Below are 70,822 nucleotides of genomic sequence, written 5' to 3' on the forward strand. Positions count from 1 at the left end.
ACACACACACACACACACACACACACACACACACACACACACACACACACACACACACTTTCCTTCAGTTTCTGATAATCGCCTGACCATACCCTATAGAGAGGCTCATGGTCTGTTGTATATCAGTTCAGTGGACTTAAATTCAGTTAGAAAGCATATTGGCCGAAGGTTTAAACTGTGTTCCCCATGTGTAATAACCAATCACAAAGCTGCTAGTTTTGCCTACCCTTGGGCCTTCCTGTCCTCAGTTCAGAGCATGAAAGAAGTCACAAGTGGCTGTGTATTGGCCCTGTATTCATTTCCTGGGAGCATTATAATAAAGCACTTGGTAGCTTGGCGTGACCGGTCCCTTGTCTTATGGTTCTGCTGCCTGCAAGTTCCAGATCCATGTGTGAGCGCCCACCGTTGAGGTCTCTGAGGGAGGACCCTTCCCTGCCTTTTCCAATTCGGGAAGCCCCTGTGAAATTCCTCCCTCCCTGCCCTGCCTCTCCTCTGTGCTTACAGTGGACCATCTTCTTTATATGTCTCTGATCACATTTCCCTTTTCTTACAGTCATATCAGATGAATGGTCCATTCTATTCCAATATGATCTTGTGTTGACTGAACTAATTACATTTGCAACAACTCCATTCTCTGCCTCCTCGGATGAATGAAGGTTTCAATATGGCTTTTTGAGGGACACAATTCAACCCATACCCTGTCCTTTCTATAGCACTTGATCCCTGTATCTGCACACGTTTCAATCCATTCCAGCATCAATGCTATGTTTGAAAACGATTCTAAATATCATGAAATCAATAAAGCTCCAAATTATTTCTGGCAGGGACCCTTTATCATGTTTATACCAGAGTAAATTTCTCTTTATCTGTGGACTTAGGAAACCAGAAAAAAAGGTATTTTTCTACCAAGATACAAAAGGGGGGCACCAGATACAAAAGATTTGCTCTTATTTCCAAGAGTGAAACTACAAAAGCAAAAAGGGAGATCATGGGCGCTACCTAAAGCCTGCAATGTAATGCAGTGAATTTTGGGAGGTTGTAAGGGCCGAGAAGAATCATTGTAGCTTTGTGCTGTGGGGCACAAGGAAAGCTCTCGGGCCTGCTAAAGGTGAGCCCCAAGGGCTCAGCTCATTCACTCTCTCAGCTACTGGCATGTCAGCCTCTACAGCACGAAGAATACAAATATTCATGACATGCAGTATGCTGCTCTTCTCTCTGCATGTTTTCCTTTCTTGCTTGTGAACTTAATATACAAACCTATTCTTGGTATGATTTTTAAAAATAATTTTTTGTGCATGCACAAAGCAGGTGCCCATTTGAATTTTCTTTGAAACGAATAGCTCCTTGATCAAAATCCATTTACTTAACTTCTATTTTTTTTTTTTACCACCTATTGAAACTGTCATCTCAATAAAATGATTATTTTATCATTGTCATTGCCCATAAAATAATGTGCTTCTATCAACACTGGATTCACTTCTCAACTCTCTACATTGTTCTGTGATAAAGTTTTCTTTCAGTGTGTAAACACTATCGGGTTTTACTATACTGGCTTAATAACAAGTTTTAGTTTCCAGTGCAGTGGGTGCTCTGGCTTTTCCCAGTCATGTGAGTTTTAGATTGCGATCCATTTTATTACCATGACTTTATAGCCATTTAATTTTATTAGCCTATAGTAGTTGTACAAGAGGGTTTCATTGTGCCACTTTCATCGGTGCCTACAGTGAACCCTAATCAAATTCACCCACCTTCTGTCTCTCTCCCTCATTCCCTCTTTCCTTTCTTTCTTTTTTTTTTTTGGGGGTCCGGTCGTGGGGCCTGAACTCTGGGCCTGAGCGCTGTCCCTCAGCTCTTCAGCTCAAGGCTAGCGCTCTACCACTTGAATCACAGCGCCACTTCTGGCTTTTTTCTTTTATGCTTATGTGGTGCTGAGGAATCGAACCCAGGGCCTCAAGCATGCAAGGCAAGCGCTCTACCACTGAGCCACCTCAGCCCCCTCTTTCCTTTCTTAAAACAATTTCAAGCCAGGTACCGATGGCTCCTAGCTACTTAAGAAACTGAGATCTGGGGATCACGATTCAAAGCCATCCCCAAACTTGAAGTAGAGCTATGGCTCAAGTAGTAGAGTGCTAGCTTTGAGCAAAACAAAAACAAAACAAAACAAAACAAAACAAAAACAAAAAATACTTAGAGACAGTGCCTGGGCTCTGAGTTCAAGCCTTAGGACCCATATGAATACAAAAATACCCATTCAATAGGTTTCACTGTCTTCATCTCATAAATGCACATAAAGTACTTCAGCCCTAATCACACCCCTGCTCACCATCTCCTTTCACCCTCTTCTCTCTGCTGGGTGTCACTCCCAAACAGAACCTGTTTTACATTCTTGCCACGCACTTTTAAGAACTGGATTCTGAATGGAAAAGACAACATGCCATGTTTGACTTTCCTGGTCAGCCTCATTTCACCTAACATGCGGATCTCTACTTTCATCCACTTTCCATAGGCACTTTAATGCCATTGAATTACTCCCAAAAGTGTTGCTGAGATTCTAGGGCAAATTGGATCGCACCTCTATATTAATTTGTAGAAGATTTCACTTTTATGAGATTATAAATTTATGTTTAAGAACTTATTTGAAAATGTGTTGTTATGTTTGTGTCTTTATTACATTTTTATGGTTTCCCTGTTATTATGATTAGGTTATTTTTCTTTCTGCTTTAAAAATCTATAGTAAGGGCTTGGAATGTGGCCTAGCATGCATGAAGCCCTGGGTTCGATTCCTTAGTACCACATACACAGAAAAAGCCAGAAGTGGTGCTGTGGCTCAAGTGGTAGAGCACTAGCCTTGAGCTCAGAGAGGCTCAGGGACAGAGCCCAGGCCCCGAGTTCAAGCCCCAGGACCAGCAAAAAAAAATAATCTATAAGGAGTGGATTTTTGCAGTGTTTTCTTTTATTCAGTTACTTTGCTAAACTGTATCCCTTGCTTCTGTATTTTTTGGTGGAGTGAGTGAGATGGGGAAATCTTTCAGGGTTGGAAATCTTGTCATTTGATTTTCAAATATTGATAATTTTATCCCTTGTTGGGGCTTTCAGTGTTTCTAAATTTTAGAGGAAAGCTGCTTGTTTATCATGCATACGACAAAAATATTTAGGGGAAGTGAAGTTTTTTTTTTAAAGTATCTATGCCAAAGGTAGTTGACAGGCTTGATTATCTTTCTTGTGCCTTACCATGAAAACACTCTCCTCACAATAGCTTTATTTACATCTAAAATTTGCATTGAGTTATAACTGAAGTCAGTACTTACGTTTATCCATATGTATTTATTTCCACTTGATTCAAAACTTATAAACCCAACGCATAATATAACCAGACCAACAAAAGCCACGAAGACACTTGTGATGTTTGTTACAATTGCTAAAGTAAGCTGTAAGAAACATACAAAGAGAAAACTTTAAAATTATCTTTAAGTAGTTGTACAAAGGAGTTGCCATTTAACAGCAGTTTATGACTACAATGCATCTTGATACATGTCGCTTCTTTTAACCTCCTTACCCTCCCTCCCCTACCCACTCCCTTCCCTCATACTCTTCTTCATTTTGTAGACTATGCATTGACTTTTTTTTTCTGTCAGTTGTGGGGCTTGAACTCTGGGCCTGGGAGCTGACCCTGAGCTCTTCAGCTCAAGGCGAGTGCTCTACCACTTGAGCCACAGCACCACTTTCGGTTTTCTGGTGGTTTATTGGAGATAAGAGTCTCATGGACTTTTCCTGCCTGGGCTGGCTTTGAACTGTGATCCTCAGATCTCAGCCTCCTGAGTAGCTGGGATGACAGGTGTGAGCCACTGGTGCCTGGCTATGCACTGATTCTTGATTGTATTCTCCCCCTCTTTTCTTCATTTCCCTACCCACCTCTCCTTGACTCTTTCCCACTCAAGTACCCACTTCCGGGTACACTCTGCACTCTGACTGCACTCTGACCCATATCCGTGAGTAAAGACAATGGGGCAGCAAACTCTGAGGATGTGTCAGGCAAGGTTTTTGGTGTCTTTTTTTGAGTCATTTATAAAACTGAGCACATATTATGATTTTAAAGGGTTTAGCTTTCAATGTAAGGCAGTGAAAAATTCCAAACCAACTTTGCAGCCTAATTTATGAAAATAACTAAAATAACCCTAATCACTTAAAACCTCTGGGGACAGTCCTAGAGCAATATGGCAAATGAAGAAATATTTATTTATTTAAGAAAAAAAACGGGGGCTGGGAAGGTGGCTCAGTGGTAGAGCGCTTGCCTTGCATGCCTGAGGCCCTGGGTTCGATTCCCCAGCACCACCTAAGCAAAAAGAAAAAAAGCCGGAAGTGGCGCTGTGGCTCAAGTGGTAGAGTGCTAGCCTTGAGCTGAAGAGCTGAGGGACAGTGTCCAGGCCCAGAGTTCAGGCCCCACAACCGGACCCCCCCAAAAAAAAGAAAAAAGAAAAAAATGTTTATTTATGTGTGTATGTATTTATTTAAGGGAAAAAAAATGAGAACAAGCCAGGTATGTTGGTGCATGCCTGTAATCCCCAGATACCTGAGAGGCAGAGTTAGTTTGATCACAATTTGAGGGCACGTATGGGCAAAGAAATTAGCGAGACTCTATCTCAGAAAGCAGCCGGGCATGGCGGTTCACACTCGTCATCCAACGTACCTTACATTCTGTAGGCACTCCCTGAATGATGCTGCTGGATCCCGAGATGATGAACTGGGGATAGAAACCAGCGATGATGAACACATTGCTCCCCTCAACAGTCCCCTCCCCTCAGCCCAGTGCCATCCTTGCTGTCAAAGTACCACTGCATTCTCTGAAGAAGGCGGCTTTTATGGGAAATCGTTCAGAAACGGCTTCACTTATTCCTCTGTTTACAGAGGTGTAAAAGATAGTTTAAAAGTCTTTGTTCATTTCTGAGACCCCTGCAGAGGAGATAGAACTTAGGGATTTCACAATTGTTTTATGAGAAACAGGGAGTGGGCTCTTTGTTTTAATTGTCCTTGAAGCCTGGGACCTGAATTATTAGAAAGAATCCTTTATGTCTGGTGTGGTGGTGATCACTTTTAAGAATCTCCATTCTGGCTGGGGTTCCAGTAGCTTATGTCTGAGGATCATGGTTCAAAGCCAGCCCAGGCAGAAAAGACCTCTGAGACTCTTATCTCCAAAAACTGGAAGCAGAGCTGTGTCTCGAGTGGTAGAGTACTAGCTTTGAGCACAAAGAGGCTCAAGGACAATGCCCAGGCCCTGAGTTCAAGCTCCACAACCGACAGAAAAAAAAAAAAGAAAAAAGAAGTCTCCATTCTCCTGAATAATGTAGGAGAAATGTCTCATCAATGGAAAATATTCTTAGAGAGCCTTAGATCTGAAGACGTATAGACTATCTCTCACAAAAATGTTCTAAGAGATGCCATCACTGGTTAAGAAAAGGTGACTGTATCCTCAGAATTAATTTTCCCTTCAACGGTGCATCTTACACCTGCCTGCACCAGCCACCAAAGACCATTCAACTTTCGTAAGGAGAATCTCAGGAATTCCTCACTGGAGGAAAATGAAATTCGATCACATAAGCAGAAACACCTTAACTTTTTTTTTTTGTTTTCATTTTTCTGACTTTACTGCTGCGGATTCTGTTAAAGGTTACTTAAGTTCTCTTGGCTTTGACTTCCTTTTTTTGTAAAATGAGGATCAGTAATAGCTGTCTTGCGAAATTACTGTTACAATTAGGTGAAATGAACTTGAAGTGCCTTTGGAGAGTGCCTGGTACAAAAGAGATATAAAATCATACACTTCTTATTGGGGGTAACTTTTTTTTTTTAAATTCCATAAGCTCATCTTCTATGTCTCCAGTGTGGAAATCTTTATAGATAATTCAACGATACAATTTCAATTTAAATGTCTTCTCTCTATTACATATGCCTCTTTCCAGAAAGTTCTCTGTGTTGTTAGAAGCCTTCCTTTGGCAGATACTGGCTTATAGGCAACCCTCTAAAGAAATGTGTCCATAGCCCGGCGCTAGCTACTCAGCTACTCAGGAGGCTGAGATCTGAGGATCCCGGTTCAAAGCCAGTCCAGGCAGGAAAGTCTGTAAGACTCTTATCTCCAATGAACCACTCAGAAAACTGGAAGTGGTGCAGTGGCTCAAGTGGTAGAGCGCTCACCTTAAGCTGAATTGCTGAGGGATAGCATTCAGGCTCAGAGTTCAAGCCCCATGACTGACAAAAAAAAAAAGAAAAGAAAAGAAATGTGTCCATGTGGAGCCGGGAAGAGGAGGCCCCAGTTGCAGTGAAATTATATATATATATATATATATATATATATATATATATATATATATATATATATATATATTTCTTTTTGTTGGTCGTGGGGCTTGAACTCTGGGCCTGGGCATTGTCCCTCAGCTCTTCAGCTCAAGGCTAGCGCTCTACCACTTGAGCCACAGCACTGCTTCCGGCTTTTTCTGCTTATGTGGTGCTGAGGAATTGAACCCAGGGCCTTCTTATGCATGCAAGGCAAGTATTCTATCACTGAGCCACCTTCCCAACCCTGGAGTGAAATACTTATACTTGCATGTCTCAGGATTTTTCGGTGTGTAGCATCTGGTTACACTCAAATCTTTCCTCTCTTGCTGCTTCACTTTTTGGTTGTGAAGTACAAAAGTGCGAGAAAAGATTTGTTGAAAGCCTTTCACCAATAAGGAGAAATTTGACCTTAGGTTAAGGTTGTGTTTCTGTTCTGTCACATTATTTGTCAATAGGAATGTCAGCTATTTTACTAGGGCACATTGCTGATGTATAAAACAACCCCTTATTGATAACTTAGTTCTGGGATTAAATATCTCTGTGACAGAAAGCAGTCTGTGGGATGCTGTGGTTTTGGGACTCTCCGAGTGTAATGTTTTATACGTGTCTTTTCCCAGCAGGCATCTTGACAATGATACCAGTGGAATTATTATTGCATCTCTACACAAAATATGTCTAAGTTCCCCAAATTCCTCTTGGACTCCTACGTTTTCTCTTTTTAAGTTTTTTTTCATATAACATCTCTAAAAATACCTTTACTGCTACCCAGACATAATCACAAGCCTTAGGAATTTCACTCCACAAAATAAAAGCTTCAAAATTATTCTAATAGCCTCTCTCCTTCTTAATCTACCAATCTTGCTACTTCAGTATCTTTTCTGTGTGTGCATTTCAAGGAAGTTATCAACACATGCCAGAATTTTTTTTTTTTTTACAAACTAATACGAGCAATTCAGATCAGAGATTACTTTTCTTCTGTCCATTGCTGCATCACCTGAGTGATTTACTAGATTCATAAAAAAGCAAAAATCAATAATATGGTTTACTCACATATAATGATGAAATAAATGAGTAAATTATTAGCAAAAACATGGGGACATCCTTCTTATTGCTTTCCTGTTCTTGTTCATTTTGTAGTTGATACAAAAAAATCCAGAGAGTCCCCAGTGCAATGTGGATTAGGCTAATCATTATCTGTGAAGCCTGTGAGAAGAAAGGGCCAAAATTATTATTTGAGTCCATTATATTGCAGATAGTTATAATTTTGGTGACCTAGAGGTCATGAAAAGTTCATTTGCTCTGACAATTCATCCCCCACCCTTCCATTATTTGACAACTTTTAAATGAGTTTTATTATTCCATCTTCATCTATAGCATGTCTGGGCATAAAGGAAATGCAAATCAAAATGACACTGAGATTTCATCTCATTCCAGTGAGAATGGCCATCATTAAAAACATAATCCACAACAAACGTTGGTGAGGATATAGGGCAAAAGGAACCTTTTTATACTGTTGGTGGAAAGCAAACTAATGCAGCCAGTATGGAAAACAGCATGGAAGTTCCTCAAAAGAAAAGAACTACCATATGATTCATTGAAACCAATGCTGGGCATCTACCAGAAGGAAGGAGTATAGTAAAGATACTTGCACAATCATACACATTTATTGTAACACTATTCACAAAAGGCAAGCTATGGAAACAGCCAAGATGCTTTGTCATTGATGACTGGATCAAGAAAATGTGGTACACATATACAACAACAGAGTATTCTTCATCTGTAAAATCATGGCACTTGCAAGGAAATGGAGGAACTGGAGATCATCACGTGAAGTAAATTAGGTTTAGAAAGACAAAGGTCCTGCATGTTTTCTTTCATATGTGAAAGCTCAACATAAAGATGGTAAACCTAAAAGATATACTCATGCAGAGATACACACACATAATATTTGTAAATGTAGGCTATTTGAGGCCATTAGAGAGATAGAGAGAGAAAAGAATGATAAGGGTGAATAATTTCAAGGTGCCTACTTGTAGGAGGCCATGTGCAACATCTTCCCCTTTACCTTAGAAGCAATAGCTTGACACACTTCAGACTACTGGATCCCTAGAACTCTTACTGAGTGAGGCTCAAGACTGATGCCTTAAAAAAATTGATTTCTAGCCCCCTGGCACATAAACATGTGATGTCTTGAGTAGTTGCTATTTCTTGCTCCCTAAGACCAGCTGGCATAATGTGGTCCACAAAATGGACTAGCTTATGGAAGAGAAATGATCAAGACTTATGTAAACTGAATTATGCCACAGAGCCTGGGGAGTTGATACACTGCTGAGACAGAAAATTGCAGGTGCACGTCTTATCAACGAAAGCAAACCTATTCTTAAGGCCTTAATGAACAGGGGTAGGCAAAGGAAACACCGGCCAATGTAACTAGCTATATACTGGATACCTAGAGGATGTGTTAATTTTTCAGTGAAACCACATCTAGTACAGAATGTACAGTTAGAATAGCAACTGGACTAAGCCTAGAGTAGGCCACTGTTCTTAAGCAAGGCCCACATGTCTTCTGCACAGGCAAAGTTGAATGTGGTGGGAATTACCCTCCTCTATCTGTCAAGTACTCCAGGCAGGATGGTGTGGAGGTACATAGTACTCTCTCAGCTTATGACTTTTCTAGATAGAGGCAGTTCTAGTGGATTCCTCTTGGCTTCTCATCATCACTGCTTTCACTCCAACCTGTGAAGAAGCATGTGAGGTTCCGTTCACTGCTCAGTATACCTGTTACAATGATGCATTCTGGAGCTGAGGAGGTATCTACAGGTTGGGTTCCTGTAGGATGGGTGTGGGGATCCACTGGGTGCAGCATGAGATAGGCTTGAGCTGAGACTGCATGTGCCACTTGACCTCTAAAAATCCCTACACTCTGCCAGACGCACGCCTGTAATCCTAGTTACTCAGGAGACTGAGATCTGAGGACCACTGTTTGAAGCCAGCCTGGACAGGAAAGTCTATGAGACTCTTATCTCCAACAAACCACACACACACACACACACACACACACACACACACACACACACACACACACACACACACACACACACACACACACACACACACACACACACACACACACACACACACACACACACACACACACACACACACACACACGCCAGAAATGGAGCTGAGGCTCAAGTGGTAGAGAGCACTAGCCTTGGGCACAAAAGCTCAGGGATAGCATCCAGACTCAGAGTTCAAGTCCCAGGACTGGCAAAACAGCAACAACAATAACAACATAACAACAACAACAACAACAAAGAAACCAAGAAACCCAAACCCCTCAAATTCAACCCTATTCGGTCGGTTTACTCAGTGTCTAGTATTTTCTGAGAGTTATGATTGTTACACTTGCCCAATGTGTGGTAAGCCTTGTAAAGGCTACCATGAGGAAGACTTTAGAGATTAATAGTATAATTTTTGGTACTGTATTCTAGATCTCTACACATTTTAAGACTGGGATCAAGGGTTGGGAAGGTAGCTCAGTGGTAGAGCACTTGCCTTGCATGCATGAGGCCCTGGGTTCGATTCCTCAGCACCACATAAGCAGAAAAAAACGGAAGTGGTGCTGTGGCTCAAGTGGTAGAGTGCTAGCCTTGAGCTGAAGAGCTGAGGGACAGGGCCCAGACCCAGAGTTCAGGCCCCATGACTGACAAAAAAAAAAAAAAAAAAAAAAAAAAAAAAGACTGGGACCAAGGTATCATGAGCTCCTGCTTTTAAGATTCATGGTACATTTTATTCACTTGATGTAGAACTCCCTAGCTTACTTAGATCACCTAAGAACTTAGGAGGATTTCTATTTCTCTTCTAGAAACACCATGATCAATGAAGCCAGTACTCTAAGTCTTCCATGTCAGACTCTTCTCGCTGTTTCAAGTCTCCTGACCATTGTATTAACCATGCCCACTTGACCTCTCCTGGCATTCTGCCAATTTGTCTCTATACTCCTCTGCCACCGCAGGAATCCAATTACTCCATTTTATTTAAGTTTCCCAAATGTGTGATCACATTCTCTCTCTCTCTTTCTCTCTCTCTCTTTCTCTCTCTCTCCTTCCCTCCCTCCAGTCCCCACCCCCTCCTCCCTCCTTCCCTTCCCTTCCTTCTTTCCTTCCTTCCTTCCTCTCTCTCTCTTTCTCTCTCTCTCTCTCTTTCTTTCTTTCTTTCTTTCTTTCTTTCTTTCTTTCTTTCTTTCTTTCTTTCTTTCTTTCTTTCTTTCTTTCTTTCTTTTTCATTGTGTGAGTGTCCTGGGGCTTGAACTCAGGGCTCGTGTGCTGTCCCCAAGCTTCTTCGCTAAAGGCTAGTGCTCTACCACTTGACCCACAGTTCCATTTCTGGCTTTTTGATTGCCAGTTGGAGATAAGAATCCCATAGGCTTTCCTGCCTTGGCTATCTTTGAACTCCATTCCTCAGATCTCAGCCTCCTGAATAGATAAAATGACAGGTGTGAGCCACTGGCACCAGGCACTATTTATTCTTACAGTATACCAGGGTGGTCCCAAAGTATTGGAAGTTTACTGGTGCAGGCTTTAATGTTACTGGCTTAGATTGAAAAGTAATTCAAGATCCCACAAGTATCTGTGAATACTACAAAAGGGTTATTGTTTTAAGATTGAGGAGAGATGAGGAGGTCACTGATGCAGTGTGTGAGCCTCTTTGGTTGAATGTAGGGCAGCACAGCGCCCCCTTGCCTGTAGGCTTTTCTGTGTGATCATCATGATCTGACTGTTCAATTTACAGTTGGTAAGCTGTGCTCCAAACTGTTTTCAAACAAGATTCCCCAGGAGCGGTTAAGAGAAAATGAACCCCTCCAACACACAGCAAGCTCAGAGTTTTCTACTGCCCTGAGTAAGTTGAGATTGTGTAGAATGAATCAGGAAAGGTTTGTGGCTCCAGAATCTGTGTCCATTTGTCTGATTGTCTTCACCTTAGAAGACTTTTCATTCATTTTCCTCTCCTTGGAGAGTTCATTGCAAGTGTGGCCAATGCCTCTTTCCCTCTTTTTTTTTTTTTTTTTTTGTTGGTTGTGGGGCCTGAACTCTGGGCCTGGGCCCTGTCCCTCAGCTCTTCAGTTCAAGGAGAGCACTCTACCACTTGAGCCACAGTGCCACTTCTGATTTTCTGGTGGTTTATTGGAGATAAGAGTTTCACAGCTTTTCCTGCCTGGGCTGGCTTTGAACCGTGGTCCTCAGATCTCAGCCTCCTGAGTAATTAGGATTACAGGTGTGAGCCACCAGTGCCTGGCTCCTCTTCCCTCTTCTTACTAGTAAGGGAACACTAAGGATCAACCCAAATAGCTCTTAGTCCTTACCCCCAACGCTTTGGCCTCCTTTTTGATGGTGATTCTTCTTGGCATTTTAATGAAGATATGGTATAGAAGTTAGAGAGGCTGAATGGATTCCTTTTCTGCAGGGAAAATACAGAGGAGAAAAAAAAGAATACAAATGATTGCTGAGACACTGAAAAATACAAGTCTCTGAGGTCTTACTACTTTACAATTGCCTGAAACTTCCTTACATCAGCCTGCTAAGATTGGTGGCCACGAAAGGGCCGATGATTTCCTGACAGAAATCTTCCCTCGTGGCCTTTCAAAGGAGATACACTTCGATGAAGTTACCCAGCCTTTATTCTCTTCCCCTTGGCAAAGAGTTACCTGCTTTTTAAAGTCCATTTAGGATCCCTCAGGTTTGGGCTCTTGGTTGTCACATTTGCTCTTCACAAGAATGTTCTGGGCTTATGGGAGGTGTTGGCTAAGAGAAGTGGTTATTGTGCTACATTGGTCTATGTTGTCCTGTATCAGTCTTTGCACATTAGAGAGGCTTGATGCTTTTGCAGGTTGCCTTGTGCCTTGTGCCTTCCTCCATGGAGGAGAAGCTCTTTCTACCTAGCTGACATTGCATTTGACCTTGTGGATGTTGACCTTTGCCTGATGGAATGGCACATGTCACCTCTGAGCCAGAGCCCTGTAAGACACTGTAAGTTCCTCTCAGCTTATTTACCTCTGCTGTGAGACTCTCACTTGCTAGGATTTTGTGGTACTTTTGTGTAGATCCCGGAAAGAAAGACATGGGCAAGCCTTGTGTTCCCCGAGCACTAATACTTGGGCAATATGTGGGAAACACATTGTTGGTTAAGCTATGAGACGATAGGAGAATAGTACTTAGAAAGTCAGGGTCCAGCCAGGCCCTGGTGGCTCTAGCACCTATCATCTATGTATCTATTAATCATCCACCTATTTCTTTCTTTTTCTTTTTTTAGTCTGTTGTGGGGCTTGAACTCTGGGCCTGGGCACTGTCCCTCAGTTCAAGGCGAACTCTCTACCACTTGAGCCACAGCGCCACTTCTGGTTTCCTGAGTGGTTTATTGGAGATAAGAGTTTCTCAGAGTTTCTTCCTCAGGCTGGCTTTGAACCTTGATCCTCAGATCTCAGCCTCCTGAGTAGCTAGGATTACAAGTGTGAACCACCGGCACCTGGCTTCAATCATCTATTTCTATAATCTGTCTATCAATCTATCATCTAGGTATCCAAGAATCTATTTATCTCTATCATCTCTATATCCCTATCATATATCTATCTATGCATTTATATATCTATCTATGTATCTATCCATCTATGTATCTATGCATCAATGTATCTATCTATCTATCTATCTAGGTTATCTATCTATCTTATCTATTCTCTCTCTCTCTCTCTCTCTCTCTCACACACACACACACACACACACACACACACACACACACATGGGATCCCAGAGAAACATCTCAAGGTGATGAACCATGACAGAAGGCCACAGCTGTCACCCCTGCCTCAAGAGGATATCCTCGGGTGATTGGAAGCAACAGAGAAAGAGAAAGAGAAAAAGAGGAAAAGAGAAGGCAATGGAAGCAAAGGGAAACCAGTGGTTCCAAACAGGAACTCAGCGGAGGTGACACCTTCCGGGCCCTGGTGTAACGGAAGCCGGGCCGCGCTGTGTTTACTCACTCAGAAGATGGAGGAGTCTCCCAGTACCGCTGGGCCAGCCACCTGTGGGACATCGGAGTCGTTCTGAAACGCGGAGGGCTCAACTATAGTTACCAGAAAACGCTTCCCAGCGCTGGCAGAGTCCTAGGGGCCACGGCCTAATGGCTGCCTTTGCCCTCAGTGGGACCCGTTCTGAGTCCTTGTGGCAACTGGGCCAAGGCTCTGGCCATTCACATCGTGACCAAGGCCTGGGGGCGGCGATCCAGGGCCAGGGCCTGGCAGCCGGGGAGCCCCGTGGGCGCGGCCTCATGGGGGGTCCCCCTGCATCCCCCTCCCACGAGCATCCAACGCTGCTGCGGTTGTGGATGCCAGGAGCCCTGCGCGAGAGGCCCGCGTGCCGCCCGCGCCCCCCACCCCCCCCCAGGCTCGTGGGGCTCCCACCGGGCCTGCAGGGTCCCGGCACGAGGGGGTGCCAGTAGGCTGGCACAGGTGCGGTCGGCCTGGCCTGGAGGCGCCAGCTGAGCGCCTGCGCGCAGGTCCCAGGGGCAGGAAGCTGCGTGAATCACTCCCGCCCGCACGCCGATTTACCCGGCAGCCCCATCGCCAACCACAGAGACGACCCCTGGGAGGCAGCATCAGTGTCAGAGCGCCCTGGTGCCCAGAATCTTCTGGAAGACGCGGCTGCAATGCTCAGCTTCACGTCTTTGATTTATTCTCGTTCATTGGAAGACCAAGGCCATTTTGCAACACATGCGTATCCAGGCTCAAACCAGGTGTACGAATCCTCCATTGCTCATTATGTGTATCAGGCAGCATGTGCATGTGCATATATTTGCTCTCCTTGAGCACCTATACAGACGAGATATGGTTCTCACACAGCCTCAAAGAAAACAGGTGCTTGCTTGAAAACTATATGAAGGAGGGTGAAGCCAGTAATAAAAGAGACTACAAGGGAGCTGATGTGGAGGTGTGGCTTAAGCGGTGGAGCACCAGGCCCGAGTGGAAAAACAACAACAACAACAACAAAATAACAGGTGAGAGCACAAGACCCTGAGTTCAAGTTCCAGTTCCTGCAAAGAAAGAATATGTTCAGTCTTCTGGGCCTAGTGCCAGTGGCTCACACCTGTGAGCCTAGCCACTCAGGAGGAAGATTCCCTTGGCTCAGGCTGACCATATTCAGCCTCAGAGATATTTATGTGATTAACAGTAAGTGTAGGTTGGGCGTCCCATGCAGAAGAAGTATGAACATTCATCAGTGTTAATTTTTATTAATGAGATGGGAGAATGGGGATGGGACTTCATTAGATGACGTGTGCCAAAAGGTGTCTTGAACAAAATGAAGTTCTTCATTCTCCACTCAGCTATCTTTCCAGGTTGAAGTCATGATGGTTCTTTAACATGTTGAACAAGGGGGTCCTTTCTGCAATGAGCCTGAAGAAGGGTGGATATTAGTAGATTGATCTTGAAATGTCCTCTAAAATACTATAGGATTTTCAGTAGCTTTTTGAAAAAATTCTAATAGGAATAGTTTAATCAACAAGAGTCTTAAAACTATGTGTGTGTGTTTTTTTTCAATGCTAGAGGTCAAACCCAAGGCCTTGTGTACATTAGGCAAGCAAGCACTCTACCACTGAGTTATACAACCACGTGCTTTCAATACTTTTGGCTTTTTCCTTCTCTTCCCCCGCCTCTCTTTCTTTCCCTCTCCTTCCTCCTTTCCACTCCTCTTTCTCTTTTCTTCTCCCCTTCCTCCCTTCTCTCCTCCTTTCCTTTTCCTCAGTTCAATCTAATTTGAATAAAAATCTGTATGATCTTATATGTTCAATCCATGTCATTTTCTCTTTTTCTCTTTTTACTTTATTCAGAGAAAAATTATGAGGGAGATGTGTGTGTTTACTAGCTTTATAGTCAATGGTCTAGTCTATTGTTTTTTGATTACAAGTTTGAATGTCTTCCCTTCTCCATTGTACTAAAGAAAATATTGCAAGGCAAACAGTGATACAGGTTTAAGTGTCAGGCACCCAGTTTCTCTGGAGTGATATCTAACAGGATTTTTTAGGAATGAAATTACTTTTGTGATACCAATGAAGACACAGCTTCTGAGAATCAAGAGAAAGTGGGAAAGGAAAGGAAACAAAATCTTCTCTCACATTATTATTTCTCTTCAACCATTTTATTAACTGATACAAGAGAGATTATGAACATGTAGTTCATACTTGTAATCATAGTTGCTCAGGAAGCTGAGATCTGAAGCTTGAGGTCTGAAATCAGCAAGGGCAGAAAAGTCTGTGAGACTCTTGTCTCTAAGCAGCAAAAAACGTGGAAGTGGAGGTCTGGCTCAAATGGTAAAGTGTCAGCCTTGATTAAAAAAATGTCAAATGAGAGCTGAGGCCTTGAGTTTTAAATTCTCTGTAATGATATGTGCACACACAGACACAGACACAGACACAGACACAGACACACACACACACACACACACACGAGATTGTTTAAGCAATAAACTATGCTATCCTGCAAACTAAGATGGCAAACTAAACACCAGACATTCATGGGGTGGAAGTACAGTGCTGTGTTTGTGGAGATGAGGAGTAGGAAATGGGGCTGAGAAAGTAGATTGGGGCTAAATTATTACAGAAACTAATGTTATGCCAGAGTCCTAAGCTTTCATACTGTATTGTCTGTCCACATTTGTAGAAGACAAAGTAAAGGAAGACAAAGATAAAATAGATTGAGGGGATCTTGTGATATACTTAGGAGATTATTTGATTTCCAGAATAAATAATCTGGGGAGGGGGAGTGTCTACTAACTCCATGGCCAGAGCAGTGAATTGAATGGGGATGCTATTGAATGGGAAAGAGATGAGGAAATGGATTAGATAATTAGTTGAACATTAGATGTACTTTATTTGTGGTGTTTTGGAATGTCAGTCTCTGGAGAAGCATTGGAAATAGTAGTCTATAGTCTATAGTAATAAGGACCTAGATGTGGATCCAGGATTAGGATTGCTATAAATTTGTTAGTGGTTACCAAATTGCATATATATGCATATATATGTGTATATTTTATATTGATAATTTATGCTATATATATATTGACTATCTATTGATAATTTATGCTATATATATATTGACTATCTATCTATCTATCTATCTATCTATCTATCTATCTATCTATCTATCTATCTATCTATCTATCTATCTATACCTACCTACCTACCTATCTGAAGAGACATAATTGAAATGTGGTCAAATATAAGAAGAGCTTAGCCGGGCACTGGTGGCTCACGCCTGTAATCCTAGCTACTCAGGAGGCTGAGATCTGAGGATCGAGGTTCAAAGCCAGCCCGGGCAAGAAAGACCGTGAGACTCCTATTTCCAATAAACCACCAGAAAACCGGAAGTGGCGCTGCAGCTCAAGTGGTAGAGCGCTCGCCTTGAGCTGAAAAGCTGAGGGACAACGCCCAGGCCCAGAGTTCAAGCCCCACGACCGACAAAAAAAAAAAAAAAAAAAAAAGAAGAGCTTAAAGAGATTAAGGCAAAGGTGATAAGCTACGTAAAATTTCTGAGCTTAGTGGTAAGTGGGTAGAGATCTGAAGTTTCTTAACCCTTTCTGATTTAAGATATATGAACATTTCTTGTGTTGACTTGAGGTCCCTCCCTTCCCTCCTCTGTCCTTCTCCTTCCCTTCCCACTTGTCTCCCTTCCCCTCCCCTTCCCTCTCTCTGTTCCCTTCCCCTCCCCCTTCCTCTCCCCTTCCCCTCTCCCTTCCCCTCCCCTCCCTTTTTTCTTTTTCTCTTTTTCTTTCTTTCTCTTTCTTTCCTTTCTCTTTCTTTCTTTCTTCTGTCTGTCTGTCTGTCTGTCTGTCTGTCTGCCTGCCTGCCTGCCTGCCTGCCTGCCTGCCTGCCTTCTCTTTCTATGATGATGATGATGATGTGGTATTGGGGCTTAGACTCAGGGCCTTGTGCTCTACCACTTGAGCCACGCCCCAGACCTTGGAGGTGGTTTATGATCTCATTGATCTCAGAGCCTAGGCTGAGGAATGGGAGCTAGGAGGAGGGACAAACATATTCACCAAAGTTTCCAGATTCAGGGATGAGGAGATCCATGGGAGATGAAGTTTGCCCTTCAACATGGAAATACTAGATATGGAGGAAGTGGGGAAACAGCTTTGTTGAGAAAGGGTTTTCATTATCTGTCACAACTGGTGACCCCAAACCTTCAGTTCTGAAGATACTTAAATTAGGACACTGTGATATTTATATTCTCCAAAATTTTGAGAAAACATTTAAGACTTCACCATTGCCATGCCCTATACCTGGTAAAGTCTCCACAACACTTTTTTTCCTAGGGAATTTTCTGTTCAAGTACACAGACCTGAACCACAAAAGTCATATATTTTTGGTCTTATTCATTCATGAAAAAATGAAGATATAAAGATATTCTACAGTATAAAGCACCTTATTTAGGGGAATCTATGATCTCCCATTGTAGAGGGACCCCATGTAGTATGCAATAGTTACTGCAAAGTATTTTCAGCTACCTGCAATCACAGTTTAGAGATAGCACTGCTTCTGATTTCTTCTTTCCCACCTTCTCCCCCAAGTCCTTGGGGCTTGAACTCCTGGCTTAGGTGCTATCCCTGAGCAATTTTGCTCAAGGCTAGCACTCTACTACTTGAGCTTCAGCTCCACTTCTGGCTTTCTAGTGGTCAGTTGAAGATAAGAGTCTCATGGATTTTCCTGCTCTGGCTGGCTTTGAATCATGATCCTCAGATCCCAGCCTGCTGAGTAGCTAGGATTACAGGCATAAGCTACCAGCACCTGGCTTTGTTTCTGCTTTATCCTTATCAAAACATTAGCTCTTAAACAGGGCTCATTACAGAAATCAGTAGCTTCCACTCACCAAGGGAGACATGAAATACTCACTGAATCTTTATCTTCTGCTTTTTGCTTGGCATGCCCAGTGAGCTACAAGAATTGACACAAAAAACTCCAACAAGGAAAATAGGAACAAATATCCTGAAAGCATCTTACCACTTTTCTGCATACAAAAAGACAATACACATGTTTTACAGATTTTGGTATTTTAACACTTTTAAAACAATAAAGGTATGAAATGATGGAGAAAAGAGTAAAAAATTACTCACTATATTCAACTGAAAAATATGTGTAGTTTGATCATAATGATAAATGGTAAGTTAATGATAAAGATAATGATTTCTGCCAAACAGGGTAATGAGGATAAAATGTGGATAAAATCAACAAATTTTCATTCTGACTTTTTGGTGGTTAACTGGAGGTAAGAGTCTCAAGGACTTTCTTGCCCAAGTTGCCTTTGAACCTTGATCCTCAGATCTCAGCCTCCTGAATAGCTAGGCTTACAGGCATGAGCCACCAGCACCTGGCTCAAATTTAATCTTTTAAGGCCTTGGAAAAATTGTCCTTAGAGATGCAGATATCTGAAATGAATGAGTTGCCCATCATAAATATATCATGGCAACTGTGTGAGTCCAAAATTGAATATTATAATGCTTAATCATTCGAAATATTCATGTTAGTATGTATACTACTTTCCATCTTATTACTTGAGGTTTAGGTGTGGCAGTGTTTAGGACTATAACCTATAGCTTGAATGATAGCTAAGTAGGCCACAGAGTAAAGCCAAGGTGAGAGTCACTTCTATGATGTGTAAGTTAAAATGCTTTGATTTATTGTCAATAAGTGTAGTGCAAGTAATGTCATGATGCCATTTCTCATCAGAACTTGGTACTTACTTGTTGCCAAGGAGAAAATTTTGAATGTAAACTGTGTAGGTAAAGCTCAAGTGTGATTAAAATCAAGCCAATGACTGAGATACAGGCACTTAGGATGTTCAGTCCTATTGTGTAGACCACCTGAAACAGACAGACAGCATCAGGCATTGCCAGTTATTCTCCATTCATCCCTGGCAAGTATATTCGATGTAGGAGAGATGAAACATTGCTAACGTTTGCTCCGAGCACTTTTCACTCACCAAACACTGGACTTTCATCTTCTGGGTTTGTACTGTGAAGGTTCCTGTGATGATATACTGTAAACAAAGACCACATTTGTTAAAGATCCCGTTATGGCTACTGCGAGACTTAAAGAGTTAGGGATTATCAGTTTAGCTCTTTAGTGAGACCAAGAAATTCGTCAAGAATTCTTCAAGAAAGAATTCCGACATGGGAGAAAACCATGCAAGTATCTGGCCCCCAACAGAACAGAGATGTTGCAAATGGAATCCAGGCACTTTGATGTGCTTTATCAGAGGAGTATCAAAGTTTACTTCGTTTTTGGTCAGTCATAACTTACTGAGTCCCTAAGGTAAGTTATAAGAAAATATCCCCAATTAACAAGTTTACTACCTGATAGTACATGTTGGTCAATTTATATGCAAGTCCCTTTAAAAAGTTATTTGATAGCATTGAGGATTGAACTCAAGGTCTTTTTGCTTTCTGTGTGAGTATTCTACCACTTGAGCCATGCCTCAGTCCTTACGCTTCTAGTTTGATTTTCAGGTCGATTTTTGCACTTCTGTCCAGGCAGGCCTCAAACTATAGTTCTTTTATTTTAACCTCGCAAGTAGATGGGGTTACAGACATGTGCCACCATGCCTAGCCCAACAAGAGCTTTTCATTCATTGTATTTCTGTGGCATATCACTGAACAATACCCTCACTGAGGGTAGTTCCATGGTTAGACTTGTTTTAAAGCTATCACTCTATGCAGATAAGAGATTCGATTTCAGAAGACTTCAGGAGGTTAGAGGAGGCCACCAGAGTGATTCCAGTGTGAAAATATGTAATTCCAAGTTTTCCACTGCTACATTAAGAAGAGCAAAAAGAGGGGCTGGGAAGGTGGCTCAGTGGTAGAGTGCTTGCCTTGCATGCCTGAGGTTTGATTTCTCAGCACCACATAAGCAAAAAGAAAAAAGCCAGAAGTGGTGCTGTGGCTCAAGTGGTAGACCCCTAGCCTTGAGCTGAAGAGCTGAGGGACAGTGCCCAGGCCCAGAGTTCAGGCCCCACGACCGGACCCAAAAAAAAAAAGCAAAAAGAATATGGAGTTTATTAATATATGTTATGTATGTTATTATACATATACCATTATATGTTATATGTTTATTAATATATGTTATGTATAATATGTTATCACATATCCAAAATATTTCAATGTAGAATTTATATAAAATGATTAATTAAAAATTTATTTTTATTCTTATCCTGGTGCTTGAACTCAGGGTCTTGGTGCTGTCCCTGAGATTTTTTTTGCTCAAGGCTAGCACTCTACCACTTGAGCCACAGCTCCACTTCCTGCCTTTTGGTGGTTAAATAGAGCTTAGAGTCTCATGAACTTTACTGCCCAGACTGATTTTCAAGCCATGATCCTCAGATCTCAGCCTTGTGAGTAGCTAAGATTACAGACATGAGCCAATGGCACTGGCTAACATAGATTATATATGTATATACATATATATGTATTTATATTTGTTTTTTGTTGGCTGTGGGGCTTGAACTCAGGGCCTGGGTCCTGTCCCTAAGCTCCTTTGCTCAAGGCTAGTGCTCTACCACTTTGAGTCACAGCACCACTTCTGGTTTTCTGGTGGTTAATTGGAGATAAGAGTCTCATGCACTTTTCTGACTGGGCTGGCTTTGAACCATGGGCCCTCAGATCTCAGCCTCCTGGGTAGCTAGGATTACATATGTAATTAAGCTCTTGGCTTAATTTTATATTATGTTTTATTTCCCAAAGTCTTTGGAATCTTGAAGAGAGTTTACATGTATAACACTTCTCAGTGTAGTTTGCTTACATTTGACAGGCTTGTGAGCTGCATGTGACTTTTGGCTACTCCTTTGAGCAGTATAGCATTATCTATTTTCCTGCTAATGACTCTAATTACTGTTTGAAACCTAAGTCTTCTAAATCTAGATTGTATCCATACTTCTTTTACCTCTCCAGGTGAAAATTAAATATCTCAAACTCAATAGTATGTTCAAAAGAAGCCCATTTTCCTCTGAAAAGCAGTTCTATCCATATCCCTTTCTATTTTAGTTGGTATCAAGCATTGCTTCTGTTAACCTGAACCCAAATGTTGTCTTTATTTTTATCTTTTAACCTTAAGGTTAAAGAATTATCTTTAATTAGTTGCACAATGGGGTTTCAATTCAACATGTCAAGTTATAAGTCAATTCATCTTGATCCATGTCACCCTTTCTGTCATTCTCCCCCATTTCTCTAAACTGGCTTTAACTTTTTTCACAGTGCACCCTCAGTGGACAAGAATAGTGTGTTAGCTCTAAATTGGCACCCACCTACAATCACGACTTTCACCACACTCATTGTCACTTTTTTGCCAATGGGGCTGGGAGGGGTTCTGCAGTAGCTTTCTAATGTGTCTCCTGCATCCTCTTCTTTAACAAAGAAGCCAAAAGGATCCTTTAAAAAATTTAATCCAGCTGGGTGCTGGTGACTCTTGTCTGTAATCTTAGCTACTCAACAGAGGCCGAGATCTGAGGATTGGTTCAAAACCAGCCCAGACAGGAAAGTCCATGGGACTCTTTTCTCCAATAAACTACTTAGAAAAAGCTGGAAGTGACAGTGTGGCTTAAGTGGTAGAGCACTAGCCTTGAGAAAAGAAAAGAAGCAGGAAGTGGATGGAGCTGTGGCTCAAATGGTAGAGTGCTAGATTTGAGCAAAAAAGCTCAAGGGGAATGTCCAGGACCTGAATTCAAGACCTAGGACTGAACCCGCCATCCACTCCCCCCCTACAAAAAAATCCAAATTATTTAACTCTCTATTCAGCAAACACCAGAACTCTAATTTTGCTTACAGTAAATTCCTAAATCCTCTGCTGTGGCAACTCCCCGTATTTAATAATATTTTTTTCTGGCCTATTTTCTATTAGTGTATTTTCTATTATTTCTCTTGCTTCCTCTGCCATCATACTGCCCATAGTTTTCTAGGGACACTTTAGGAGCACCAGACATTGGAGACTGTTTTCTTTCTTCCCCTAGAACATTCTTTCTACTTATGTCCATGTGGCCTGAATCATCACTTTTTCATCTTTGTTCAGATGTCACCATGATAGTTTCAACTATTGGTTACAATTCCTTACTTTCAGATAATAACAATCTACTTACATATTCTTGCCATGGCCTCCTTGTGGCTTGGTAAAACTTCCCTGCTAGTTCACTGGAGACTTGACCATTTTATTTGTTTTGGCTGGAGTTTTAGTGGACATGATTCAAGCTGAGGCTTAAAATTGTCTTTATTAGCTCATCTGAGGAGTAGATCTGGGTCCTTTTTATAAGTTGAAGCTAAGTCTGTGGAATTCCAGCCTTGTTCTGTTCAGTCTTTGCTAACTATATGTAAGTATGAAATGTTATGTGGTTTAGTGGTGTTTTGTCATGTTTGTTATGTGGTTTAGTGGTGTTTTGACACAGTGTCTCACGCCTTTTATCCTTAGATACTCAGGAGGCTGACATCTGAGAATCAGGGTTCAAAGCCAGTTCGAGCAAAAAAGTCTGTGAGACTTATCTCCAATTAGCCATTAAAAAGCCAGAAGTGAACCCATGGCTTAAGTGGTAAATAACTAGTTTTGAGTACAAAGAGGCTCAAAGAAAGTGTCCAGGCCCTGAGTTCAAGTCTTAGGACTGGCAGAAAACAACAACAACAATGATTCACTTGGGATTTTGTGAGGACTGGTACATTATTACCTTCTTGTTTCCTGAACAAGAAGAATATGAAGAATGTTGAAGAATGAATGATATTCTTCAATACTTTTTCTGTCAGCCACAATAAAGTTGTTCTTGTAAACTTCCCTTGAATTCCCTTAAATTTTCTTGGACTAACAGAACACAAAGATGTCATTTTTCTTCTACTCAAGATATATATGTTCCATTACTTCATAGCTTATTTGCCCCACTGGCAAATTAATGTCATAGGGAGAATTGAAGAAGTCATCCACCTCTTCTGTCTTTCCAAAATGCCCCTGGTCTAGCTTATCATTGCTCCTATGGAAAATGTGGCCTTTTTACACAAATAGGACCTTATTATGAAAGAATTTTACAAGTAAGAAATTCATGTGTTTTCTATTGAGATAGTCTTTTTTCAACCAGATATAAGAACAAATCCATCCCCTGAGAACAGTGTTTTATTTCAGATACACTGTTAGGGTCAGAAGCCCTCATTTTAGGTATGATAAGTAAATTAATAGTTAACTCTCAGAACTAGATTGTTGGCTCACAAGTGTTGATGACCAGAATGGATATCCTGATATAGCGATAAGAGGTATATATGTCCTTCCAAACACAATGATTTGTGAGTAGAACAAATATGTCCAGATCAATCCCAGGCTGTGATGAATCAGAGCATTCATTATCTGTATGGCCTGGAAGAGACAAAGACCATCCTTACTCACCTAAAAAGTCCAGGATCAACTTTTCTTTGTGGTACTGAGGATTAAACTGAGGGCCTCATGTTTTCTAGGCAGCTGCTCTCCTATTTGAGCCATGCTTCCAGCCCCCTTTTACCTCTTTTCTTTCTCCTTTTTTTTGCTGGTCCTGGGGCTTGAACCCATGACCTGGGTGCTGTCCCTGAGCCTCTTTGTGCTCAAGGCTAGCACTCTATCACTTGAGCCGCAGCACCACTTCCAGCTTTCTTATGAGTAGTTTATTATTGATGAAAGTCTCCCTGGGACTTTCCTGCCAGGTTGGCTTCAAATCACAACCCTCATATCTCAGCCTCCTGAGTAGCTAGGATTATAGTATGAGCCACTGGTACTGGCTGCACTGATTATTTTCAAGGCAGGATTTTCAGGCCTATTGGTTGAGATTTGATCTCGAGAACTTGGTCTTGAATGACCATCCCTAGATCTCTGCCTTCCAAAGAAGCTAGGATTACAGCTTGAGCCCCTGAGCCCAGCCCAGGTCCAAATTTTAAGAGGAACCCACATCCAGAAAGTCCTAAGGTGAAGAAGAAAAATGATGACCACACAGAGTAATTATATCACCCATAATTATTGTATGATATCAGAGAAAGGAGTTGATCTTGACATAATGTTGTATGGGGAATCATGCGCCATTTTGTCACATAACCAAGATTCAGAACTATCTGTCATTCATTACAAGATGTTCTGTCTACTGCAGCTTTCTTGTCACCCTTCCCCCCAGCATCTTTAACTTCTTTAGACACTAATCTGTTTTCCAAACTGTTATCACCTGGAGGATTTTAGATACATTCTCTTCAATAAACTTGCTAGTTTGATTTTGACATTAGCTCATGATCCAACAATTCAAGTGGCTAATGCAACATTGTGGGTGGAAAAGGCACAGTCATCCGTCAATATGGGAGGATGCCTGTTGCAGTTGATGAATTTGGCCTGGGGAAACAGTGACATAGCTAATGGGTCATGGTGAAGACGTCACTAGATATTCTATCAGTAGATATTATGACCACTGTCCACAGAACTTATTCTCCACAGGGTCTTTACAGTATAGTTCCCACAATTTGACCTGCTCTTGGAGGTCCATGTCATATGGATAGCAAGAGACTTTTTTTTGCTACTTTCAGACTCAAGGTTAAAGTAGGTTGTGAGGATGTTGGGTGATTTAAATGTAACGGACAGATTCATAATTTCTACCATATTTAGTTTTAGTGTACAGCTTATGTGTTGGGTCTGTGTGTGGGAAGCACAGATGTACAACCACAGCAGGATGCATTTGGGGATTTCATGATAGAAGTGGTGGCTGTCTCTTCCTTGTATATTGAGAGAGTACAATACGTGTAGGTATTTTGTCACTCCAAAAGAATTTAATTCTTACCCCTAGCACTCTCATTTCCTCTCGCATCCACATATGGTTTTGTGGCATTTTCCATTAAGATATAACAGAAGTGAGGGGATAAATGATTTTCTTTTCTGTAAGGAAATATGGAGATAAAATAATATTATTTTCTTGGACAAGTTATCTGAACTTGAGATGGAATCTATTCTTACAGCTACTCTGATTTCTTTACTTTTCACTATTTCATAGACTGTGGAGAGATTTTTTTTCTTTTGCATTTACACTTACTATATTATCTTGACAAACCCCAATGCTTGCTTCTCAAAAAAGTTCTGTTCACTTACCAATTTAATTCAACTAAAATCATGTAGTGGCAGCCTCAAGTACATCAATCATTCTAGAAATCAAATGTATCTAGAAATCTGTATCCCTATATTGTTGCATCAGAAAAATTAGATTTTTGGTTGATGTGGTAATTACTCATTGTTTTTTTTTTCTCTCTTAAATGGTTCAGGGGTGCCTGGATTTCTTAAACCATGTCATATGCTTATACCAGCTGCAGGAATGGCTGGCAAATAAAGCCCCAGATGTTTTATTTTAGAAAAGTAGGCTTCACAAGTTAGGGACCAATGGAAATCAGAGGTGTTCAACAGGTGAGAAAACCATACCTTAGAGAGAATTGTCATTAAAATCATGGCTAGCATTTGTTGCTCTATACAATTCATATTGAATAAATTGTGAATTTCATATCCATGAAAATAATCCCTTCTGTATTTAATATCCAAGAAAAGAACCCCCTGATAATTTAATAGCTTCTGTATTTAATCTCCATGAAATTGATCTCCTAATCCTAGTTGACATCTAACTCAAGCTGGGCTCAGGAAATATCTTATTTCTTGATTGTTTGGGTTTGTATTTTGTTGAGATGATAAAAAAACAAAACTAGGGGCAGGGGCATTACAGTTTTCTACCCCAATGTACAGAGTTGTAGAGAAAGCAAGCTTTATGCATGACAAGAACAGAGAAGATACTCAGAGAAGGGGAAGAGCAGAACTCCCCAGCTTTCTTATGACTTTCCCCTTTCTGGTTCCAGGTTCAGATATTATCACACTGTTTCTTAATTTTGCCGATTCTGTCTCTTATAACCAAAATATTTGTTGGCTTAAAATGGCTGCCTAACTTTCCTCTCGTGGCTTTGAAAATGCAACCTCAATCTCTAACACTTGGTGGCTCTGTCCTTTTTCTTTTAATCATTATCTATAGATATATTTAAAGTCGAAGATATCATCTTCAAATTGTTTTTTGTGTGTCCATACTTGGGCTTGAACACAAGGCCTGGGCATTGGTTCCTGAGCTTTTGTGCTCAGAGCTAGTGCTATCACTTGAGTCACAGCTCCACTTTTGACTTTTTGGTTGTTAATTGGAGATAAAGGACTTCTCTGCCCTGGCTGGCTCTGAATCGCACTCCTCAGGGCTCAGCCTCCTCCTGAGTAGCTATGATGACAGGTGTGAACCACCAGTGCCCGGCCAAATTATTACGAACTTTCCCTTTTCATTGTATAAACCTGTATGAACTCTTACATCGTTGTTCTGGGGACATCCCACTGACGCTTGAAAATAAACGATAATTTTGATCCAAAAAAATCAAACTTGAGTTCCAATCTCACCAGATATTATGTAATCTTGTCCGAATCCCTTGCTCTCTCAAAGGCTCTTGTCTCAGCAGCACAAAACAGAAACAAGAGACAACCCGAATCTCTGTGAGGGGGGTCCACGTGGCACGCAGTTGAAAGTGTGGTTACGCCTGTTCTCAGTGTGGTCCGCATTGGCCATGGATCCCTACGGCTGGCTTGATAGAAGAGCCAGGAAGGGTGTGTGTGTGATCATATAGGTGTTACCTTTAGTTACAGATCTTCTACCTGGCGGGCGCCGCTGGCCCTCTGCGCCCCTCATCACCCCTCCTGCCATTCTGACGCCGCGGTGGCGGCCCAGGGCGAGGCTGCCATGGGCGCTGCCAGCGGGGGAGGGCCTGGGCCTGCCCTGGGCCTGCGGACACCAAGATGGAGCCAGGGAGGACCAGGCCCACAGGAGCGCGTGGACAGACGCGGCCTGTCCTACCAGCGTGCACCCCACCTGCTGTTGGTGACCGACTCCGACCACAGGCTGTTTTTCTGGCTGCCTCTGTTAGAGGTTTGTCCACATGCGGATGTCTCCTGCTCCCCTTCGCCTCTAGGGAAGTATCAGCAAAAGTATTTCCATTGTTAATCCTCTCAAGGCTTAAAGCAAGAATACTGTGGAAGCTGGGTGCTTGGGGAAAAGGTTGATCCTGCCTGTTCCTTAGACTGTTTTTCTGTCCATTTGTAATATATGCTCCATTTCCCTCCTGGGTTCAGACTAATGTACCTTGAAAACTGCCATCAGATTAGGAAGGTTAAAATCTACGGATAGAACCTGGTCCCAAAAAGTATTCTAGAGTCCTGATTTGACAGTCACTTCCATGAGGCGCAGGTACCAGGTAGAACTCTTCTAAAAACTTATTTTAAAAAAATTGTGAAGATGCTGTACAGAGGTATTTTGTTAAATTTTGTGTTGTCTTGGGGGCTGAACTCAGGGCCTGGGAACTGTCCCTTATCTTTTTCAGTCGAGGCTGGAGCCACTGAAGCCACAGCTTTACTTCTGACGTTTTGGTGGTTATTTGGAGATAAGAGTCTCACTTCTGGCTTTTTAATGGCTAATTGGAGATAAGTCTCATGAACTTTGCTGCCCAGGCTGACTTTGAACTATGATCTTCAGATCTCAGCATCCTGGGCAGTTTGATTTGAAAGTCAATTTAACAGATTATCTAAACAATGATAAATAGGAAGCTTGGGGGTGGGGGGAAGGATGAATAAAGCCAACAGAGACTTTCAGGGTAGAGGAACTTTAATGAGGACAGGGTAAGTCAAGGAACAATGAAGAGACTCAAATTGGTAGCTGTTTGGATCCATTAAGGTAGAAGCTAGTTTAGGTAGAAAAACTCATAATGTGAATATGTTTTACTCATAAGGACATATAGTGTTAATGTTTCCTGTTAATTAGATGACATCCATCCTTCTGGTTTGTATAGCCTGCACTGGACAGAATACAAATCATTTTGTGGGTCTTGTACAAAAGATCTTCAATGAAGAGTTCACAGCTACTGAACATAACCATTTCTTCCTCGTAAATCTCATATTTTTTTTAATATGGAAAAGCTTTTCCCATGGAACCTAGAAAAATAAGTGTGCACAAATTTCTTGAACACTGAGGAGAAATATCTGACTTGTGTATTTTCCTTTTTTTGCGTGAAATCTGTGGCCTTTGTAGTAGTTTTGTTAAACAGAAATATCATTAGCACCCACATCATCAGCACACCACCGGCATCAGCACAAGTAGAACATTTGTCTAGTTTTCAAAAAGTACTCTCTACTTCCTCTGATTCATTTGGAGTAGTAGCTTCATGTGTTTCACTCTGGGGAAAAAAATTAAACATATACAAATCATGTTTCTTAACATCACTCAACAAAAAACACACAGTATCGATGCTTACAAAATAAGATCTTAAAAGTTTCACTTGCATTTGTGTCTTAATATCCACTTCGACTTACTTTCTTGATGTTTTTGGGAGGGGGAGGTATGAGGAGGCTGGTACTAGGGTTTGAACTCAAGGCCTATGGTCTCACTTGGCATTTTTGCTCAAGGCTGGCATTTTACCACTTGAGCCGTGCCTCCACTTTTGGCTTCTGGGTGGTTAACTGGAGATAGGAGTCTCACGCCTTTCCTGTCTGGGCTGGCTTTGAGCCACAATCCTAGATCTCAGCCTCCTGGGGAGCTAGGATTACAGGTATGAGCTATCGGTGCCTTGCTTCAACCTACCTTCTTAATTCCTTCAGGAAACATTTGTAATGTGGTATATGTCTTGATCTTCTCAACAAAATATTCATGGTAATTTTGAACATAAAAAATGCCAGAAGGTCAAAATTCACCTTGTCTTCTCATCATATTTTCGAATTATTACCCATCTTTTCCCTCCCAGGGAAAGTGTTAGTTTGAATTTAAGGTAACTGATATTTTCTTTTCTTTCTAGTTTACCAACTGACCTTGCATCCTGAATAATGGAGTACAAATTTAGTTTTCCCCGGTTTCAAACTTCATAGAAGTGGAATGAAAATGTATTCTTCTCTGTCTGCCTTTTTATAGTCAACATTTAAAAAGTTCTCCCACATTTTTTAGTGCAGTCATACTTCACCTCAATTATTATGTAGAATCTTATTGCAGTAATTTGCCCTGATTTACTCACCTCTCAAATATTTGTGTTGCTTTCACTTTAGAATTATTATAAACACTATTCCATATTATTGGAAATGTATAAGGACTTAAATTACTGATCATAAAGTTATAGACATTTCAACCTTTAGTAGTTCTTAAAAAGTATTCAAGTTGCCAGGTGTTGGTGGCTCATGCCTGTAATCTTAGCTACTCAGGGGGCTGAGATCTGAGGATCACAGTTTCAATTCCAATTAACCACTCAAAAACTCAAAGTGGAGCTGTGGTTCAAAGTGGTACAGTGATATCCTTGAACAAAAAGGGGGTCCTGAGTTCAAGCCCCACAATAAACAAAAAAAGTATTCAAGTTGTTGCAATAATTTATATTGCAACTAAGTGTGTGACAGATTTGTTTGCAGGGCAAATCAGCACTTGGAATTGTTGATGCATTTCTTGAAAAAAGACTATATTACTCTTTTTGATGGCTGAATAATACTTCACTGCTACAAAAATTCTTTGTTCAATATGTCTTCTTCATTCGTCTGTTGATGGGCATCTAGGCAGACTGTAATATGGGTATTATGAAAAGTACTGCAATAAACAGGGGTGTGAAGGTATCTCATAATAAGCTGGCTTTGTTTTCTTTGATGATATATGCAAGAATAGTACAGCAGGATCATATTGTTCTTTTTTATTTTTTTGAGACATCCCCATATTGATTTCCATAGTGGGTGAACTAATTTACAAGTTTTCCTTTTACAGGTTTCAATTTCCTCACATCCTTAAGAGTGTCCCAAAACAAGGGCTTTGGGTAGCTGACATTGGTAGGAAGCAAATTTTATTGCTGCTGTTGTCAGTTGTGAATGCTGAACTTGGGGCCTGGGCACTTGTCCTGGAGCTCTTTTGCTCAAGGCGAGTGCTCTACCACTCTAGCCACAGCACCACTTCTGGTTTCCTGGTGGCTAATTGGAGATGAGTGTCATCGACTTTCTTACCTGGGCTGGCTTCTTAAGCTATGATCCTCCAATCTTAAACTCCTGAGTAGCTAGGATTACAGGTATGAGCCACCAGCGCCCAGCTTTTTTTTTTGGGGGGGGGGTCCAGTCATGGGGCCTGAACTCTGGCCCTAGGCGCTGTCCCTCAGCTCTTCAGCTCAAAGCTAGCGCTCTACCACTTGAGCCACAGCGCCACTTCCGGCTTTTTTCTTTTTGCTTATGTGGTGCTGAGGAATCAAACTCAGGGCCTCATGCATGCAAGGCAAGCGCTCTACCACTGAGCCACCTTCCCAGCCCCCAGCGCCCAGCTTTTGAAGCTCTGTTCATTTCTTCTTCCCACCTTCTTTTGTGCCATATTCTTGTTAATTTTTGTCTTTTGTCAGTTCAAATCTGGTCTTTAGCCCTTTAAGTTACTCAATATTTTTTTTTTTTTTTTTTTTTTTTTTGTAAATCGTAGGGCCTGAACTCTGGGCCTAGGCACTGTCCCTCATCTCTCTTCAGCTCAAGGCTAGTGCTCTACCACTCGAGTCACAGCATCACTTCCGGCTTTTTCTGCTTATGTGGTGCTGAGGAATCAAACCCAGGGCCTCATGCATGCGAGGCAAGCACTCTACCACTGAGCCACCTTCCCAGCCCCTAGTTACTCTATTTTTAAACTCTAGGTTTGCTACTTCATTAAAAAAAAAATGATTTCCCTCTCTTTCTTTTTTTTTCTGAGAGTCTTTTTTTTTTTTTTTTTTTGCCGGTCATGGGGCCTGAACTCTGGGCCTGGGCGCTGTCCCTCAGCTCTTCAGCTCAAGGCTAGCGCTCTACCACTGGAGCCACAGCACCACTTCCGGCTTTTTCTGTATATGTGGTGCTGAGGAATCGAACCCAGGGCCTCATGCTTGCAAGGCATGCACTCTACCGCTGAGCTACCTTCCCAGCCCCCTGACAGTCTTTTTGAATGTCATTATTGTAATCTTTTCAACACATTTCTTTTAGTGTTTAAGAAATCTTTTTTTTTGTGTGAAGTTCAACATTTTCCTTTTTCTTCTACCAATAAACCATAGTTCATGTTCTTTTAAAAGGAATACACTACTGTTTATTTTTTCAAATTTTTGCTGTTGTTTAAAACTGGACATAATATTATTTCATACCCACCTAGGATCAGTGCTTATTAGTATCTTTTCAGTGTCTTGTCTCCCCTAATTGTATAATCTGTTTTCCCTTCTGTCTTTGGCCTGTGGAGTATGTACTCCTTTGTCTTTATTTTAAGGTCTAGTTTCTCAGGCTTCTCTATTCAGTCAGCATAAGTACTTGATCATTGGTTACTCAGAGGTAGTGTTTAAACACTGTCCTGTCTGAACTGTATCCCATAATATTCATATACTAATATCCTAAACTTTAGCATCTCAGAATGTGACAACACTTGGATGTAAGGTATTCAAAGCCCTAATAAAGTTATAATAAAGTAGTTCCATTGAGCCCCAATCCAAAGTGATTGTCACACTTATATATTTTGGGTACAGACAGATACAGACGAAAAGCCATATGAAGACACAGGGCAAAGACACTATCTGAAAGCTGAGAGAGCTCAGAAGAAACTAACATTGTTAACACTTTAGTTTTGAACATCTGGCCTTTATAGCATGAGAAAGCAAATTTCTGTTGTTGAAGTTACAGTCTATAGCACTTGGTTCTGGCAGTACTACCAAGTCCTTAAGTATTCTGAGTCAATGGGACTTCTTTTCTTTCCCAGGTATCAGTGTAGCTTGAGAAGGGTTTTCAAAGGTTAGGCCATTTGTATGTCCTGCTTAACTCTCACTTTGATTTTTGTAAAGGTTCTTCTTTTAAAAGATTATTTGTAAGCTGTACAAAGGAGGTGCCACTTAGCAAAACAGTTTATGATATAATGCATCTTGATCAATGTCACCCCTTACAACATTCTCACCCATCTTTTCCAAATCACCCCTTCCCTCACTCTTCTTAATTTTGTAGGATATACACTGGAAATAAGTAGCTCATGAGGACTGTCTGTAGTTTCCTGAGTGAATGCATACTTTTGTATACACTTATACTTTTTAGATGATAGTGATAAATAGAGTATTATCAAGGCCCACAGCCAATTCTGACATTATTATATCTCTATATCCAATATATATGTATACATGTATTTGTTCTCTGAATCTTTCTGCTAAATTTCTGGTTGTCAGTCAGCTTCTTGTCCCAACAGTACTCTGGTCATCTCACTAAGGAGGCTGGGATATGTCAACTGGTATTGCTGGCTCAGTTGGTGTTAGCTCAGGCAGTATTTGTCTTATCTTCTGGTTTGCCCTGAGAGCTCTATTTTTATAAACAATACTTCTGGTGATGAAATTTTCTGTATTCAGCTTCAAGTAAGTTAGCTCTCAAGTAGCCATATTGCTGGTCTTGAGAGTCTGACTCTACAATTATGCAAACCTCTACCTAACTAAACTTAGAAGATTGGAGGAATAGGAGCCAGCTCCAAGAGAACTTGTCAGAAGTATTCAAAGTTTTATTTAGATGTGGTAGAGTTTTCATAAACACTTCTCACTTTTGTTGTATATAGTACACTCAACTTCCAGAATCTTTCATTGACACTTTTGTCAGTGTTAGCATTACTTTTAAGGGGTATTTGCAATGTCCTTAGTCAGCCATACTGAATGGGCTAGTCATTACTTATGTTTCAAAAATCTCTTTTCCCACAATATCTAGTATTTTGTCCTTTTGAGTTACTTCCATCCTTCTAGTTACTTCTGTCCTGCCCAGAGTGGACTTCTTTGATTATACTATTTTCCAGTCCTGACATTATTATATTTATATAAACATATATCTTCATTATATATATAATTATAAATATATAGTGTTTATTGTTTTTTCCTCCCATTGAAAAGCAAACTCTTGGGCTGGGAAGGTGGCTTGGTGGTAGAGTGCTTGCCTTTCATGCATGAGGCTCTAGGTTCGATTCCTCAGTACCATATAAGCAGAAAAAGCCAGAAGTGGAGTTGTGGCTCAAGTGGTAGAGTGCTAGCCTTGAGCTGAAGAGCTGAGGGACAGTGCCCAGGCCCAGAGTTCAGGCCCCACAACCGACCAAAAAAAGAAAAGCAAACTCTGTTGGTTGAGGCCCTGCCATCTTACTCATGGTCTACTTAGTGTAATGATAATAGGCTTTCCACATATATATGGGAAAGACTGAATGTTAGGTATTGATTTATTTTAAGCTTGTGAAAAAATAATCATTCCCCAAAACTACTGTGGAATATAAATTTTTATGGTGTTAGATGCTGTTAAACCTGATCTTGTAAATAAACTCCCCCCTCCAAATACTTATTAAGATTACGTGACTACATCAATTTCACAAGTTATACTTGAAGTCATAAACACCTTTTAATCTTCATAATGATAGTGGTCATTATTTTAATCTACTTTGCTTATGAACTCTATGACCTGTAACAATAAAACTATTTTTTTTACAAACAGAGTGATATGTAATTTCTTTCCTTTTGCTTAGTATCCGCTGGTCCCTCTTTCTCTCATTCCCTCCCTCCCATCACCGCCCTTGAGTTGCTTAGTTCACTTTCTAATGTCCAGTGCCGCTGATGGGCGCTGCTGCTGTTATTTTCCCCCTGCTTGCAAATAAACTTCTATCACAGAAAAAGTAATCTCCTGTATGTAAAGATATTCATATTGAAATGTTCACTGAATCATTGTTTATAATCTAGAATAGACTAGAAACAAGCAGTTTATAATTTAGAATATGCTGTAAACAAAGCTGGATATTCTGTAGTAAGGAACAATAAGTAATAAAACAATAAACTTATGTTTTATAATGGGAAGCTATGATAGTTGTGAAAAATGTGACAAAATATTATGAATATGATCACACAAAAAATAGGAAACTTGTGTCTAGGGTTTTCGTAGGTGTGGATATGTGAGTGTAATGAGCATTATAGTAAGGGTTCAATCACTATGTTTTTTTTTTAAGTTTTTATATTGTAGCGAATTTTATATTCGTAAATTTTGTTTTCCTTTTATAAAATAAGGGGAAAGGGATAAGGAAATATTGTCACATTTTATTTTTTATTAGTTTCAAACATACTGTACAATGGATTTCAGCTCCTTTAGAGCATGCTTGCCAGAAATCAAGATCTTTTGATTTGATGGAATAAATACTTACCAAATGTGAACAGAGGCAGATTGAATACACAAGTGCAATAGCAAATTCCAAGGGGTAGGAGATCAGTAAAATACGTGAAACTTCTCTCCCCAGTTTCTGTAACAAGAAATCGGGTGAAATCTTGTATTATGATCTTTTACAGTAGGAAATGAACTGCTATCTCACAGGTCTGGACAATTATGCCATTTGAGTTTAAACTGATGATGATAAGCTAAAGAATAAATACAAAGCACAGACATATTCATGGAAGTTGCTCCTAGGACAAGACTCAAGGGAAATCACTTTCTCTAGGTGTTTTCATTCCTTTGCTTTCTGCCTCACTTCAGGCTTCCATCCCCCAAGTTCAGCGTCTGTGGCTCTGGCCCTGACCTTCATCTTGTAGTGTCCTTTTCACACTCTTCACGACATTGTTCTCACCTCAGTGGAGTCCATGGCACAGCTCACTTCTAAACTCTTTTGCTTACCACATTTGACACTCTTACCCCCTTATCTCTAATAATACGATGAGCATTAACAGTTTTATTTATTTATTTTCTTGTGCCAATCCTAGGGCTTAAACTCCAGGGCTTACATGCTATCCCTGATCTTTTTTTGCTAAAGGCTCTAGTGCTTGAGCCAACTCTACTTCTGGCTTTTTGGAGATTAATGATAAGAGTTTCATAGTCTTTTCTGACCTGGTTGGGTTCAAGCCTCGATCCACTGATCTCAGCCTCCTGAGCAGCTAGGATTACAGGTGCAAACTATCAGCTCCCCATAAGTTTTTTTTAAAAAAATATATTTATTGTAAAGATACTGTACAAGGGGATTACAGTTACATGAGTAAGGTAATGAGTACATTTTCTATTGAGCACTGTTACCACCTCCTTTGTTTTTTCCCCTTCCCTCCCTCCCTCCTTCCTCCCCACCCTCTGAAGTTGTAAAGTTGGTTTTCAACATAGTTACAATGGGTGAACCTATATCCTTATTTCAGCATTTTGTCATTTCCATTCCCCTCCCCAAATTAGAAAAAGATGCAGGGCACCGGAATCAAACACAGTGAAAACAGGGGTTATACCATGGGGGAAGTATATGCAAAAGTAACAAAAAATTACATAGTACATTATAAGTACCTTAAAAACAACAGCAACAAAGTTAAAACCTCATGTACCTATCTTGGGGTTCATTTTACTTAGCACCTTCTTATATGGTCATATGTACATAGCTTTTGACCTTTTCTGCTTGTCTTATACATATACTAGTTATTGCAAATAAAGGAAACAGTAGGACCTATGTTTCTTTGGGCCTGGCTTACTTCACTTAATATATTTTTTTCCAAGTCTTTCCATTTCCTAACAAATGGGGTGATGTCATTCTTTCTGATGGAGGCATAGAATTCCAATATATGTACATATTCATATATGTATATATATCACATTTTCTTGATCATCTACTGAGGGGCATCTGGGTTGGTTCCATATCTTAACTATGGTGAATAATTCTGCAATAAACAGTTGTGCTGGTAGCATTAGTATGGCCTTGTGATCCTTTGGGTAAAGGCCCTAAAGCAGGATTGCTGGGTCGTAGGGGGGCTCTATATGTAGTCTTTTGAGGGATCTCCATACTGCTTTCCAAGAGGTTGAACAAGTTTACACTCCCACCAATAATGCAGTAGGGTTCCCTTTTGGCCACATCCCTTCCAGCATTTGTTGTTATTAGATTTCTTGATTATAGCCATTCTAACTTGGGTGAGGTGGAATCTCAATGTTGTTTTGATTTGCATTTCTTTTTATGGCTAGAGAAGCTGAGCATTTCTTCATTTGTCTAATGGCCATTCTTATTTCCTCTTCAGAGAAGTTTCTCTTTAAGTCTTTAGCCTACTTACTAATCGGGCTGTTGCATCTTTGAGGATTTGTTGTTGGGGGATTTAATTTTTTGATTTCTAAGTATCTTTTAGAGATGAGACCCTTGTCCATTGTATGGCTAATGAAGATCTTCTCCCAATCTGTGGACTTTCTATTGATTTTGCTAGCTATGTCCTTTGCCATCAGAAACTGCAATTTCATGCAATCCCATTTGTCCAACATTTCTTTTGTTTGTTGTGTTTCTGGGTCTTTATTAAGAAAATTTTGGCCTGTGCCAAGGAGCCCTAGAGTTTCTATTCCTTCCTGTAACGTTTTTAGGGAGTCTGCTTTTACTTCGAGGTCTTTGATCCATTTGGAGTTGATTCTGGTGCAGGATGATCTATAAGGATCTGGCTTTAGTTTTCTACAGGTGAATAACCAATTTTGCCAGCACCATTTACTGAAGAGGCTGTCTTTCTTCCATTCTATTTTTTTTAGCTGCCTTATTGAAGATTAGGTGGTGATAGGTCTGTGGGTTCATTTCTACGTCTTCAGTTCTATTCCATTGGTCCTGAGGTCTGTTCTTGTGCTAGTACCAAGCTGTTTTGATTACTATGGCTTTGTAGTAGAGTTTGAAATTTGGTATTGATATTCCTCCAGCACTGTTCTTTCTGCTAAGGATTGTTTTGGCTATTTGGGGGTCTTTTATTGCTCTATATGAATTTTTGGGTTGTTTCTTCTATTTCATTGAAGAATGAGGTTGGGATATTGATAGATATCACACTGAATTTGTAGATAGCCTTTGGCAGTATTGCCATTTTCACGATGTTAATCCTCCCAATCCAGGAGCATGAGAGGTTTTTCCACTTCCTTAGTTTTGCATCATTTTCCTTTCTCAGGTTTTTAAAGTTTTCATTATAGAAGTCCTTCACTTCTTTAGTTAACTCCTATTTTATTTTTTGTGGGGCTATTACAAAAGGACTTGCTTTCCTGATTTCAGCCATGCTCTTCTCTTTATTGGCATACAGAAAAGCCATTAACTTTTGAGGGTTAAGTTTATACCCTGCTACTTTGCCAAAGTTTCAGATCAGCTCCAGTAACTTGGGAATGGAGTCCATGGATTCTTTAAATATAAGATCATGTCACCTGCAAAGAGGGAGAGTTTTACTTCATCTTTCCCTATTTGGATCCCCTTGATGTTTGTATCTTGTCTTATTGCTCTAGGTAGGCATTCTAATACTAACTTGGAGAGAGTGGAATTCCTTGTCTTGTTTCTGAATTTAGAGGAAATGGCTTTAGCTTTTTGCCATTCAGTATAATGCTGGCTGTAGGTTTGTCATACACAGCCTTTATGATACTGAGGAATGTTCCATGGATTCCTAGTTTTTCCAGAGCTTTCATCTTAAAGGCTTGTTGGATCTTGTCAAATGCTTTTTCTGCATCTATTCAGATAACCATGTGGTTCTTATCCTTGCTCTTGTTGATGTGATGAATTATATTAATTGATTTGCGTATATTGACCCAGCTTTGCATCCCTGGAATGAATCCTGTTTGATCATGGTGTATAATTTTTTTTGATGACTTGTTGAAGTCGATTGGACAAAATTTTGTTGAGAAGTTTTACATCGATGTTCATCAAAGAAATGGGTCTATAGTTCTCTTTCTTTGATGAATCCCTGCCTGGTTTTAGGATGGGGATTATGATGGGTTCATAGAAAAAGAGTTCGGTAGTGAACTTTCACTTCCAATTTCATTGAAGAGTTGGAGTAGAGTTTTTTTTTTTTGTTATGTGTGTGTCACCTTATAGTAGAGCTTGAACTCAGAGCCTTGAGCCCAAGGCTGGAGCTCTACCATTTGAGTAGTGCACTATCTTGAACTTTCAGTTTCCAAAACAATGAGATAAATAAAGAATTTTCTCTTATAAACTCCTAGCCTCAGTTTCTTGATTATAGCAATAGGAAATGAACTAATATATCCTCCCCTCCTTATTTTCTACTCCTGAAGTTAGAATTGAGGAATTCTATATTAAATCTTCAGGAAAATTTTGTTATGATTTATAGGCAAAATATAATCATGTTTCTTTAAATCATCCGTTACTCATCATCTGTTTTGGAGGCATCACTGTACTTACTATCATGGTCTTCCTGTCCTCTAGGCTTTTTTTCTGTTAGTCCTGGGGCTTAAACTTAGAACGTGTATGTTGTCCCTGAACTTCTTTTCCTCAAGGCTAGCCCTCTACCACTTGAGCCACAGCTCTGTTTCTGGCTTTTACTGAATAGTAAAAATCTCAGCCTTTTTTGCCCAAGCGATTCAAACCGTGGTCCTCAGATCTCAGTCTCCTGAGTAGCTAGGATTATAGGCATGAGCCACTAGGGCCCAGCTCCTTTAGGCTTTTATTCTCTATTCTTGGTTTCTTTCCACTGATAGTCTTCTGGACAATATATTGCAGGGAACAAGAGTGTCTAGAGGAGGATTAGGAACTTGGTCCCTTACCTTTAATAGTGTCTCTATCTGTATTTTATCTTCATCTATTTTGTTCTGCTGTTCACACCAAAGGGGATTCTACTTCAATCTCTGCTCAAATTAGTGGGATATTTTTTTTAATTTTGAGACAGGCTGGCCTAGAACTTTCAGTGTAGCCCATGCTGACCTTCACCTTATAATCTCGTTACCTCAGCTTCCTGAGTGTTAGGATTACAGGCATATAGTACCATGCTTAGCTTAAATGGGAGATGAAAAAAATAAGCCTTAATATTTGGTACTTCTGAAATTAAAGACAACAAACTGAAATAAATCTATATATTCTCAGTAAAGACAATCTCCTTTAATGAAGAATGTTACGATCTGAGTAACATTTTTTTAAAGACAGTGATTGGATATTCAATTAAATGGAAGCAAGACAGGTTATGCATATATATATATATATATATATATATATATATATATATATATAATGGCAAAATTCATAAGTAACCAAAGAGGCTGTTATGAAAAGCTGTATGTTTAGATCAGAAGTGACTTAAGTATTCACAGTTTGAACTGGCCATAGAAGAATTCTTTTGTTGATTTTGAAAATGGTTCTATGGTCTAGGATTATACTATAGTTACATTAAGGGAATCATCAGTGACTTCTGTCTAATGCATAGATATTTCTTGTTGAGGCCTTTATATTTTTTACTTACTTTGTTGTATTTGGGCAAATCCAAAATTAAGATTATTAATAGTTAGTGAAATATTACATGTTACACTTATTTTTGAACTAACACTTTCAACCTGGAGCTGACTATTAAATCAAAGAATTTTTAGTGCAACAATAAAAGCTTCTCTTTACATTTTTCAAAACCACTGAAAAAAATAGTATGGCAACTATGAGGTTTCTTTAGAATTGGTTACTTACCGCTTGTCCAAAATTCCTGTATGACATAGAATGAAAATTCATCAGCTCAATTATGGTCAGAACTGCTGCAATACTTGAAATAATTACACAGAGAATGTTCATGGACAAAGAACAAATTAGCTGAAAAGGAGAAAAAGGGTAAATGTATTCCATTTAGAATAAACACCTTGCTTAGTTTCTTTTGCTAAAGTAAGTCATATAGTTAAAACTTAGGGTGAGTTTGTGAGTCTTTTAGAAGTGTTTGCATGCTTACTATTCATGTAAAATACTTTTCTGATTTACTTGGAAACCAATTACTTGAAAGGAATCACTAAAATATCATCAGGTTCAGAAGCATTCATCTTTGAACTTCACTGGTTCAAAAATCCTGTATTTTATAATCTTGTGAGACAACTGTATGAAAGCTTGAGGTTTCTAAGAAAAGGTTAAGAGAATGATGAAAAAATGGCTATTTGTAGAACTAAAATCAGATTTTAATATTAGGTTTTCATTGTCTAGGAAAATATCTCAGTATCTTCAAGCAGACATCAGTTTTTTAAATCTGTAGAATGACAAGATCAGACTAATTTCTAAGATATCTTTTTATCCCTGATTCTGGGGCTTGCACTCAGGACCTGGGCAATGCCTCTGAGCTTTTGTGCTCAAGGTTAGTGTTCTACCACTTGAGCCATTATGCTACTTCTTGCTTATTGGTGGTGAATAATAGATAAGAGTCTCATGGAATTTCCTGCACTGGGCTGGTTAGCTTAAAACCGTGATTCTCAGATCTCAGCCCCCTGAGTAGCCAGGAATACAGGCATGAGCCACTAGTGTCCCTGGCTCTAAGGTATCTTTAAAAAAATTCTAGGGGCTTGAAGGGTAAACAAAGGAGGAGGCTGCAATGCTTAGTAAGAAATGTACGCATTATCCTGCCCATGTAATTGTAACTCCTCTGTACAGTATGTTCACAAATAAAATAAAATTAAAAAAAAAATAAAAAAAATTCTGGGGGCTGGGAAGGTGGCTCAGTGGTAGAGCGCTTGCCTTGCATGCCTGAGGCCCTGGGTTTGATTCCTCAGCACCACATAAGCAAAAAGAAAAAAGCCGGAAGTGGCACTGTGGCTCAAGTGGTAGAGTGCTAGCCTTGAGCTGAAGAGCTCAGGAACAGAGCCCAGGCCCAGAGTTAAGGCCCCATGACCGGACCCAAAAAAAAAATTCTGAAACAATTTTTATCTTCCAGATCTTTCTGCTTATGTTATAGCTAGGTCTTTCTTTCTGGACATGTCGCCTACTTTGCTAAAAGATCTGTTCTGGTTCCCAAACTCACTAGTCCAGACAATGAAGTTTTACAGCATTATAATATCTGTACCTAAAGGCATTAACATTATTTTCTTTTTTATGTTTTTTATTGTACAAATACTGTACAGAGGGGTTACAATTACATGAGTAAGGTAATGAGTACATTTCTTACTGAGAATTGTTACCTCCTCCTTTGTTTTCCCCTACCATCCCTTCCCTCCCCACCACCCCACCTCCTCCTTCCCCTGCTAAGTTGTAAAGTTTGTTTTCAACATAATGTCATGTACATCTCATTGTTACAATGGGTCAATCTGTATTCTTATTTCAGCATTTTTGTTATTTTCCTTCCCCTCCCCAAATTAGAAAAATGTATATAGAAGATGCAGGGCACCAGGATCTAATTCAGTGAAAACAAGGGTTATACTGTGGGGGAAGAAGATACAAGAGAAACAAAAAAATTCATATAGTACATTTTAAATATGTTAAAAACAATAGCAAGAAAGAAAAAACCACTGTGTCCCTATCTTGGGGTTCATTTCACTTAATATCATCTTATATGGTCATTTGTACATAGCATTGACCTTTTCTGCTTGTCCTAGACTTATATTAGTTATTGCAAATAAGGGAAACCATGGGACCTATGTTTCTTTGGGCTTGGCTTACTTCACTTAATATAATTTTTTTCCAAGGCTTTCCAGTTCCTAACAAATGGGGCAATGTCATTCTTTCTGATGGAGGCATAGAATTCCATTGTGTATATATACCATATTTTCTTGATCCACTCATCTACTGAGGGACATCTGGGTTGGTTCCATCTCTTAGCTATGGTCAATAATACTGTGATATTAACATTATTTTCTCATTACAATATTCCTACAATGTTGAAATATAGAACATTGAAACAAAACAACAAGTGCATTTAGATTTAGAAGTTTTAGCTGGGGGCCAGAGGCTCATATCTATAATCCCAGCTACTCAGAAGGCAGAAATTAGGAGAACAGTGGTTGGAGGCCAATCAAGCAAAAATGTTTGCAGGATCCCATCTCAACAGATATAGTTAGGTATGATGGTATATGCCTGTCAGCCCAGCATCTCAGGAGGCTAGGTTGGAAGGACTGCAGTTCTAGACTAGTTCAGGCAAAAAAGCGTGTGACTTCATCTTAACAGAAAAAGCTGGGCATGGTAGCATGCATCTGTCATGCTAGCTACACAGGAAGCATAAGTAGCAGGACTGTGGGCTAGACGTGGCAAGGAAAATGTGAGAACTCAAAATCTCAAAAATGATGAGAGCATAAAGTGTTTAGAGATATGATGTAAGTTTCAGAGTACCTGCCTAGAAAGTGTGAAGTTGACTTGAAATCTCAGTACTGCCAAAAAAGAATTAGACATTTTTATACAATCATCATGTTTTAACTATTGTGGCATATTTTTCTATCTTAATTTATGTAATCTTAGACTTTCCTTTCTTTCATTTCGGTTACAGGGAGGGTAGTTTCTTTCATTATTTATAAATATATTCTAATTAAAATTAATTTTGTGACAAATCACTTCTAGAGATGTTCCAAATATTTAACTTACCCAAATCTCAGTTGGATGCCTTACTGCTTTTATTATGAAGGCTCCTCCTATGATAAACTGGATAGAAAACATTTATAAAAACTCACTGATAATTCTTGCAAACTTGTAATGCATTTTTAAACAACTCTTTCTAATGGTAACAAAATAAAAAAAGTTTAGTAGAAGTAATCAGGACAAGGTTTTCTATCATGAAATAGTTATGTAAATAAAGGTAATGGTTAATAAAAAGTAGGATCATTCATAACATAAATATAGAAGGGACCGTGGAAGAATTCGGTGGGTATATGCTAAGTGGATACCTAAATGTATACTTACAGCATAAAGAAAGCTTTCATACATGTGAGTGATTCCTCATTTATTAACTCAATTGATTATTATGTCTGATTATGAGTATTGTGTACATATACAAAATGGTCTATGAGTCTAATTAATAGTGTAACAATACTAAATATGCCTTTGAACTGAGAGACTATAGCCATTACTAAGGTAATGGTTGCTATTCACGAGGGGGGGGTGTCTTTGTTTTTTCCCCTCTCTAAGAAAAGAGGTTCTGTTATTTTATGTCAGAAAGTCCATTTTCCAAGAAGCAATTGTTTGCTTCTTGTTTGAAACTAGACTGAACAATTCCCCAAAAATATTGTCTTACAAGCTTAAGCAGTTTGACAAGGGTGGACTTTTGGAAAAACATCATACAAATTCTGTAAGGATAACTTTAACTCTACACATTCTGTACTTGATTCTTTAATGAAAGCTGATGTCTCTAAGAAGGTACACAGTGAAATGGTACTAGTATTGTAAATTCTGACCTGGAGTGCTAAGTAAATTATCAAGTCATTTGTTTTATGAAATGCCTTTCAAATTTTATAACTAAGTGTTTTTCACTATGTTACATTTGAAAATTTATTGTAAGACTTACATAAGCATGCTATTTTTATAATAAAACACTAAGGGATAATTAAACACCAACAAACACTAAGGGATAAACAGTATTTATCTGAGTTTTGTCTGAAAATTTATTATTTTTCTTTTTCAAAGACATTTTAAAGACATTTATGAATCAGTACATCATTTATTATTGAGCCCATACATTGCTTATCAATCATGTATTGTTCCTCCTGATTTTGCCTGAAACGTGATTTTTTTTTTGGGTGCCAGTTCTGGGTCTTGAACTCAGGGCCTGCACTGTCCCTGAAAAATGTTTTTTTTTTTCTAAATGCTAGTGCTATACTACTTGAGGCACAGCTCCCCTTCAAGCTCTCTGATAGTTCCTTGGAGGTAAGAGTCTCACAAGCTTTCTTGTCCAGGCTGGCTTCAAATGGCAATCTTCAGATCTCAGCATCCTGAGTTAGCTAAGATTACAGGTATGAACCACCCGTTCCTGGCTTGAAAAGTAAATATTTTTATCCTCATTTTCTCATGGCACTTTAGTGACTTTCCACCATTCTTTTCCCTCTAGGTTTGAATCAAGTTTTATCAGATTCTTACTCACTATTACTTGTGGTTGAAGTCATCTATTGATCCTTCACTCATTCATTTCTATCCAGATAATTAATTCTTGTCTCTGACTCTTTCTTTCTCTCTCTCTCTCTTTCTCTGTCTTTGTCTGTCTCTGTCTCTCTCTGTCTCTGTCTCTCTGTCTCTGTCTCTGTCTCTCTCTCTCTCCCCGTGATACTATTTAATTCTCAGTGAGGTGCTTTGGATTTCTCTCCAATCCTTTTCTTCCCATATTCACTCTCTTGTCCTTGTTATAACTTTAAAAACTTCAATTTCCTGTACATACCTTGATTACTACCTGCTATGTTTCCAGCTCATGTGCTGTGGTATCTATACCCTAACTCTCCTCATCTGTCTATTATTTGGTTAACTTCCTGTTACAATATTCTGCACCAGCTTAAAATTCAAAAGTGAACCATTGCAAACACTCCTTAACCATTTCCAAATCCTAATCACTGTTGCATGGTTTAACAAAGATCCTGACTAAGCAGAGCATTCAACCTACCGCACGCCTGTGCTGCTGAAGATACACAACCATCTCACTACACAAGCATGTTCCTATACCTTCAATGTTGTATAAGGCTGTATAAAACTCAAACTTCTTTTCCAAAATCCTCTCATTATTTTTCCCTAGGTGACTATTTCACATTCTCTTCTCTTTTCTCTAACAGCCAAGCCACTGCTATCCTCTCTTTTAGCTTATACTTTGCTTCCTGACTGAGTTATTTGAAACTATTAGAAGCAAACTTTCTCAGGCTCCCAAGCTCCATCAAAACTGGCTCTTTCTCTTTCTTAATCTTTTTATTAACCCACCCTGATACTATCTGTACTAATGTTTATTCTTCTTGTAGGATTTCCTGTGTGATACAGGATGCAGAATGGCTCTCTTGGCCTCCACTACTAGATGTGTACTCTAAAACCCCAAGCATCTCCAGACATTATCAAATGTTTTCTAAGAGGTAAAATTATCTCCAGTATTGGAGATAACCACTAAAACTCATCACCTCTTGCCTACACAGAAACACAGTCCCAGCAGTCCCAGAGCTCTCCCTATTTATCTCATATCATCAATGTTCTTTCTACTTGTTCTTTCCCCTCAACAAAACACAATTGAAACAAATTTCCCCAGCTAGTACTCCATTTTCCAAATTTCTTTTGGCCCAATATTCTCTAGCTATCACCCAACCTCTCTATTCACATTAGCAAAGCCTATTCAAGGAGAAGCTGTCTGTTTTTGCTATCTCTAATTCCTCTTTTCTTATGCTTCTTACTCTGACTGAAATCAGACTTTTGTTTCATCATTCTAATGAAACTACTTGTCATGTTTACATTTGTTACCATATTTCTAAACCCACAAGTTAATAATCATCCCCATCTTATTTGCTGAAACAATAGAATATGATGGAGCTGATTTTTTTATTTCCTGTAACGTTTCCCTTTTAAGATGCTATTCTCTTAAGTTTTCTTTCTACCCAATGGCTGTCTAGAAACCACACAAGAGTGAGGATAATGGCAAATTAAAAAAAATTAGTACTGATTAATTGTGCACATAGGCTAAGGTGATTTATACTTGGTAATGTGTATTATGGTAAAATTCCTTTTCTTTGGAATATTTAAGGATTATTTCTCCTCTGGTTGTCATTGTATATTTAGCCTACTATTTACATTCTTGTAATAAAATTTGTAAATAAATAGCATTCAATGCATATTTCTTAAAGAAATATCTGACATTGAATAAACCACTGTGGTACTTTATTACATGAATCTCTTGAAAAACTTGGCTTATAAACTGTCTCTTACTTTCTCTGACATGAGTATTACTTAGTGAAAGAGTAAATCAGTAGAAATATACTCACAAAGACTCCCCATAAAGCACATCCTGTTCTGTAAGTTAAAGGCTCATATACTCCAAAGAATCCTTTAAGTTGTCCCATATACAAAACCAGTAGGAAATACCACATAAAAACATGAAAAATGCCAATCATAATCTGGATAGCCTAGAAGAAGAGAGAATTATTAGTACTGAAACTGTAATTTTAAATACAATTCTAGTAGATGTTTCTATAAGAATACTTCAAAGTCTTTATAGAGGGCAAAAAGTAAAATAGTATTCCACTTAGTGCCATGTATTTCCTGGAAACTCACCAGGAAGGAATTGAAGATTTTCAGCCATACTGGGAGGAACAGAATGTTCATTCATAGTAACCTGGCCACTTCCTCTATGAAACAGTAGTTTGATTATACCATAAATAATAGCAAATAATGACAGGAGGGGAAATCTACTGTGGGTATCTGAGAGAAAGTGTTTGTAGGAAGCAACATATTCAATATTTTCTTGCACATCAGTAATTAACTAAGGATGAATAATCATTCCTTCAAGGAATACTTGGTATGGATTTTTTTAACAAGCATTGTTAGAGTACGGGTACAAAACAATACAGCAACAAAATGAATATTCAAGCTACACTGCATGAATGGAAATAGATTAGAGTAAGGGATATTCATTAATTTTCATCTGTAAGATTTCTAAATTTTTTAGGTGAACTTATACTTTATATTCTGAATCACATTTTAATGACTCTTCAAATGAAAGTCTTTATAGGTTATTTTCATTTTCATATGAACTTTAACAGGAAGCCAGTTCTTGTTTTCAGAATCTAAGCTCTTTGCAAAGTAGTCTATAAATCACCCCATTGTAGCAGGCTAATAGTTTTTAAATTATTAAGCAGTAATATGTCCGGTTATGAGTACAATTCATCTTGGTCACTGTCGCCCCTTTCATTTTTCTCCTCCATCCCCCTTTCATCCCTGCCCTCAGTTATGTGGCTCTGTTTTTATGTAATATCCATTGAATATGGTTGCCTTTGCTTGCCCCTCCTCCCTCTATTTATGCATTGAGTATGATCGCCTTTGCTTGCCCCTCCTCCCTCTATTTATGCATTGAACATGATTGCCTTTGCTTGCCCCTCCTCCCCCTATTTATGCATTGAATATCATTGCCTTTGCTTGCCCCTCCTCCCTCTATTTATGCACCTCCCTGTCATGGTTCCTACCACACGTTTCCATTTCCTGCTGTTCATTTTGTAACCAGCTAATTTTTAAAGATAATTTTAGAAACATTTAAGATTTTTTTAAAAGGAAGACTTTTTTTTTTGGTAAAAGACTATTTTTTTTTGTACATTGAGTAAAGGCTTCCCTCTGCATTAAATCTGCAGGGATGATACCACTTGGAGAGCTTCTTAGGATTTGATTCAGACCACAAAATGTTTGGAAGTTTAAACTTTGGTTTTCTCATTTGTCTATAATCAGCCTCTAATATGTTGCCCAGCATGGAGAAGATACTGGTGAATGCCTCCTGCATAAGAACACTGGCACTGCTGGGCATGGTGGCTTAAGCCTGTAGTCCTAGCTACTGGAGACAGATTTGAGGGACTGCAGTAAGAGGCCAGACTACGCATAAATATTGGCAAGACTCCATTTCAACCAGTGGCTGTGTATGTGCCCATTATCCCAGCTATGAGAGAATCACAGTGGCTGGGAGCAGTGTACACACTGGCTTCTTGTCTCTGAGTCACGGGAGGAAGCACATCTTTATGCTCCCCCTAGTCACAGCCTAGGCCATTCTGGGTAGGCAGTGAGATATTACCTCAAAACTAACCAATGAGAAAAGGGGCTGGTGGGTGGCATGAGTGCCTGATAGCAAGGATAAAGCCCACGTTCAACCTCTAGTACTGCCCTGCAAGATTCTTAATTGCCATGAAGTACATTGTTGCCATCAACGATATTATATCCACATGTGTTTTCCAACTTTTAAAAGGAGTGGAATTGAAAAATACTACCCTTTTATATGGATAGATGGTGCTCTCTTCAAAACTATAAAATATTCAAGCAATCAAAGCTTATGAAGAACTGTACCACAGTGTGCAAAAGACAAAATGGATTTTCTTAGTACAAATGGGTCTTAATCCACAGCCAATGAATGGATTCCATAAGGTCCAACTCCAAAAAAAGAGTGCAAAGGACTGCTGTATGTACACAATTTTGAAAAAATTCAGAGCTGTCATTCTGATCATAAAGCTAAGACCTCCTGCTAAACAGTTAGGAGACTGCTGCCAATTAAGAATGCAAATTTAAATACTACACACTATGTACATTTAGAGAAAGCCCAGGTCAGAGGAAGAGTTTTCGCCCCTTCAGTTGTGAAAGTGGATGATCATAATAACCCCGTGAGGCTTAGAAAGAGAACTGTAAAATATCTAACTTCACAGGCTTAAAATTTAATGGAAATACATGATTATTCTGCTACATAGACATAACAATAATACATTAGTTAGATCAATGCTAGGTGTATAACTTAAACACACACACACATACACACAATGTACACATGCCATAATGCTTTCACTATTATCCTGTGTGTGCTAATCTTTTCAGGACATTGCCTTTTAAGCACAGAACTTCTTTTTAAGTCAAAACTTGTAGAAAAAAAGGAACATGTTAAAATTGCTTTTTTGGGGGGGTCAGTAGTGGGGCTTGAACTCTGGGCCTGGGCACTGTCCCTGTGCTCTTCAGCTCAAGGCGAGCACTCTACCTCTTGAGCCACAGCGCCACTTACGGTTTTCTAGTGGTTTCTTGGAGATCAGAATCTCACGGACTTTTCTGCCTGGGCTGGCTTTGAACCATGATCCTCAGATCTCAGCCTCCTGAGTAGCTAGGATTACAGGCGTGAGTCACCGGCGCCCAGCTAAAATTGTTTTTTTATTTCACCAAATCATCCTGTTTCCAAATCTCAAAATATCCATTTTAAAACTGAGTTGATGGTCTTGAGTTTAGTCAACCATAAGAGGATTCTTACTTACCCCTAAAACAAGAGTATCTGCTGTAGAGAGTTTTGAATTCTTACATCCCATACTACCGGCATTTCCTCTAGTTGATTTTTCTTCTAACCTCTGGTGATATCTTTATTAGTAAACCTCTACAAAACAATATAAACATACATGCATGGTTTTCTCAGAGGAAAACTTAAATTTCATTCTTTTTTTGATAACAACCTTCATGACATAATAGTTTTCTTCTTTTTATGTTTTTATTCTTTGAGGGATCAACTTACATCTATTTTGAATATCAACCCCAATAACTGAAAAGAAAAAGTATGAGTGTATCACAGATACTACTTCTTAGTAGTTAGCACTGTCTATAGACAGTGTGGTGTAAAGAACAACTAGAGAATAATGTTAAGAGAATTTTAAATAAGGCTTTCAACAATTCATTTGCAATTCATAATCAACTCAATGCAATTCATAGTGCCCTGTTTGGAATTTTGAAACCAAATTATTGTATTTAAAATTGTCAAAAATATGGGCAGATGGGTGCTTTTCTCCTGACACATGCCTGCTACCTAGTTCTTTTTTTCTTTTTATTTGATTTGTATTGTCTTTAAGTAGATATACAAAGGAGTTGCCCATTTAACAAAAGTTTATGAATACAACATACCTTTTTCCTATATTACAAAGTATGCTTTATTTCATTAAACTTGTAAAAGTTGTGTCCATAATTCTAAATGGTGCTCGTTTTACCTGTTATTGTATTTTTTTCTAATGTGTTTAGATTATCTTCAGAGTTTTATTAAGATAAAAATTGGGCTAGTAATTATACTCTTGGTGGAACTGTATTCTTTTATTGACCTGATATTCTGGAGGATATTTTGACAAAATGACATTGTGTGATTAAAATGGAAAGACTTGAATATTTTAATGACTCTTTAATTTCTAAAATTTATTTGTGAAATGTCACTTAATGGTATGAGAGCTAATAATAGCAAAAGAGAGCAAACAAGTAAGCTTTATAGATTCATACATCATCTTTGAGAAAAACAGGATTTAGATTTATAGACAGCCAAGTTTAATTACTAAGATGAAAAAAATAAAAAAAAATCATAGAACGATAGAATTCATGTAGGGTAATAATAAAAAGAATAAAAAGGCATTTCTAGATTGCTATTTTTGTTACTTTTCAGGGAGGATGTCTGAAGTGCTTTTGTGTATATACAGTTAAATTTCTTTCAAATTTGTAGTTTAACATTGGTAGCACCATGAAGTGACTTGGGAAATACACTGTTTTCCATCACCAGACTCTCAATCAGCTCACCAAAGCATTCCAGGTGAAGTAGTCATAAATATGTTAACAAAAAAAGCATGTATTCATGTGTTTAAAACCTTCAAGTTAGTTCTTGGAAGAAAGAAGTACTGGAGTACATCTACTCAATAACTAGTGGGAGTTCTTTCTGAAAACACTTTTCTTTTTCTTTGTTTTCTTTTATTTGTTATTGTTTTGATATAGGTTATTACTATTGTTTAAGCTGGCCTTGAACTCTCCATCTTGCCTCAGCCTCCCCAGTGCTGAGATTATAGGTATGTGTTTCACACTTGGATTAAAAATATATTCTGTATTTGGGTACTCTAAAACAAAATAAGCATTGCAACTACAAATAAATAATCAATTTTTTAATGCTGGTACTTGAGCTTGAACTCAAAGCATGGGTGCTATTCCTTAGCTATTTTGCTCAAGGTTGGCACTCTAGCATTTGAGTCACAGCTCCACTTCTGGCTTTTGGTGGTTATTTAAGAGTCTCATAGATTTTTCTTTCTGGTCTGACTTTGAACTGTGATCCTCAAATCTCAGACTCTGAGTAGCCTGGATTACAAAACTAGGAATCGTTTGTTTTTGTGGTAATCCTATCACTAATTCAAGGTAGAACACTTTCCTAGTCATATTCCTAACCCACTGTCATCTTCTCAACTTTACATAGAAATCCTGGAATAGTTACAGCTATCATTTCCTTTAACTTCTCTAAGCAGAGATGTAATCAATGCCTATCTCCAGATAAAAGTAAAATAAATAATATATAATCCTAGATACTCAGCAGTCTGAGATCTGAGGTTCATGGTTCAAAGCCAGCCTGGACAAGAAAGTCCATGAGACTCTTAAATCCAATAAATTACCAGAAAACTGGAAATGGCTCTGTGTCTCAAGTGGTAGAGCACTTGACTTGAGCTGAAGAGCTCTGGGACAGCACCAGGCCCAGAGTTCAAGCCCCATGACTATCCAAAAAAAAAAAATAAATAAATAAATTAAAATCAAGAGGATGAAGAAAAGACCAAGTGCCAGTGGCTCATGCCTATAATCCTAGCTACTCAGAAGGTGGAGATTTAAGAATCACATTTCAAAACCAGCCAGAGTAGTTCTCCAATTAATTAGCAGAGTGCGAGCCTTAAGGGAAAAACCAACTGAGAGTGCAAATCCCTGAGTTTAAGTACCAATACTGTACACTAGTGCACTCACAAAGCAGCTTCCCAGCAAGTACACAACCCCTTCATGAACTGTTCTCTTGCCCACTTTGTCAACTCTACCCTGGCCCCCGCCATGTTTCACCCTAACAGCTCCAGTAGTAACCTTCTTTGGAAGTTCTGCCTGTTGGAACTCTGCTTGTTTTCCTAACATTCTGCTTATAATTCCTAACAGTCCATTTTCAAGGCAGGCCCCTAGCATTGACCTCCCAGAGGAATTCAGTTCCTTATATTCAGGGACAGTACTGGGGTACTATACTGACCACATATACACATGAACCCCCTCCTTTTTAATTTTTTCTCATTGGTGTTTTCGTGACTTATTCACTTGTGGTCACTTTAGTGGGATCGGATAGAAGATTCCAGAGGTGACAAGTATTTTACTTCCTAAGTCACCTTATAGTGATTTCAGGTGAAAAAAAAATGCACCTATATAATAAGAGTCCATACTTGATAAAATCAAGAGTGAATGATGGAGTCACGTGCAAGGGACTGGGTCTATAGAACCAGCTATTCAAGGTTGGGAGTTCGAGACCAGTCGGGGAAACACAGTGAGAACCTGCAGATCTAGAGCGAACATCAGATAGTTGTGGATGGGAGAGAGATGGGGCTGTGCGTGTCCGTGCACGTACGTGTGTGTGGCCCCCCAGTATTCTGTCTCTATACTTCCTTTATAGTTCCTGACTTCGGGGCCGCATTACCTTGCATCTTACTGGTTCAAAGTCCCAGAGCCTGGCTTTGCTCTCTCTGGTCCGGCTCCGGCTGAGGCCTACTGGGCCCAGGATGCTCTTCCAGCATCCAGTCCAGGTCCTCACACCAGAGCCTGGCTGAGGAGGCAAATACCTGTCGATGGCACCCTTAGTGCCAGTTCCTCAGCCCCCGCTGCGTGGCCATCACAGGGGGAGCCTGGAGTCCAGCGCCCAGCCGGTCCTCTGGCTCCTCACGCAGTGAGGATTCCCCCCAACGGCAGCAGGGTGGTCCTACTGCGCCTGCGCACGCACGCATGCACGCACGCACGTACCACGCTGTAAAGACAGGGTGGAGGAAGTGCGCATGCCTGGGAAGATTCACGTGACTCTGCAGGTCACGTGACAGGCCAAGCTGGCCAACTACTGGTTTGGAGCCTGAAGAAATGGCTTTGTTAAATGTGGGTTCTAAAACGGACCCCTTTTTGGTACATCTCTCTGCATGGCTGCTGCCAAGAGACCCGGGCTTTCACCTTCCCTGTGTTCTACGACACCTTAGAAGAGTCAAGAGATGTAAAAGGCAAGGATCTGAGTTAATGGCGCCCCTCTGACCTCCCTCTTCAGTAAGGAGAGTATTCAGTACAGGGCGAGAAGGACCCTTTGACCCATCTGTTGAGGGGTTTACCTTCCAGATTATATCTACATGGTGTCGGTTTTCTTTTTAATGCAGACAGTGGTCTCATGTTTATGAACAGAAGTAGCAGCTAGGAGAGAGAGAAGAGCCCGATCGGGGAAGCTGGAGGAGAAAGTGGGGGCGGGGAGCAAACTGTCCTCCAACAAGGGCAGATGCTCCAGTTATGAAACACAATGACCTAGCCGTGAAAATGCCTGGGCAGAAGACGTTCCTTCAACTAAACCTGGATTTCTTCCTGAAAGTTTTCAGTTGGCGTTTGTAGCAAGTTAAAATTCTGATTTTTGCAAATGTGATTATTTAGTGAATGATACCTTTTGCAGCTGGGTGCTGGTTGGTGGCTCCTGCCTGTAATCCTAGCTACTTCAGGACGTTGAGACCTACAAGATTGGGACTGAAAGTCATCAAGGGCAGAAAAGGCTGTGAGACTTCAGGTCCAATTAACCAGCCAGAAAGCTGGCTGGAAGCATCGCTCAAGTAGTAAAGTAGGAGCCATGGACAAACCAATCAAGTGAGTAGCCCTGACACCAATACACAGACACACACACAGAATGTGTATATGTCGGTGGCAAGAGAAGTAATTGAATTTAGTTGTTAGGGAAGTCCCAGGAAAGATTCAAAAGAAATGGAACTTTTAGGAAGCAAATGTTGCAGAGTATCGTGTTACTAAATCCATTATCCACCCTGTAGGGATAGGTAAGTCAGTTTCTTTCATATTTACCAGAAGTTTACTATGGAAGCCATTTTTTTCGGAGTGGGGGGCACGTTGATTTGGAGTTACAGATCTCTGATTCTATGTTAGAATACTGGTCAAAAAAACCTGGCCACACTTAGTTGTCAGACCACCTGGGCTTAAATCCTTGCTTCACGTTTCACTAACTACATGTTTTAGGGAAAGCGTTTTTTTTCCTTCTCTGTCAAAGTTTCCTCATCTGAAAATAATGTTAATAGTGGCTACATATTGGTAGTACCTATAGGTGTGTTATTGTATTAAATATGCTAATGTAGGTAAGTTTTTAGAATGTAGAACTTGAGCAAGCTAAATATTTGCTACTGTCATTAGTATTATAAAAGCAAATTGATATTTGTTTTTGCTTTTATTTTTTTCCTGTGGGGAGGTAACTTGGGGTCAGGGATGGAAAGGGGAAATTGGGGGAAAGGAAAGGAAGGGGTGACATTGTACAAAAAAAAAAGAAATGCACTCATTTCCCACCTTATGAAATGGCAGCCCCTCTGTACAACACAGGAATAGTAACAATTACATTATATAAAAAGGCAAATTTAAAAATAGAATAGGCTTGTTAGACATTTATTTTACAAATCGACTTAGAATTGTTGGACATATTTCTGTTCTCTAAAATATGCATAACTTTTATAACTGGTTATTTTAACTCTATATATTTCATGTATATAAAGACATAAAGCATGTACTTTCCAAAATGCAAAATATCTCTTCTCATATTTTCTCATATTTTTCCTTCTGTGACTGCGATCTTGCCGCCACTCTTGCCTTAAATATTTGTAACCATCTGACTCCCATCTCCTTTTCCTTCCCCCCTCCTCTTCTTCCTCTTCTCTTCTTTTTGAGATAGAATCTAGCCATGCAGCCCAGGCTGACTGGGCCTTCCAAGTACGAGGATTACAGGCATGTACCATCATACTCAACACTGATACTTAAATTTAAAACTTTGAAATTTTTTTAGATTTAAAACTTCAAAAATCGAATTAAAAACCTCAAAATAATTAAAAAATAGATTTGAAAACTGCAAAAGTTGTCTGTTTTGAAGCTATTTTCATTTAACATCTCATTTGCTCTTGAGCTCACAACTACTCAATTTTCAGACAATTTAACTGTCTTTAAAAAATTTTTCACTTCTCTTTTTATTTTATATTTCACAGTCCATTTATTTGGACAATATTTTTTACAATGTTCTAAGCTTTCTTGCCCTTCTGCTATGTTATCATCCTTTTTAGAAAAACCCAATTAAAGGTGAAATCAATCTCTGGATCCATATCTGAGCAGCTAACCTCTGCTGGAGCAATTTTTTTTTGTACCAGTAGTGTTGCTTGAACTCAGAGCTATTTTAGCTTTTTTGCTCAAAGCTGATGTCTTACTACTTAAGTCACAGTTCCACTTCTGGGCTTTTTGCTGATTACTTGGAGATAAGAGTCTTGTGGACATTTTCGTCTAGGCTTGTTTTGAACCGTGAGCCTCACGTTTCAGTCTCCTAAGTAGCTAGGATCACAAATGTGAGCTACGAGTGCCTGTCTGTAGCAGTTTGTTTTAAGTTTATAACCATTTCCTCGAACAGGTTCTCAGAAACATGGCAACCTTCCTATTTTCTTTTTCTTTTTTATTTGTCTGTTGTGGGGCTTGTACTCTGAGCCTGGGCGTTATCCCTCAGCTCTTCAGCTCAAGGCTAGTGCTCTACCACTTAAGCCACAGTGCTACTTCTGGTTTTCTGAGTGGTTTATTGGTGATAAAGAGTCTCAAGGACTTTTTTTTTCCCATGCTGGCTTTTAACTGTGATCCTTAGATCTTAGCCTTCTGAGTAGCTAGAATTACAGGGGTGAACCACCGATGTCCTGCCAACCTTCCTATTTCTATTGGTCTATTCTTTACTTCCATGATTTTTTTTTTTTTGTATTTCACATTCTCTTTAATATGCTGATTCAGTCTATGCCTTCCACCTTTGGCATGATAAAGGTGATTTTGATAAAGGTGATATGAGCATTTATATTGGTGCCTTCTTATTGCAAACCTGTGGATTTCTGCAACAATTACATCTTCCTTTCTGTGAAGTAGAGAAACTATCCTTGTTTGAGATTTATGTTATACAAACCTTAATTCTTATTTGAATTGTTTCTATTGGCTTTGAAACATGCCATGGATTCACCCATGTCAAAAATAAGCCAAATTGAAAATAAAACACCTTCAATTACATTTTTGTCCTGTTATTGATCCTGTTATTGATCCATTACAAATAATATTAATGTGCATGATTACATTCTGTAAATAGCAAAGCTGTGTATTTATCCAAGAGGCAGGATGTTTGGTACTACTGAAACAGGATAACCCAATGTTCTGTAAGGCTGTTTTGCTAAGAGATAAGCATGCTTAATGGTAACAATAAGTCTTTGTTGAAAGCACCTTTGAAGCTATACTTTTCCTTTAAATTAAATCATTAGAGAGCTAGCTGGTTTGATGGACAGTTATCAGACCTCCTCCTTATGCCTAAGATGCTTTGAGTATGCTTAAGATGTCTTGCCAATTTGAGCAACCCCTGTTTTGGCAACCAGTGGTCTGTGTTATGGCAGTCTAATTTTGAACACAATAGGTCTTGAGGAAATTATAGCTGCAAGGAACAGCTACTGAAGGCACAGCTTCTGCTTCGGGAGGCCTTGCTGTAGTCATGTCTACTCTAGGTAACCTGCATAGGTTTGGAAGACATAGCTCCAAGATAAGAGTTCATGAACTCTACATGACCTTGCTTACCCTGAAACTATTCTACTCAGGCCAAGGATGAAGGACTTTTTCTGGTCATCCAGTAGGAAGCCTGTTGATTGGTTCTTAAGCCTGTAATTGGTGGAACTGGAAACTGCACTGTGATTGGTGCAAATTACAATGTTTGTATGCATGGCATACAAACAAACAGCATGTCATATCATGCTGTTTGGCTCACTTTTTTGCTGCCCCCCCCAGGCCCCCAATGTGTATTGCAAAAGTAGGCTCAAGAAAATGCTCCTTCTGAATGGTCTTTTCTCATCTACTTCTGAATTTCATAATATGTAGAGCAGGCTGTACTGGCAGCAAGAAGAGAAAGTGGCAGCAACAGTATCAGTGAGAAAGCAGGGTAAAGAATGTCAGTAAGTGACCAGGAGCAAAAACATCAGGAAGCAGAGCCAACTGAGACAATTAAGAGTGGTAGAAGAAGACAAGGGGAGGTAGACTCTGGAAGACAGAGGCTGTGAGGCTGTAAAGAGCTGTAATACAAATATCTAGCTGGTTGGTAGCAGAGTCAATGTCCAGAATAATAGGGCTCCCCAAAAGAACCATAAACATTTGATTTCTGAGCAGAAAGTAGAGGATGGGTATGTAAAGGAACTCCAATGTTGGGCTAGACACAGTGGCATGTGCCTTATCCTAGCTACTGAGAAGCCTAACAAAATTGGATTATTCCATACAGGAAATGAATCCCTGTCTCAAAAAATGAGCAAAAAATTGAGATAAGAGTCATGGCTCAGCAGTAAAAGCAACTGTTTAGCAAGCAGAAGGCCCTTAGTTCTAAACCCAGCTTGCCAAAGGAAGGAAGGAAGGAAGAAAGGGAGGGAGGGAGGGAGGGAGGGAGGCAGGCAGGCAGGCAGGCTGGCAGGCTGGCTGGCTTCATGAGTTTGTTCTGTAGTGTTAGCAGATCTATTTTTGTTCAACAAGTATCAAGCCAAAATGGATTTATTTTTGTTGGTTGTGGGGCCTGAACTCTGGGCCTGGGCACTGTCCCTCAGCTCTTCAGCTCAAGGCTAGCACTCTACCACTTGAGCCACAGTGGCTTTTTCTGCTTATGTGGTGCTGAGGAATTGAACCCAGGGCCTCATGTATGCGAGGCAAGCACTCTACCACTGAGCCACTTTACCAGTCCACCAAAGTGGATTTTTGATGAGTGGAATAAACAATGAGTAGAAGTTAGAAGGAAAACTAAGGTTATAAAAATAGAGGGCATTCTATTAGAAAGGGAGAAGGAAAGGGTAAAGAGGGAGGGAAGGGAGCAGAGGAATTAGAAAGAACAATGGAAGCATGAATATGACCAAAGCACATTATATGTATGTATAGAAAGGTCGTAATGACGTCCCTTACTATTAATCTCAGTTAATATATACCAATAAAAATACAAAAGAGTCTTATATTCCCAATGACTATTTTATTGAGGAAAAGGTAGTATGCACAGAAAAGTTTCTAACTTTAAGAGAGTCACAGTTTTTAGTCTTTTAATGATGAGAAGGGTGCTAGGGTAATATCACTAACTGCTGCTACTAGCGTCAGTTAAGTAGTTTTAAGTAGAGGAGTTATGGACCCATGCTCTCTTCTTTCTTTTTTATCTAGGAGCATAAGCTGGGTGGTCTTCAAATCTGGGAGGAGGAGCTGGTGAGGACTGGGTCATGGGGTTGGCTGCATACATATTTGGAATAGCCAGGGCAGACTAGAAGGAAGGAACAGAAATAAGCAACATCTTTAGTACAATGCATTGTCTTCTGCCCCAGCAAAGTCAAGGACAAATAATGATCTCATAAGCCCACAGCAGGATTTAGCAGAAATGCAAGTCTTCATTTCTTCAGCACATATTCAGATTATTTTACAGAAAAAAGGCCCAACTCACCCTGTTGGTATTTGTGATTGCTTGCTTGGCAAAGTGAGCTGTGGTACACGCTATGCAGGTCTCTAAGATGGAGAAAATCAGCAGCATAGAAGATATTCCTTTTCCCGAAAGCTGAAATCAGAAATTTATCTTGAAAAATACTATCAAATTGTGCTGCTGCTCATATTTGGCTCACTCCATGCTTATCTCAGGGGATACAAATTTATTTTGAGGTTCCTTTAAAACATCAGAAAGCTTTCCTTTTGGGAAACAGATCATTTTATTTAGAAATGTAAGAACAGATTTTTTCAATGGTGTCTTGTTTTTATAAGATGACACTTGCCTATTAAAAAACCCACCAATATGGAAGGCAATCATTGTAAGCATCACTGCCTAGAAATGACCAAAATTAACATTGACATACTATTGTGGATCTCCCTCTGTATAGACATAGGAAAAGGCAACATGACTGAATGGAGAAACAAGGAAGGAGAGAGCGAGCAATGGAGAATGAAAGAAACGTTCTCTTAAGAATGGAATCTTGGCAGCCGGGCGCTGGTGGCTCATGCCTGTAATCAAGAGATATGAGGAGCACAGTTCAAAGCCAGCCTGGGCAGGAAAGTCTGTGAGACTCTTATCTCCAATTAACTATGAGAAAACCAGAAGTATTGCTGTGGCTCAAGTGCTAGAGCCTCACCTTGAGCTGAAGAGCTCAGGGACAGAGCCAGGCCCAGAGTTCAAGCCCCACAACCGACAAAAAAAAAAAAAAAGAATCATGGGTCTGGGAATATGGCTCAGTGGTAGAGTACTTGCCTTGCATGCATGAGGCCCTGGGTTTGATTCCTAAGCACCACATAAGCAGAAAGTGGCACTGTGACTAAAGTGGTAAAGTGCTACCTTTGAGCTGAAGAGCTGAGGTACAGTGAGTCCCCCAGGCCCAGAGTTCAGGCCCCACGACCGACAAAAATAAATAAAGAAAAAAGAAAAAAGAAAAAGAATGGAATCGCACTTTGTATTTTGAAAGTATATAATTATTTTCAAAGTAGAAAAAGGTTATGTTTGGTCAACTAAAAAACATGATTGTGAAATCCATGAAGAAGTCAAAATTGATGGTTTTCTATGAAAAAGGGTGAAGGGATTTACAGTTTTATATCAACTTTTTTTTCTCTCTTTTCAGCTGAGTTTTTGTTGATTGTAAAATTTTTGTACATTTAAGAAATGAAACATTAGGGCTTGGGAAGTTGGCCCAGTGATAGAGTGCTTGCCTTGCATGCATGAGACTCTGGGTTCAATTCCTCACCACCACATAAACAGAAAAAGCCAGAAGTGGAGCTGTGGCTCAAGTGGTAGAGCACTAGCCTTGAGCTGAAGAGCTGAGAGACAGTGCCCAGGCCCAGAGTTCAGGCCCCACAACCAACCAAAAAAAAAAAAAAAAGAGAAAGAAACATTAAAATACTTACATTCAATTCTGTAACTGTCATTGTTTTAGCTGCTAAGTCTTAGTTGGCTACTTCAGTGATTTACTGCTTCCTACTAACAATTTATACAGTTTCTCCATGCTTTTCTGGTCCTCTCTATTTTTATTAGTATATATTAGTTCTACCAAAGTATTTCCATATATGCCACACAATGTGCTCCAATCACACCTATTCCCTCTGTCAAATTCCCTTCCTAATCCCTCCTACCCTTCTTGTAACAAATTCAACAGGTTTCTTCTACTGTTTTCATATATGTGTATAAAGTGCTTTGAAAATACCCATTCCTTTCTTCATCCTCTGTCCTTCCGGTAGTCCCCAGCCCATGAAAAGAATCTGTTTTACATTCATTTTGAAGAATTAGATTCCATATATGAGAGAGAATAGTACATATTTGACTTTCTCAGTCTGGCTTATTTTACTCAGCATCATAATTTTTAAATTTTTTTATGTTATTGAAAAAATACTGTACAGAGGGGTTACAGTTACATGAGCAAGGTAATGAGTACATTTCCTGTCAAGCATTGTTACCTCCTCCTTTATTTTTCCCCTATCATCCTTCCCTCTTTCCTCCACAACTACACTCCCCCCCACCTAAATTGTAAAGTTCATTTTTTCAGCATAGTGTCTTGTTCATCTCATTGTTGCAATGGGTCAATCTGTATCTCTATTTAAACAAATACAGTGAAAACAGGGGTTATACGGTGGGGGAGGACCATACAAAGCAACAAAAAAAATCACATCAGCATCATAATTTTAATTCCATCTATTTTCTTGCATATAACATAATTTTCTTGATGGCTGAGTACTTTTTTTTTTTTTTTTTTTTTGGTTGGCTGTGGGGCTTGAACTCTGGGCCTGGGTGCTGTCCCTGTACTCTTCAGCTCAAGACAAGTGGTCTACCACTTGAGCCCCAGTGCCACTTCCGGTTTTCTGGTATTAATTGGAGATAATCTAGAGTTACAATTTTCTTTTCATCAAAACGTTATAAACATTGTTATGTTGTCTCCTCTCTGATAAACTTGAGTCACATGTGATAATCTCAAGTCACAATATCCTTTTTATCAAAACTTTTTTTTTTTTTGGCTGGTCATGGGGCCTGAACTCTGGGCCTGTGCACTGTCCCTCAGCTCTTTAACTCAAGGTGAGCACTCTACTACTTGAGCCACAGTGCCACTTCCAGCTTTTTCTGTTATGTGGTGCTGAGGGCCTCATGCATACAAGGCAAGCACTCTACCACTAAGCCACCTTTCCGGCCCCTTTATCAAAACTTTATAAACATTTTTCTATTGTCTCCTCACTGAATGTTGTGATAGAGAATGAATCAAGATAATTTTTTCTTAGTTTATAGGTAATTATCTATTTTTCAAAATATTTTTATTTTATTGTAAAGATGCTGTTCAGAGCAGTTACAGTTATATGAGTAGGGTAATGAGTACATTTCTTATGGAGCATTGTTACCTCCTATGTTTTTCTGTTTAAAATTTAAATAATTATTTGTTTATATATTATATTTTAACAAGGGGCTATTTGTCTAAGGGACTTTACATCTGTCTTATATTACACATTTTTATTTTCTTTAATCAACAGGCTTCACTGAGTTTCTTTATGCCATTTTCATACACAACTTCCATGTATTTCAATATTAATCATTCTGCATTTAATTTCTTTATTAAGTCTGTCAATAGCACAATATGTTCAGGAAGAACTTTCCTTCAATAGTTGAGAAATATTTTCTACTGTTTTTCATTTTAAGAAAAAGTCTGTACTATTGGATGCTATTGTAGGTCATACCATAGCCTGCTAACTGAACATTTCTTTTTTTATATGCCTTTATGGTTAGTTGAAAAATTGAATGCCAGTTTGCCTTTTGTAAAGTAATAGAAACAAAACAACATTAAACAAACTTCCTCTGCAGCTTCCCTTTGTTCTCAGACTAAAGACGGAAGTTGATGTCTTAGAGACCACCTTCTGTATTCTTTACAGCTAGCAAGCATCTCAGCCCTCTAAGTATCCATTTCTTCCTGGGGTCAGAATCCTTGCTTGGCCTATTTGATATTAAGGGATGTATGATTCTATTCTGAGCACTATCAGAGACACATTTTGCAATTGCATCATATTCTCAGCTTCTCTAGTGAAACCTGGATGCCTTCTTTACTTCCATTTTCCCCTCACTATTCTTATTCTAAAAATCACTCTATTCTTACTCAGGAACTTGACAGATGTATGCATATGGATTCCTAATTGTTGGAGAATAATAGCTGGATAGTCTTAGGAGTCTCCAGAGGTGGAGCCAAGCCCCTCCCCATTGTATATGTAGCAACAGTGAGAAGGATTGCAGGATACTTTATCTGTCCTTGTCCATATGTGAAAGGCATTCTCTCACTTTAGAGCCTAGCAATCACATTTCTAGTGGCAGGACTGGAATAGAAATAGAGTATTTCCCACCGGAGTTGCTTGTAGAGTATTAGGAAATAAAGAACAGACTACTTCTCATGGTGGATTATATAATACTTACCACGGCCGAGAAGGCTTGGTTATCTACTCCATTGATGATCAGATCCACCAAAAAAAGAATTATGCCAATGATGGCAAAGATAGAACTGACAATGTTCATTCCTAGACTGCCCTTTATCTATTGGAGACAAGAGACAGTAAGTTATATAGAAGATAAATGAAATTAAGTGGAATAAAAAGCAACCATAGTTAATGGTTTTTAATCTTTTACATTTCAAAATAAGTTTTTGAAGCTGAAATGTTTTTTTCTTTCTGTGTAGTTATCACAAAAATTAAAGTTTTTAGCCTAGATGCTGGGTCTTTCTAAATAATCCATAGAAAATGTAACTAATACAAAATAGCTAATATATTAAAAAGCCTTTTGTACAATAACAGTTCTACTTCCTTTTTCAAGATAAGAACAAGAGTAAATAAGCTTTTGGTGGGTGTTATTCTTCAACAAGTCTGTTAGATTTTTTCAAGAGTACACTGTCACATTTAAATTCTTATGGCCATTGTATGAATTTTAGCATCTAATTTTACAGATGGGAAAGAATTTCACACATACACAATTTTTGCAGGTAGAGTTAAAGAGTACCAGAAACCCTGAAGTTTCTCTAGGGACTAGGTGAGGATCTCCAAATATAAAAGATTTTTAGGCTTTCATGGGTAGAGAGATAATATGGGCAGAGTACAAAACTTTCTCCAGCTTTTACAGTTAGATTAGGAGATATGGCTAAAGAATTGTGAAACTAAGTCCTCAGCTGATTTGCTTAGGGATAGCACTGTTAGAATCCTTAGAATGTGCCTCTGCTTTGGAGTGCCATGGTAGTTCCTGAAGACCTTTAAAAGGCTCATAGAAAAATTGCTTTTAGAACCTCTCAGTGCTCAACTTTTGCCAGAGGAGTGAGTCTACTATTGGACAATCTCAGTTACAGGGGGAAAAAAAACTATTAAAGGTTAAGAAAAGATGCTTTATTTTGTTTTTGGATGATAGTATGGATGGCTAATTGGAATGAAGCTTTTTATTTTTTGAATTAGGCTTTTAAAATGTAACTTTAATTTTGTTGGGAAGAGCCAGAGAAGTATGGTTCTGTGTTTCCATTTCTCTATTCTTTCCTCTTGTGCTTAAACTTTTATATTCTTTTTTTAAATGAAAAAAAATTGTTATTGTAATGGTGATGTACAGAAGGGTTATGATTATATAAGTCAGGTAATGAGTACATTTCTTTTAGAACAGTATCACTCCTTCCCTTGCTCTCTCCCAAGTTTTCCCTCCTGTCCCCCCTCCACAAGTTGTATAGTTCATTTTCAATATAGTGTTTAGTGTGTAGCACTGCTGCATTTGTTTACCCTTTGTCTCACCATTTCTGTACTCCCCTTCTCCCTTCCTCTCTCTAAAACAAGACGAAAGGTACAGAAAACAAAAATAGCAACAAAGGAAAAAAAACCCTTTGTTCCCATTTGTTGGAGTTACCTAGATATTCAGACATTGAGACCAAAGGAGGATATTCTTAGGAGAGGATCACAAAAGCTCAATAGCTATGTGCATATGATCATATAAAATGACATTTATTGAAATTTTTGTACTCTTTAAACCATTTCTGCTCTAATCTATGGCAAATCATGTTACTTCTTTTGGTGTTAATTTAAACCAGGAAATTGCAACACATGGAGTGCTATCTCCACTCTGATTTTATAAGCTCTTCTCATGTTCTAGCTAGATGCTTAAAAAATTGCCCATCAAAACCCAACCTGATGAAGAATAGTAGCTATTTACAAATAAACATTATACATGCAAGACATAGCTAAGAAATAGCAAATGAATACCAGAGCCACAGTTACTAAGAGGAGAGTAGGTTATTCCTAGATTCTTCTTTGGACTTTCCTGAATATAATGTGACCCCATTGAACCAGGAAGCTTTTGCCTTAAAGCTTTAACAATCCTTATCTTTTTTTTTTGGATCCGGTTGTGGGGCCTGAACTCTGGGCCTGGGCGCTGTCCTCAGCTCTTCAGCTCAAGGCTAGAGCTCTATCACTTGAGCCACAGCGCCACTTCTGGCTTTTTTTTCTTTTTGCTTATGTGGTGCTGAAGAATCGAACCCAGGGCCTCAAGCATGCAAGGCAAACGTTCTACCACTGAGCCACCTTCCCAGCCCTAACAATCCTTATCTTTACAGCTCCCTACCTTTGGGAGTTCCAGTAAGGACGTGGACTCTGCCATTTCTGTGTGATGAATTTATGGACAACTCCCCACTCTAGTCCCAGCACTGTAGTGTCAACTGACAAATACTTTGAGCAAAGTACTCTCAGCCACACTTTCTGAGTCTACCTTCTCAATTTATCTCCCCAGAAATCAAATTAATCTTTAAAGGAGTTTAAAAAGTAGAAACATTCTTACTTACCAGACAAGGGGAAAATTCCTTGGATGCTGATACAGAGAGAGAGCCAGAAATAATGAACTGTAGAAATAGACAGATTTCTTGGTGAAATGGTGCGTTCACAGAATGGGCTTGGAAATTTAACTTTATGTGGAACAACAGTTGGTCTAAATTTATCTTTAAGTGGAACTTCAGTTTGTCTGTTGTTTAAATTGCCTCATCTATCTCCATTTTCTAGAGGAACTCAGGGATATGTCTTTGATTTCCTGTTTTCTTCTTAGTTTTGTGCACTTTAGGAACTCTTTTCTCCTGTCAAGATCTCTGTTCTGTGATTTATGCTTGGTCATCTCTTCCTATAATTGCCTACATTTTTGAGGAGTGGAGAGGGCTGGTCATGGGGCTTATACTTGGGTCCTGGGTGCTGGGTTTTGGAGATTAGATTCTTATGGGCTTTCCTGCTCAGACTAGCTTTGAACTATGATCCTTAGATCTCAGCCTCCTGAGTGTGTAGAATTACAGGCATGAGCCACCAGTGTACATCCTGCAAGGAAATAGTGGTACTTTATAGGGAGAGTTGTCTCAGCAATCTACTCACACACAGTCCACCCCAGAATGGGTATCCACCGAGAAAAGTAAGAGAAGCAAAGCCCAGTAGATTGTTACTATAGGTGATGGCCAGCAAACCTAGAATAGTCCCAAAACCAATGTGCATCACTCCAATTATGATCTGGATTGCCTGAAACAAAGAAAACAAACACTTAACACTTTGTCTTTGTTTTCAGCCCTGGGACACATTACACTCAACGCTGTCTTCTGTATTTCTTTTCCTTTTGGTAAGGATCCACAGGCCTCATTTAAGCAATCACTTGAGAAAAAGATAGGCTATGAATAATTTGATGTATACTAGAATAAGTGGGGAGCAAAGGCTTCTGTCAAAGCCCTTTCTTGAAGGTATTGATTGGGCAGCTTTCTGGGTGGCCCAAGGAGAATCGTCTAAATGTGCCTAAGCTCCCACTGCTATGTTTCAAGAGCATCTAAAAGACTCCTGGAGTAATATATATTATAAGTAAAGGAATTAGGGCAAAATCATTTATTGGGCAGTAGTTACATGTTCTGCAATGATCTAAACATTTTACATTTATTGTGTCACACAGTCCTTTCAATGACTGGATGGAGACACAGAGACATAAAGAAATCAGTTATTAAAGGTCCCTAAGGGGTGGATGTGGGGATTTACTGCAACAGATTGATTCCAGAGCCCACGATGAACTCTGGGGAGCATATGCCCAAGCTTGGCTTGGCTCCATCTCTCTCAATTTCTGTTGTAGCTTATGACATAAAACACACCTTACTACTACTTGGTTTGGTACTCATAGTGTTCATTGAAAAAACATTGCTGCTATGCAATCATTTTTCTACTAGATATGAGATATAATTCCCAAGATAAAGGATAAATCTTGTACTTCTTTAAAATTCTTATTATGTATTGCACTTTACTTTGTCCTGAGTAAACACATATTTCCAAGGAAACAATTTGCTAGATTGGTTCAGAAAGATTACTGCAGACTGAGCATTTATGTCTCACCAAGTTTGTATTTATATCGTCTTTATCCAGGAAGGACTATATGCTTTTTAATTTTTTCAACTAATAACTACTGAATGAAATATGCTAAGAAATTACTGTAATTTTGAATAAGTTGAGACTCATAAACCTTTTCTTTTCTCTGAAAAATGCTTTCACATTCACCTATATCCATCTCATGTTTGCATGGAGCCTGGAAAGATGACAGACCTTTCCTTAGCAATGAGACGTCTTAGTCAAAGAACTCCTGCAGTTGATTTTATATTTAGTTTTCACAAGCTCCTCTCCAGGAGCATCAGTTCAATTATAAACTTTTCATCCTCATCCTTGCTGTCATTTTGATGAGGAACAGTAGATCTTTGATTCTTAATGGCCTTCTTTTCTCCTCATATAGCCCTAACTACCTTTTACCAGTCAAAACTGCCTACAGTCTTAATCATTTGGACATTCAGTTTGTTCTGCACCTTTGACCCCAGTTCCTGAACTTTGGAATAGGTTGATATAGATGCTTTACTCCCATCACCTGTGGCCCCTGCACTTTTGTGGTGGCTGGGGGTTGCTAATGGCGCAGGTATACAATCTTCATGGAGAGAAATAGTTTCTGCCAAATGCAGCTTTAAAAAATCCCCCACAAGGGGCTGGGAAGTTGGCTCAGTGGTAGAGCGCTTGCCTTGCATGCCTGAGACCCTGGGTTCGATTCCTCAGCACCATATAAGCAAAAAAAAAAAAAAAAAAAAAGAAAGAAAGAAAGAAAAAAAAAGCCGGAAGTGGCGCTGTGGCTCAAGTGGTAGAGTGCTAGCCTTGAGCTGAAGAGCTGAGGGACAGCACTCAGGCCCAGAGTTCAGGCCCCACAACTGGACCAAAAAAAAAAAAAATCCCCCACAAGTCTCCATACAGTTACTTAAAGATAAACCAGAACAAAAAGCAAATGTCATTTTTTTCTTTTAAAGTACTTTCAGTGCATGCCTCTAGAACCAGGCAGAATGTTCTTTTTAATTTTTTAGGTTTTAAATTTTTTTTAACTTTTCAAATTTGCTTTAAGTAGTTGTTGTACCAAAGGGATTTCATTTTAACATGTCTGGTCATGAGCACAATAGATCTTGCTTAGTGTCACCTTCCATTACTCTTTCCCATCCTCCCAACCCCATTCATACCCTTGATCCATCTTTCTTCTTCCTTCCTTCCCTCCCTCCTTCCTTCCCTTCCTTCTTCCTTCTCCTTCTCCTTCTCCTTTCCTTTCCCTTCCTTTCTCTCTCTCTCTCTCTCTCTCTCTCTCTTTCTCTCTCTCTCTCTCTCTCTCTCTCTCTCTCTCTCTTTCTTTCTTTCTTTCATCAATCGTGAGGCCCGGTTTTCTGGCTGTTTCTTGGAGATAAGAGTCTCATAGACTTTCCTGCCTGGGCTGGCTTTGAACCGAGTACCTAGGATTACAGGCATGAGCCACCAGCGCCCAGCTTACCCTCAGTTTTTCTAGTTACATTTTCATATTCTTTATTCCCCATCAGTGAAAGCCCAAACTTTCTGTTCTTCGTTTCTCACAAGGACTGGCCCCTGTTGCCTCTCTGCTTTCTTCCTGCTTTTGTTCATTCTGGCTTCTTCTCTGCTTGTCAAATGCATTATAGGCACTTGTATCTAAAGGCCTTTACTCTGATGAATTCTTCTTGTCCTGGTATCTGCTTGGCTCACTCTTAAGCTCATGTTTTTGCTCAAATGTCATGTTCTAAGGCATGTCCCCTCAGACAAACTTGAAATTGCTACCCTTTCACTTCCTGCTACTTAAAGAAATTATGCTTACACTTTCTTCTCTTTCTTATCACTTTCTTATCACTTATCCATTTCTGTTATAATTTGTATTTTACTTCCTTATTATAGGCATGATTTCACACACTGGGTTGTAAATTCCCCAGGACAGAGATAATGTCATATTACCAATATTTGTATGGGGATAGGGTGTGTGTGAGATCTTGTCTTTGTCCTATCTGTTCAAATTTCCTCCCTTCAGCATGAGAGGATCTTGAAGTCACTTTGCTGGTTGTGTTTGGCTGCTGGAGAGGAATGGAAACAGATGGCTAGTAATATGGCTAGAAGAGTTCTTGCACCTAATGGATACCCAGTGTAATTTGGAGCTATACACAGGAAAAGACTTAATTATTTTGTGAAAAGGGGTGCCTGGAAAGCTTAGCAAATCCACTAACAATTCTGCTTAAGTGGGTGGAATCCTCACCAACAGGTGGGATGTGTTTCGCAATGTCTACAGATACAAGATTGAGGGTGCTAATCCAAAATACTCTTTGTAAGACTGTAATGGTAGATAAGTCGCAGCATTTCTAAGGGTCCAAGCTGAGGGGGCCACAGTAGATGGCAATGTTCTACCTTCTTTTACACTCAGCCTGTCCCAGCCTGCTCATTCGTAGCTAAATCCCTTTAAAGGTGGGCAGCAGTATACATTTTAATGTGGATCATCAGTGGGCAGATTCTGGGTTTTTAACCAGTTCAGAGACAAAATCAAGCTTGTCTAACATGCTCTTTTCAGAAGTGAGATCAATCAGGTACTGTTGCTTTTCTCATCAAATTTGCTTCTGTCACCAATTTGATTCCTGCTTGAATCTAAATGAAATGAACCCAGGGCAGACTTATTATTTCTACCTAAAAGGGGCATACAGCTTCTAGACAAGCATTAAACTTTTAAATAATGAATATTTTCCCCACCTATAATTGATAGGCACAAGAAAACACTTGCAAATGCAAACTTAAAATTCCAGCAGGAAACAGACTCACCCCTAGTATCTTTCCTTCTTCTCTCAAGTTTACTGCTGCTGGTTCTGTCGTTAGATTTACTATTTGAACATTTCCTTGAGCAAACTGACTGCCACGAAAGAGTCCTGGAGATGTCATGAAGGGAAATTGCCCACCTTGGGCTTGGTTTCCTACATTAATAAAACTCAGAGATTGTTGATATTCAGCTGGTTGAGACCCAGGAGCCATGGTTGGGTTGCCTGGCGGGTAAGGATTGGGCATGGTCTCTTGCATTCCAGGGTAGGGTGTTGGCTTGGATGGCTTCATTCTGTCCTAAGTGTAAACAAAATATACAAAAGCAACTGCTGACAATGGAAATCAAAGAGCATCTTATCAAGCATCATTTTTCCTTGTAAAGGGCACAAGTGAGCAAATAATCATGGTGACTAATACAAATGTGCTTCTCATTGGCCTTGGAATCCCATGTAACCTGTGGTTTAAAGGAACTGAAGGAGGAAAATGGGAATATATTTATATTTTAGCTCTTCCTACTTGATATTATTGCTATTATTATTATTGGGGAAATACTCATGTTTGAACACAGGTGGTTATAATTGCTAGGCAGATGCTCTGCCACTTGAGGTATACCCCAACTCCTTTTGCTTCAGTTTATTTCTCAGAGTGTTGTACTTTCATTTCATCTGACCTTGAGTTATAATTATCTTATCTCTGCCTTCTAAGCAGAGGGGACCACAGCTAAGTACTATCCCACTCAGTTTATTTATTGAGATAGTCTCTTTCTAACTTTAGCCCAGAATGGCCTCAAACCATGATTCTTCTGTCTCTGCCTTCTGAGTTGCTGGGACTACAGGCATGCTTCACCATTCCAGCTCCTGTTTAGTTTTGTGAAGGGTATGTGTGTCTCCCCTGTAGTCATTACTTTTAAAGTATAGCAGATAGCAAGAAGGGATTATGATGGGCAGAATAATGCACTCCCTTAAAGACTTTTGACTGTGTTAAGCTATTTGGCAAAGCAGAACTAAAGTTACCAATGGAATTAACCTTGAAACTGGGAGATTGTCTTGAATTGTTGAGTAGGCTCAAGGTAATCATCAGGACCTTAGAAGTGGAAGAAGAAGAGAATCAGAGGAAGAAAAGCAGTGATGTAAGCAGAGTTAGAATATTGCCATGTGGCTAAGTTTAAAAATGGAGAAAGAGGCCATGAGCCAAGGAGTGTGGGTAATCTCCAAAAGCTGGCTAAACAAGGAAACAGATCATTCTTTAAAGCCTCCAGAAGGGACTGCTCCTGTATGACTCCAACCTTAGACCTGTGACCTATAGAACTAGCAAATAAAAAAGGTATGTTCTTCTAAGAGTAAGTTTGTGTTCATTTATTAGAACAACAAATAGAAAATTTCATAAGGGCCAGTAATACAGCTGGGTAACAAGGAAGTTAGTCTAAGATGAAAAGACTTTGTCAACATCTGGAAAAGTAGGTAATTTACATATGGGCATAAATGTTGATTCTCCTTCCTTCCTCTCCCTCTCTCCCTCCTTCCCTCCCTTCCTTTTTTCTTCCTTTTCCTTTCTTCTTCCTTTCTCTCCATTTTTTTTTTTTTTGGTGATAGCAGTTCTTGAATGCATGTCCTCATGCTTGCTCAGCATGTTTGCTTGACCAGAGCTTTACCACTTGAGCCATGGTTCCAGCTTTGATTTTTCCTGGTAATTTAAGAGATGAAGTCTCTCCGATTTTTCTTCCCTAGCTGGCTTTAGATCTCAGCCTCCTGAATGGCTGGGAGTATATGAATGAGTGCCTGGTGACTGGCGATTCTTTTAAGAAAACTGCTCTTGAGATTCCAATTCCATGTAATTGAGACATTTATTCAGACCTTGGATGCATTGAATCCTGAC

General features: G+C 39.5%; 4 protein-coding genes across 13 annotated transcripts in view; all 4 read right to left on the bottom strand.

Moving 5' to 3' along the window:
* LOC138833524 (membrane-spanning 4-domains subfamily A member 12-like) overlaps positions 1-13,692 on the bottom strand; it is a 17,869-nt gene extending 4,177 nt beyond the window's left edge. Inside the window, exons 1-5 of the mRNA XM_070031793.1 lie at positions 13,367-13,692; positions 11,696-11,790; positions 7,381-7,533; positions 4,688-4,741; positions 3,309-3,428 (exon numbers count right to left, since the gene is read on the bottom strand). Of these exons, the coding sequence (XP_069887894.1) occupies positions 3,309-3,428; positions 4,688-4,741; positions 7,381-7,533; positions 11,696-11,740 (372 nt within the window). The 5' untranslated portion in view covers positions 11,741-11,790; positions 13,367-13,692. The remainder of the gene's footprint in view (positions 1-3,308; positions 3,429-4,687; positions 4,742-7,380; positions 7,534-11,695; positions 11,791-13,366) is intronic.
* A 905-nt stretch (positions 13,693-14,597) lies between these two features.
* LOC138833526 (membrane-spanning 4-domains subfamily A member 12-like) lies at positions 14,598-27,222 on the bottom strand. Of its 9 annotated transcripts, none has more exons than XR_011373945.1 (8): positions 26,812-27,205; positions 25,184-25,278; positions 23,608-23,751; positions 19,358-19,414; positions 19,119-19,238; positions 18,271-18,385; positions 17,418-17,484; positions 14,598-14,776 (listed from the first exon to the last, which is right to left on the bottom strand). XR_011373945.1 is itself a non-coding variant. In XM_070031795.1 (8 exons), the coding sequence occupies exons 2-8, from the start codon at positions 25,229-25,231 to the stop codon at positions 14,739-14,741; spliced, it is 516 nt and encodes a 171-aa protein (XP_069887896.1). In that variant the 5' UTR covers positions 25,232-25,278; positions 27,043-27,211; the 3' UTR covers positions 14,598-14,738. The 9 variants fall into 9 exon arrangements, 6 of the variants coding, with proteins under 6 accessions (XP_069887896.1, XP_069887895.1, XP_069887901.1 ...); XM_070031795.1 differs by having other exon boundaries at positions 18,271-18,312; positions 27,043-27,211; XM_070031794.1 differs by having other exon boundaries at positions 18,271-18,312; positions 26,812-27,209.
* An 826-nt stretch (positions 27,223-28,048) lies between these two features.
* Positions 28,049-52,495, bottom strand: Ms4a13 (membrane spanning 4-domains A13). Its single transcript, XM_070031801.1, has 7 exons — positions 52,218-52,495; positions 49,030-49,145; positions 46,027-46,167; positions 42,677-42,733; positions 39,821-39,940; positions 34,604-34,699; positions 28,049-28,634 (listed from the first exon to the last, which is right to left on the bottom strand). Exons 2-7 carry the CDS (start codon positions 49,078-49,080, stop codon positions 28,575-28,577), a joined length of 525 nt encoding a protein of 174 aa, XP_069887902.1. The 5' UTR covers positions 49,081-49,145; positions 52,218-52,495; the 3' UTR covers positions 28,049-28,574.
* A 5,308-nt stretch (positions 52,496-57,803) lies between these two features.
* Ms4a12 (membrane spanning 4-domains A12) overlaps positions 57,804-70,822 on the bottom strand; it is a 16,569-nt gene continuing 3,550 nt past the window's right edge. Inside the window, exons 2-8 of one of the 2 annotated variants that reach the window (XM_070031802.1) lie at positions 69,974-70,030; positions 68,954-69,244; positions 65,192-65,332; positions 64,621-64,677; positions 62,238-62,354; positions 58,266-58,376; positions 57,804-58,088 (exon numbers count right to left, since the gene is read on the bottom strand). In XM_070031802.1, coding sequence (XP_069887903.1) covers positions 57,984-58,088; positions 58,266-58,376; positions 62,238-62,354; positions 64,621-64,677; positions 65,192-65,332; positions 68,954-69,244; positions 69,974-70,024 — 873 coding nt within the window. In that variant the 5' untranslated portion in view covers positions 70,025-70,030 and the 3' untranslated portion in view covers positions 57,804-57,983. The remainder of the gene's footprint in view (positions 58,089-58,265; positions 58,377-62,237; positions 62,355-64,620; positions 64,678-65,191; positions 65,333-68,953; positions 69,245-69,973; positions 70,031-70,822) is intronic. The other variant, XM_070031803.1, reaches the window with a different exon arrangement.

Source organism: Dipodomys merriami, unplaced genomic scaffold (genome assembly GCF_024711535.1).
Source record: "Dipodomys merriami isolate MVZ:Mamm:240054 unplaced genomic scaffold, mDipMer1.0.p SCAF_21, whole genome shotgun sequence".
NCBI classification, from domain to species: Eukaryota; Metazoa; Chordata; class Mammalia; order Rodentia; family Heteromyidae; genus Dipodomys; species Dipodomys merriami.

Coding starts and splice junctions, on each gene's coding strand:
- LOC138833526 (XM_070031795.1), bottom strand. CDS start 25,231: ATGCCACAAAACCATATGTGGATGCGAGAGGAAATGAGAGTGCTAGGG. Junction 23,752..25,183: donor AGGAAATGAGAGTGCTAGGG/GTAAGAATTAAA, acceptor TGTCTCTTCCAG/GCCATACAGATAATGAATGC. Junction 18,313..19,118: donor AATTTTCTCCTTGGCAACAA/GTAAGTACCAAG, acceptor CAATTCTTGTAG/CTCACTGGGCATGCCAAGCA.
- Ms4a13 (XM_070031801.1), bottom strand. CDS start 49,080: ATGGGATGTAAGAATTCAAAACTCTCTACAGCAGATACTCTTGTTTTA. Junction 42,734..46,026: donor GTGCTTTATGGGGAGTCTTT/GTGAGTATATTT, acceptor TTTTCTATCCAG/TTTATCATAGGAGGAGCCTT. Junction 28,635..34,603: donor TCTGCCTCTGTTCACATTTG/GTAAGTATTTAT, acceptor TTTTTTCCCCAG/AGTGAAACACATGAAGCTAC.